The sequence below is a fragment of the Macrosteles quadrilineatus genome, unplaced genomic scaffold (genome assembly GCF_028750875.1).
Source record: "Macrosteles quadrilineatus isolate MER2022 unplaced genomic scaffold, UCM_ALF_1.0 Scaffold_11__1_contigs__length_5352618, whole genome shotgun sequence".
Taxonomy (NCBI): Eukaryota; Metazoa; Arthropoda; class Insecta; order Hemiptera; family Cicadellidae; genus Macrosteles; species Macrosteles quadrilineatus.
In genome coordinates, this window is record NW_026542604.1 from 241,441 (window position 1) to 313,529 (window position 72,089).

Here is a 72,089-nt window from a genome sequence, read left to right on the forward strand (position 1 = left end):
TTTAACCATTGGCTAGACTAAGATTAAGAAAGAGTGTCCAGCAGTTTAAAAGTTTTAGTTTGTAGGGTTGGTAGTGGTGATTGATAACCCATTTCAAGTTTTGTCAATTGTCAGTTAAGTTCACTGGAAAAATGGTCATCTAAAATGTGGTTGCTGTAGAAATTGTAAGTAGTTTTAATATTGTTTAGTAATAAGATTTTAGGAGATTTATTGTATATAGCATTTGTAGTAATCATTTTTGGGAAAAGATGTAAAGTAAATAATAGTTTTCAAATCAATTTTTAATGCTTTTTACAAGAAAAGAAAACAAGTAAAGTTTATACAGACCTGTCGAGTTTTGTTCTAGGAGAAGCACATTTTCACAAGGAGTTGTAAGGATCTTAAATCCACTTTTAATTATTAGAATTTGTAGAGAATAGTTTTTATTGGGTTTGTGTGATGTTTTCAGACAGAAATCAACCACATTGATATTGAGGTTGACTTCTTGTTCACCTTCTTATGCAGTGTTGCCAGGTGTACGATAATTATCGTATTTGTACGATTATTTTGCTCCTTCCCCATAAAAAATAATTTTGAAAAATTGTACGATAATTTTGACGTTGTGTACGATTTTTTGTCATAATGTACGATTATTTTTTGGGGGCTGGAAAATAAACTATTTCATATTGATTATTATACATTTAAACACGTTTCCCACTTTTAATATATGGAAAAACGGTAACATCACTTCGTTGCTGTTCGATCTGGCAACCTTGCAAAGGCATCAGCTGGATCAGCTGTGTTAGAGAGGGCCCATTGGCTACCAACTTAAGTGTTTATAGGAGAATTTTGAGAGAAGTTGGCCGCCATTTGTACTAGAGGTAGATTACGTTGTACCTTCAATTAATTATTGTACTCATTACATTGGCAGTAGGGGAATGAAATAAAGCAATGAGCTGGTTGATTTTTCCAGTTGAGACCGAAAATGCCATCATTTTACAGCGTTTCAATTTTTTTCTAGCAGAGATGCAGATTCCGCGTGTGTGTGTGATAGTGTGCTGCCTCCGGTAGAATTTATATTTTTCATTTTTCTAGCTCAGTGGTAGGCTAGTAGAGCAAAAACGGTGGGTGGCAGAGACAAATAGAGTAAAATTTCGGCCATTCCATCATCGACTTGCTTGTTTTACATTATAATAATATTATTATAAAATAAAATTGTGTGTACGATAATTTTGCCCCAAAAACGATAATTTTTGCCTGCTTGTACGATAATTTTCGCCGGCGAATCTGGCAACACTGTTCTTATGATTGGTCCAGTAGCTTTTGCACCACTTCTAGTTGCTTTGCATGGTATCTGCTAGTGCCAGTTCTGACCATTAAACCAGTGTCTCTGATTAAAGTAAGATCTTTCCACTATTTTATTATTTAGTAAAAGATTTGGGAGTAATAAGACCATAATGGATTTTATTTGGAAAGTGTATTTGGTGTAATTTGAGAACCATAAAATATATATGTATTTGGCCTACCTTGTCTTTTAATTTATCTCACTTCTACTACCAGCTTGAATTAGATTCATCCTAAATTGAAGTATACTACCTAATTGGCTACATGGTAGGGGTATAGTTTCCATTCCTGCAAATTTGTGTCGGCACAAATCTCCAAATTTGTAGGAATGGAAACATCCTGGCTCAAGTCGCGGCACAAATTTGTGCCCGCTGACTGTGCGACAAAACATGTGCCCGGGCCGCGGGCACATGTGCCTGCAACTCGTGCATGCAGCAGGTCCTCCAAACTACCGCATGCTCATAAATGACAGGTAATCATAACCTCAAATTTCGTTGAGTCCGTTGGAGGAAATTTTCGAAGCCACTTTGTATGCGCAAATCTCTCATCAATTGATTAAATGCACCTTCCAATGCTCTTTTAGCCAAAAAACTTCTTATCCACTATCTAGGTAGTTTTCTTCTAAGTTCATTGTATGCACCAGCCATAAATAAAAAAGCAGAGGCTGTTATGTCATCCATGGTGATTTGTAGAACACAATATAATCAAAATCAGCCACCGAACCTCACCACATCACAATAAAAGAGAACACTGCCTTGTCTACCAGTTGTAGTGGCGGGACTTGTGCCTGGAATGGAAACGGCATGACAAACTACGTGCGACATGTGCCTCGTCATGGTCACGACATGTGCCTCGACTTGTGCCTGCGACTTGTAGGAATGGAAATGTAGCTTAAGGGTACTCACGGCGTAGTGCTTGATATCCTGACCCTAGAAAAGATGACATGCAGGCAGTGGTGGATTTAGAACAGTCACAAGGGGGGGGGGACCAGGGTGTCTGAGAGGTTCGGGGGTACCCCCTCCCTCCCCAAAAATTTGTTTAAACTAAGTCTTCAAAAATGGCAGTTTTATACCATTTCTTTGTCCTAAGTTAGTGTGACAAATTATTTTACGCAATTTGTATGCACTACTGTATTAAATGCAGTCAAAAATATATGACATATATTTCCAAACTGCGACTGCCCCCCCCCCCTCTGGATCCGCCACTGGGGTGCAGGAGTACTATACCAGAAGAGCACAAAATATAGACTTTTCCTGCTGTCGTCTCAAACATACCTAGAATAGCTATCCTCGTTCTACTATTAACTACAATTCATAACTGCCTACTCATTTGCAGGAGATGGATGCACCCTCCTTCAGAAGGCGCTGAAAGGAATACTAATTATAGGCCGCTGTACTCCGTAGAAGAACTTAAGGAAGAGCACCTAGTGAGATAAGTGTATGTCTGCCATATCATCCGTTAAACAGCCAGGTTTTTGAAGGTATAGTTTATTATAAATATTATATATAGAGTTATTTATTAAATCACTTAATAATTTACTAGCTTCTGTGCCCGTGCTTCGCAACGGGAAGATGAACTATACCGCCTAATCCAAACAGTTGTTAAGTAGTCCGAATTTATGAACAAAAGCCACCAAATGTTGGCCTACTGTATAAAAAAAAATTATGACCAACATTGTAATTGCCCTACTGTTTACGTTAAAATATATCAATAACATAATATTCATTTTCATATTTGAGTTGTTTTGTCTCAAGATCAATGAACCAACTATAAAAGGTATCATTTGCCTCAGTACTGCCAGATTGATCCTGTTTAGTCCTTATGGATTACGGGTTTTAAGGACTTAAGTCCTCATCATGAGATCTTGTACAAGAACATTTAACACTGTAACTTCGAAAGGGTCATCAAGAGTTTAAATGCGAAACACGGACATGTACTATTTACAGTCATAGACGTTTTATGAACAAAACGAGTAGGCTTACTGACAAAAACTTACAATGTCCAACCCCAACCTCGTGCGCACAGTTGCAGATGAGGGTCATGACTGCGATGCGGAAGATGGTTGGGCGGTGGACTTTGTACAGCTCGGCTCCTTGTTCATCAGCTGATCTTGTTTTTTTATTAGAGTATCATACAAAGTGTTAGACTGTAAACTGATTTTGTCGTTTAATAATGTGTTAGCTTGAATTTTGATTGTTTTTTAAATTTCAAATTCTTCTAAAGCATCCATTCCTGTATATTGCTTTTACAATCAAAATAAACTACGCCATGGCTCGGTCCCCAGGTAGGCCTACTTATTTCAATTCAGGAAATTAAAACCTTTACAACTATTATTCAACAAAAACTTCTTTGCACTAACTTGATCAGGGAAATATAGGCCTAGACAAAATATAAAAGGTTTAATTTACCTGTTGCTGATCCTGTTAAAACTGTTAACAAGGGCAGGCCAAGACCATAAAGCACTTCATCCAAAAATAAAATTATTGCGCACCCCATACAGTTGATTTCTTGAAGTTACAAGTTCAGGCGTCCGATAAAAGCATGTAGCTTCCCAATAAGATCCTCCTCAGGAAGATATCTACCTCTTGCCACATTAACAAGAGTTATTCTTCTAGCAAGAAGAATAACTCTTGGTAATGTGGCAAGAGGTTAACATGTGTCTTTAACAAGCAATGAAAGCCCCTTAAAGCTTGAGTTTGTGTCGCACGTTTGTAGGCGGAATAAACCAGTTAAAAACTTTTAGTTAAGGGTACCTATGGTAATTTATTGTAAAATAAGACCTTTTTATTTGAAACTACCAACTACATCAACCCGCATAATTTGGTACCCCCGAGTATTTTAAAATTGTGACTTTCTTTACCAAGATTAAAATGTTTGTTTCAGGAAGAAAGATGTAGCCCCAGCTCTGGACAAAAATATTATGGAGAAGGTTGGCCGCTGTACAGGGCAGCTATAGTTATTATTATATGTTGCCTTTTATTGTTATGTACTGTTTTTATACTTTACCAATAAACCTTATATTTATCTAGAGCAGTTAATTTTGTTAAAATTCTTACCAGTAAACTTCTCTGTAATTTGTAAAGAAAACATGTAAAAATGATTATATATTTTATTTTGATCTTCTAACTATTTTGACAGTTTTATAGATAAAATATTCTTTTTTTAGATAAATTTTTTTATTGTTCTTGTTCGTACATGTCTCAGATAACTATACATAAAGATAAAATGATATTTATATTTGTATCATATATGCGAGTGCCAATCTTAAGAAGCAAAGTTAATATATAGCTAGTAAAATAAAATAATGTTGGTGTTTAATGACTAATGAGTGTACTGTAAAATTGAAATAAGTAATTCAAAAGTTGAAACAAAAACTCTATTTAGCCAACCCAATAAAATCACTCAAGAATTTTCCTCTGAATAAATGTTTGAACTTCATAGTCTAGAGGTGTTAGAGTTAGGTTAATGAGATATAAGACTGCTTAAGGGTGTTGCTCAACATGTAATGAACAAAATTAAATTAAGAAAAACAACAAAAGTAAAGCAAAAGAAAACTTTGAAAAGGCAAAGATCAACAATAATAAGATAAATAAATGTACAACGTTATAATTTACAAGAAAAGAAAATCAATTAAAAAGTTAAAAGAATAGTTACTGACAAACTATATGACTTGTTTGTTTTACAAAACTTTAGTTATATATTTTATTCTTTTTACATTTTGTTTATTGTCTCAGAAGCACATGCACCGATACACACACTCCGAAACTCTCGATCTTCTTGGTCCAGTGGCCCGTGGTGAACTCCTCGATTTGTTTCTTCAGCTCCGAGACTCCTCACCCCTCCATTTCCTTCATTAGCCCTTCTCATTGGCTGATTGGGTGTTTGACTTATAGGTTAACGATGTTTCTTGGAAGTCAGCCCTACCGGTCATCGCCTAGCTCACGTCAGCTGTGAAAGGAATTTGTAAATCGATACTCATGCTACTGTTCAACTCTCTTCACACCATCTGGTCAACTATAGTCCTCGCCACCCTAAGTTGAGGCAGCCAAAGGCCGCACTAGATATACGCCGTGCGGCCTTGGGCTGCCTCAACTTAGGGTGGCGAGGACTATAAGTGTAATGTAAACAGAGTATCTGCTTAGATGAGCACCGTGGTTACGGGGTTAATCCCCTTTCTTACAATGTAAATCTATGTTGTAAACTTCTTGACATACGAGAACTACTTTAAGGACAATTTATACTACGCGTACGCTCATTCTTCCCGTATTGGGGGCCTAAGACATTGAAAAAGGCTGTGCTGGTAAAAGCGACCAGAATACACAGTAAGACCGAAGACCCTAGTTGTTGCCGCACATAAAAATTATACTGGATATATAGCAGGTATGGATACAAAAATCATGGATGCTCAAACAGTGTCTTGCACAGCAGATCATTTTGAGAATGCCAGAGGTCTTGGCACAGATGTGCTGAATGTCTGGCCCAAAGCCCAAACGCATATGGCGAGTCAATAAGAATCTGGGAAATAGTCAATATCCAGAGAATTTTGTTAATGCCAACAATTTTTAACTTATTCTTGGTGGAATCAACCATTATCTTTGGTCAAGTCTTAGCTAAGACATCATTAAGAGACTGAGACGGTGGTGTCATCCTGTAATTCAGCTACTAAGGAGGTCACGAAATGTGGATATTTATAGGCATGTACTGTGGATGTGATACTTCCTGGTTTGAATTAACGCCCTTACTAGTGAGTACTACGACTATCCGCAGTACTATCCTGATAATTAGACCAATTTTTTTATACCTACCAAGGAAAAATGTGGTTCGGATTCTACTATAAACTGTAGGTCCCAATAGTTTCCATTAGCCCAAAGTATGGGCTATTAATTGACAGCTGTGTCTAAGGAATATGTCAGCCTTAGTCACTAACAAGGATACAAAATCGTGCCACTCATCTCCATGCATACTGGTACTTGGCTTAAAATACCTACTTTGTATGGTTGCCATTTCAAATTAAAGTATTAAGCCTAAGGCAAAATGACTCTGACTCATAATCATAGAGGGAAGCAACTTTCCACAAACAGATTTATATCGTCAGCGAACTAAGCAGGGATCTTGATAACTCTCTTGATGTCAATATCTATACTATTATATAAAAATCTAATGGTGTCTGTCTGTATGTGTGTTACAAATAGGTGCAAAAACTAATGAACCAACTGGGCTTAAATTTTACAAAAATATAGCTAATATACCAAGGACCATTATAGGACTATTCACATTTCGATACTGACCATAGGCTTTGCCCCTTTGGCTTTATAAGTTCTGAGGTGAACATTTTAAAAGTAAATATTGATTGGTCTCCATGGATGCAATTAGAACACTAATAATGTTTGTTTACATTTGCTTTGACATTTCAATGTAAACAAGAAGAACACTGCTAAATTGAATATTTCACAATTTCAGACAGCTGATACAGAAAAGTTAAATATAATATTTTCCATAACTACCTATGAGGTAGGTTTATTTTAATGTAGCGTTTTATCATGGATTATTTATTCTAAAACTGTCAATGATTATAGAAAAAAAAGGTTCTATAAACTGTTGCTGTAAAAACTCTGGCTCTGCTTTGGATTTTTTAAAGCGTCTCAGTTATGAAAATAATGTTTTCCTACAGTCACCCGACAAAGTTGGCTTCCCTGTACTGTTTATAGTACAGAAAGCTGCTAATTGTTGCATATTTATACTTTGCCGTACGGTTTATACTTTGCCGCACGGTTTATACTTTGCCGCACATCAGGATTCCAACCAAACAACACAAAACAGCGTGGTTTTATTATGCACGTAATCCGTGTACGCTTGGAAATAGGTTGGCAACACTTAAAGATAATAATACTATGAACAGCTGATTGACTATTATAACTACGATTTAACCTGTCATTTCGTGTTTATAGTTTTGGTATTTCTGAACTTTCTGGACTTTTCTTTTAAACGTTTTTAAAACATTCCTACGGTCTTAATAAACAAGAAAATACCTTTAAAGCATTTTTTTAGGCGCGGAAACCACTTCAAATTACAAAAACATACGGAACTATATTCTCAAAAGACGGAGCACATTTCTTGCCGAGGAAAAATAGCGGAGTGATACGGACCACGGGTACTACTTTCTCCAGGGCACCATTTGTGTAATTGTGTTGCTAGCTGAACCTAAAAACGTGTTGTATAGTGTTTGAAAGACTAATTATTTATGTTTTATAGTGACTGTAGGAAAAATATAATGTGTAACACGAGTGAAAAAGGCCTTTGCTGCACTCGAGATCATTCCACACTCGCCTGCGGCTCGTGCGTAAACATTGCTCTCGTGTGCAGCAAAGTGCCACTTTCACCACTAGTTACACAAATAACTATATTGATATGTTTTCATGGAAACAGTATAAAAATTACAAAGTATAGATGTTTTGTATGAATTTGGAGGCTACTTTAAATAAATTCGAACTGCTTAACATGTGTTAGATTAACTTAACAAAGAATAACATCAATAACTAAATTGTACGTCATTGATTTTTGTGTTCTAAAATCTGTTGTAGGCCTATATGTGTAACTATATTTAATTATCAAATGGTAATACAAAATACGCTTATTTTATCATAACATAGCTTTCAGTTCACATTTACTTTATTTGATAAATTTTTTATTTGTGTTTTGCCACACCACTGATTAAATTAAACCAAGAAAAATATCATAAAACTAAGCAGTACACAGTGTTCTTTTGTTTCTAAATCAATGAAATATCTGTTACTATGTTTACTTAATGGTAAGTGTGAAAATTTAAAGGCAATGGACGATGGAACTGATTAAAAGAACTGGTTTGTATATTAAGTTGTTTGTTGATATTTATGTAGAGTAGAATCAGAGATGCAATGAAAAATATAGGCCTAATGTACTGCATTTGCTATCATATTTTTTAGTCCTCGACGCTATGATAATCATATTAGTTTTGTCTGCTGTCTTTAATGCTAAATTATTTGTTTAAATTTTTTTATAGTATAACTTAGATATAGTTTCATTAATATTTCAAAAGACTGTATTGATAAGGCTCAACAATACTTCTAAAGTTTATAACAGCTGACTTAGTTTTGCTAATGATTTATAGTGAGTGAAGAAACTGAGGATGGAAGGATTTGTTATTTAATATGAAGAAGAGTGAAATAAAAAAAATCCATTTAAATTTAATAATTAGTATTTTTGCAATTTCAAAATTGAAATTTAAAATGTAAATTATAAATAAAAAGATATGTAATTAAGGGAGATGGAGGTAAATAGTATGTGAAAGTTCTATTCGAAGATTTGGTCAGTTTTTCTCACATCAGCCTACACAAGATTTAAAATTAATCAAAACCAAAATGGTGGTATCCACTACTTACCAGATTTAAAAGTCATAACTTAAACGTTTCTATTAAGGCCATAAAAGTTGAATTTTGTTTCTAAAAGTGTTGGCGGATGTGTAACTATTATATGCAACAGATGTAAAGATTAAAATGTTTCTATTTTGTGTCCTCTTCCCGTTGCAAAGCACGGGTACAACAGCTAGTATACAACTAAAAATATCTGTAAATTTCTTTTGATGTTTTCATGATATATATGCAATGCAATAACTTTTGAGTAACTTTAAGTAGTTTTTAAGTAACTTTTGAACATTAAAAATAGATGTTAACAACAAATTTTTCGATGAAACTCTTTACAAAAATCTGAAGGGCAGGTCCAGAATTGATGGCCTCTCAAGTCCGTAAATTGCATCTGTGATGTTTTTTAGTAAGTTCAACGCTAAATGATTATCAGTTAACTTAACTTATCCAATCAATAGTGTTAATTAATACTTATGAAGTCAAACGGAACGGAACGGGGTGAAGCCCGTGGGTAACTGCTAGCAGTCTAGTTGATATAAAACACGTTTTTAAAAATAATTCGTTTGATGCTTTAAATGCAAATGTTAGGCATTTGTTTTATGAGTTATTTAACTTTTCATACAACAGATCTATGGGACATAACAATAAATTATTCTCTTTAGCGTTCCTTTAGCGAAGCACGGGTATGGCGGCTAGCTATAGTACGCTCTATTTCGCAACGGGTACACAAGTTCAGAATATATTTAATTGGTTGATGTAATAATTAAGTCAATAGCCCAAAAGTAAACTCATCCGATTTATTGTGCATCCTATGTTCAATTGTGTTTTGGATTTTGTCACATAACCTGAAAACCAGTCAAACGGTTACATGGAAATTGTGGGAAATTTCGCTCTACAAGTGCCTGCTGCATCCCTGCATTTATCCCACTGAGCTAGATTTATCCAACAGTGTTGTCATATTGAGGGAGTAACACTAAATTCAGGGGCGTAATCTCGCTGAATAAAATTAAAAGTCTGCAGCAACACCTATTTCAAATTTTAAAGACAGCTTTGTCTGGAGCTCCGTTTTTATATATTCTACTACTTTATTTAACTTATGGATTTTATTTTGTACCTTTCATATGTGTTATATTTAGCTAATAATCTTAACATATAAAAGTAAAAGCCCTCACTCAATGATTCATTACTAATCCAACTTCCAGACTAGCTAGAACGTTGAAATTTGGTGTACTGATTCTTCAGGCATTAAATAGGAAAACTAAGTAGTTTTTATCCTGATCCGACTTTTGGGTTCCACCCAAGTGGTTCTGGAGTTTCCTTGTTAACCTTATAAGTATCTATATTATTAAAAGACTTTGTTGGATTTTGTGTGCAGCAAATTGACCCATAAGTTTGAATGTTTATAGGCATATTAGGTATCCATATATTAAATATATAGATACCCAATATATTTATTAGGCAAACACGAATTTTGTGACGTATCCGTTTTGAAGCTGCTATGCATCCGATCACCACGTAGATAAATGCTTTCCATTGACCTACCTTTATATTGATTGGCATATCACTGACAAATGATCACTATAATGTATCTCAAAACATATATATAAAGCCTAGAATAATAACATTTTGCATTGGGACGACAATCCATGTATATGGTGTAGATGTACAAAGTTGGGGGTTTTGCAAAGTTCTAAATTCAAGGGTGGTTTAGGGGATTAAAGCTATTTCAGAAGAAATTCGAGTATGCAAGATATTATATTTTGGTCTGTAACTTATAAGCTACAATGCTTGGATCTTAAATCTTATGGAAGATCGGTAGTGTAGAATTAAATTATCCACAACTTTTGTATTTCAAGAGTGTTTTTCTATCTCAAACATATTTCGAGTAAAATAGGTTTACATTCAAAACTGTGAAAATTTGCTTGTTCCTCCACCTAAAAACTAGTCAGTGTCCGTACGTTTAACCATATGATTACCAATCTTTTATTTTATCCCGTAAACATTTGAAATCTTCTATTCTAAAGCTTCAATTCAGTATATGTTGTTATCATTAACCGGAACTGCTACACAATTTGTTGTAAAACGGTGATAGTTTTCGTTAAACGTTAATAGAGTCAATCTTCTTATATTTAAAAATAAATTTAACCGATTTTCATGATTGAGGTCTCAAATTGAAGGTGTGCACAGATTTCACTCTAAGCATCGGCATATATATTGATCTACTGTATTACTCGTCCAAAAAACATATATTTGACTTTTCGAATTCTTACTTCAATTTAAGACGCATTTCACCAGTTATAATTATAATAATCCTACATATTTTGGTCTAAGAACCTTCAGTGAAATGCCGGCTTTCATTTAAGCTATTAATTAGTTATCCAAATCGGACGGACTACAAGCAATTGCAATGTGAACATCCAACATATAAATTATTTTTTTATAAGGGTTTTCTATGATTAAAAATCAATAGTTCCACTATTAATTGTTTATGCTTTTTTTCGGACCCAGGGGCATGGAAAGAAACTGGTTCGCAAGATGATGGACTTAATATCGTATTTTGTTATTTACAGTATTTCACCTATGAAAAGTTCAAACTAGATATTTTATACATATAATTTCCTTCGGCATTTAAACTGCCTACTTTGTAGCCGTAAATATCGGAATTACCCACAAAACCCTTGTATGGGAATGTTTATTGCTCCAGACTTTTGGGTTGGCAGCACTGTTTACCCCATAACAACTACTCCCTCCCCCAGAAACCTTGCAGCCAATGAGAGCAGTCGATGCCCCCACCACAAGAGCAAGAGGGCGTTCATTACCTCACCAAATTGAAAAGTAACCAACCTGACCGATTTCAATATCGGGCAAGTAGGTCCCTTCACCAGTTTGAAAGGTTACCTACTAGAATGGATCCCGTTATTTATACATTTATGACAACAGCTAATTTGAACCAAGCAGCAACAAAAACCTGTAAGAATAGGCTGTAACAGCAAACCTAGGTATTCGTCTAACCTAATGCTATTTAAATAGATTTAATTGTATACTAATTCAGGCAAATGGAAATTCGCTTAGTCTGCAGGTTTGCTGCGACGGGGTATTTTGTATTTAATGTCTGTTAATTAATCAGCTGTTATTTTATTTTAAAGTTAAGGGTCAAGTAGCAGGGGATAGATTTCTTCTCCTAAAACCACCTAAATAATTATTGTGAATTAAGTAATCGTATGGGGGTCCCAGTTGACCGACAAAACAAAATGACCCTGAAAGTAGCATTTGACTAACATCCCAAAATTAACCTGAAAGATGGATAAAACATCTTCCATACTCCACACAAACACAACATACTCCACTACTGAACCATTGAGTCCTGAACTAATTTAACTTCTCATGGGGTTACACCATAGACTAACCAACACAGTATGTTTTATCTATGGTTACACTTAGGTTCGTAGTCTGCCAGTCTGCGCTCAGGTTTCCAGAAAAATGTTCCAATCTCCTCGATTTACTCTGAAGATGTACATCAATTGATGATGATAAGACAACTGGTTTACAAATAAACAAACCATTGTACCGATATTGGAGAGATAAGCATTACATTATTAACTTAAATTTGGATTTTCTGCTAAGTTGTTGCTTCCAATATCAGACTATAATTATGTAGCATAATAGATAAAACATACTGTTTTATCTATGGTAACGTTAACCTTTTTAAATAAATGCCACGACTTCGCATAATAGTTACAGAGCATAGAATAAATATTTATTATATGCTCTGTGATAATACAGACAGGTGACAGCTAGTTATAAATTATGATAAATTATAGTTGAAGTCTGTTAAAAACATAAATAATTATAAATATGTGATGCGGGCACTGAGCTAATTATTATAACTAACTGGAGGTTAGGGTTCACTTACTCTACGAATCATTGACACAATGAGCCTCCAAATATGTAATTCTTAAAACACATGGCTCACTTACTCTACAAATCATAGTCTATACGAGCTTCGTAAATAATATTGAAGGTTCACTTGCACTACAGGCTCGTATACTATACGAGCCGATCAAAAATATCAAATAAATGAAGAGGGTTCACTTACTCTACAGATCATAGTGCCTATGAGCCAAGCGTATGAATTCTTGAATAATTCAGGAATAAGCTCGTATAGTATACGAGCCAAAATACTGAATTTAAATAAATTACAGGAGTAGGCTCGTATACTATACGAGCCTATTTCATGATAACTATTACACAAATCGAAGACGGCTCACTTACTCTACAGTTCATTGGCACAATGATCTGTAGAGTAAGTGAACCCTCTACAAATATTAGAAGGCTCACTTACTCTACGGTTCATTTAGCTACTCGTCGCGCGGTTTGCAGCGCATCGTTGCAGGCGTGTATGGTAAACCAATACCGCAGTTCTGCCGGCGTGAAAGAGAGCTTGTTATGTTAATGCATTGTTGAATTTTTAACTTGTGTACTCGTTGCTAGAAATCAAGCAATTATCAAGTACCGGTATTACAGGAGCTATTTTAGGAGTTATTACAGACTTAATTTTCAATTAATTAAAAAGACTCACGTAAAAGCTTATGCAACTAATGGAATTACTTACTGTGTTATGAACATTTCTATATAATTAAAGTTGTAAATATTTTAAAATTGTTTAGAAGATTGCCTTTTTAGTGTTTTCTACAAACGTGTCTCAACTTTGTAACGTTATTTCCAAGATCAATTATCTTCTATTTAGTGGAATTGGCCTTAAGAGGAGACCCAAAATAAAAATTCATCATTGTTACAAAAGTCATGGTTTATTTAAAATAAAACAGTTTCTTCTAAACACTTTCAAAACCAAACCCAAAATCAAACTGAAATTTATTTACTTCCATTAGTTTTCTTTAAATATAAAAAATCAACAAATTTAAAACATTCGGCTAATATTTTTTATGGGACATTTTAAAACTATTAATCACTGGTACACACTTGAGCCCTGTGAACAAACAAACCCGTTCCTAGCTTATCTTTCTACAATACAAATACATATTTCTTTAATGTTTCAAACTTCTTTAAATTGAAAAGCTAAACAATTGAATTAAAATCCTTCGAAATTAAATTAGGTTACATTAATTTCTTCCTGAATGAAATAAAATTTACAATTGCTAAACTTTTCTAGAAACTTTAAAAACTTTACTTTAATTAGCATTTATTATTTTTAGATCCAAATTTAACTCTATTAAATAAGTTCTAAAAGAATAAAAAAGGTGCATTTTATATTTACATCTTTTACTAATTGAAAGAAAAGTTAAATATCTAATAAGAAAACATCTATGGTCTTTCTTGTTATTACAATAATTAGCAGAGAGGGAGGGATAAAAGTGGATGAATTAAAATAACATAAAAAATAAAATAAACTTACTACTCATTGAGTAGGCTGCAGAAAATTCACCCCAGGTCTGGACACTGTACATCTACACTCTTGAACTAACAACCCCACATGGAAGCAGCTCCCTTATATAAGATATCTCAGTTCTGGAACCTTCTACCCCTACTCTGGCCAGCACATGCACTGGACCAGGTGATAAGGAAGCTTCCAGAGCTTTCTTATCAAGAAGTCTTGCTACTGCAGGCTACTCTTGACTATTGTAAATGTAAAACTTTAATTTCAAATCATTACAACAAAAAATAAAATAAAAATTATTTTCTCAAATTTCTATATGAAACTAAACCATGTTACAACTTAAACACATAGCCGCAATAATGTTAATGTGCATGAGCATTTTCGCCAATGATAATGTACCAATGTCGACCGTACCAATGTCTAAACTTTACTTTCAAATGGATTTGTTGTTAAATTTTTTTATATTTATACATCATACATAATTTAAATGTTTTTACGTGACAAAATAACGAAATATAACAAGCTAGATTACATGCAATATAATTTAGGCTTGAGCTAATCGAAAACTGTAGTTTTCGCATACTTGTCTTAACTTACAGATTCAATTACATCCTTTGTTTACCAAACAAGATATTTACATTTATTGAAAAAATAACACTTAGACAGATCAATAATTGTAAATTACGATGACAACTGCATTTACATAACAATCATTATACAAAGAAGTATGTTTTTGTGACAAAGAGGTCAAATAGAAATTTCTTTTAGAACTATATAATTTATAAAGACCGGCCTTTTACAGTAATATGGTTTACAGTACTTATTAATTGCGCAGTTGTTAAATGCCCTTATAAACATATGAAAAATAAAAATTTAAATTATTAAATCATTTTCTTTACAAACTCATGAACAATACAAAACGTTCGCTGACCCCTCATAGAAATTAAAAGTAAAGATGATCGCAAGATCTCAAGTTCAAGTCACGTTCTCATGGGCAAAGACCTGGCTGAGAACAAGCCAGGCATAGATTGAATTTCGATTTTAATGAATAAAGTGTAAAAAAATGGCCTGATCTGTAGTTTTGCAAAGTGTTTTTAAATTTTTGAAATCTTTATTAGTTTGGGCAGGATTATTCATCAAAGTTAGGTTTTCTCCCATAAGATTAACATGGAGGAATCTAAATATTTAATTGGAAACGTTGTGTCCACTAATTCGAGAGAACGGCTGGGCGTAGAAACTTGGTAGAGGTGTCCAAATAAAGGTTTTGGTCTGTAGATGAGTTATCAAAAGAAAAACTAAGTAAATTCCCTTAGGGCTCTGCCCCAAAAGCCGTTAAAGATCCCTCCACAGATTTGTTTACATTTTGGTCATGTGGATAATACTTTTTAATGAAACAGCTGTTAATTTTTAAACTGTATTTTAAACAACACACATTTATTAGGAGTTACTGAACTGTCCAAAAGAAGTATTTGCAATGTTATTTTCTGTTTGTAATCTATTATATTATTAAAGTGATACAATCAAATTTTATGTAAACGGTTAAGGTCATTTACCAAATGAAAATATAGGCATATGGCACATCAAAATGAAGCTTAGAGTGCGTAGATTTGCCGAAAAGTATTGAAATGAACGAATTCCCTGAGGGCGCTGCCCCACAGGCTGATTTCCAAAGGGCTACGCCTGGCATGCTTTCAATGTTTAAATGATTTAATTTAATTTAGTTAATGAAACAGCTGGTCTGTACAATGAACTGGTGTTTGTTTATTTACTCGAAAAAGACGTTGGTGTTGTGAATGTAGATTGAGGATGGTTAGTGAGGTTGTAGGCTATACGTTTTGTAAAGTATTGCTCAAAGTTTCATTTTTTAATTTAAGAGTAAGCTACATGTCAAGAGGCTTGACTAAAATTGAAGGATTATGGTTAAACATGTTATTCATGAAGGGTATTGCTAAAGTATGCTAAGGTATGTTGCCATATTCTTAGGGATCTATTAACATCAAAAGTAGGGGTTTGAAAGTAAGTAGGTTTACGCTGTTTGCGCTTTTAAATCAGTTTATATTTTCAAACTAAATCATAGAGTTGCTGTATTTTAAAACACACATCAGCACCACTTTAATAGCTCTCTAGGTCACATTTTCTTCCCGTTGCAAAGCACGGGTATAGCAGCTTGTAGCTATTTACTTTTTCAAGAGTAGTAAGAGCGTTTTTACATCACGCAGGTGAAGGTTGTGCAACGAGCGGAAGCGAGTTGCATAATTTACCTAAGTGATGTATAAACACGCTAACGTACAAGATTTTACCTGACCCGACAATATACAGGAGGTTACGAACAATATTAATCATTATCCATTTCACTCATCTTCTAACAGTAACGTTCATTTACAAACAAAAGCTAGGTTAGGAAAATTCTTCAAAACATAACAATAAAATTCAAGAGCACAGCTGATTTCTAGCGTTGAACGTCATTGGCTCCATAGATGTATATTTTTTAAGTTAATCACTAAATGTTATTTAAATGGGTTTCATTACATCACCGAGTGAGTTTTTGATACTTTACATCACTCGAGAAGTAAGGAAGTTGTATACATCACGCTTGGGATAGGGAAGTTTAACATGGCGGGTTAGGTAAAATTAATTTTCTTCTGTATCATGTCATGTTTTTCAATATAACGTTTCATTACGAAATCAGTTAAAAATCCTTTTATCACAGTAACTCTTTCAATCATTTCTTATTGAACTATCTTATATCTATTGTACGGGTTGCTGTCTGCCTTTTTCACCACTTTTGTCTATATTTTATCATATTATCTTTGACTATCAATGATATTATTCTAGACAGATCATCATAGGTTCATGAAATTATTGTCATACATGTTTTCAAACGTTGGACAAATCTTCGATTGTGTTATACAATACACAATAATACAAGTGCAAAAGGACACGTTGCCCATATGAGCCGTGTCCATATTTTGTTAAATTAATAATAGTTTAGAGCAACTGGATAAAACATTTTACAATATTTATGTAGAAATATGTGTATGATTTAGAAAGTCATTAATAGGCCCCTGAATATATGGTTTGACCTAGAAATAATTAGAACACAGATGAAACCATTGTTGTTCGATAGTGAAAAGTATTGTGAATAACATATCAAAAGTCTCCAAAAATATCTTTGGTGGAACACCACCATTTTTCCAAAATGGCGGCCAAATCCAGTATTTTTTTGCTTTTTATTGAAATTCTGACTTTCCAGTCAATATTGGTGAAAAGTCGTCAATACATTCAATGTTCCTCCTGAAATTACCTTTAAAATGATACCAAATACATGTACCTACAACAAAAAATAAACCCCGTAGAAATAATAAAATATTTCAAATAAAAATATTTGTTATAAATTAATGTAATAGTCCATAAGCAAACTAAAAATAACGTACACAGGGATCGTATAAAAATTTGCAAGTAAACATTTTATGGTTTTATTTTTATTGTTGTGGTGTGCAGAGTGACATACCAAAAGTTGCAAAAAATCAGTCCACCGGAAACCCCTATATTAAGGAAAAAATGGCGGCTTATCCCAATATTGGACAAATTTTGCAAAAAAAAAGATATCACATGTTTTTTGCACATTTTTCGAGATATTGACTTGGAACCACAACCGATATTTTTTTGGATGGTCCGTACTTAATTTCAATAGGGGACGCTTTTTGGGCCACCATCTTGGATCTGCCATATTGGATTTAAATATTTTTAAATGTAGACTAATTATAGTGTTGTGACACAACATTATGAACTAGATTTCCACGCTGATTTCAATGCTGAAATCCGTTTTTAAATAGGTTTTTTCGTTGCTTAAGATATATTAAAACGAAAACTCTCCCCTATACATCACTTATGGACGTATCGTACTTTGAAAATGTGTTCGGATTATTCTTCTCCATGTATTATTAATGCTTGCAGTTCGTTCTAGCCTTAAAATATTCAGTGATAAAAGAGCTGTCATTTTAGTTAGCTTTCATTTTGTTTTATTTATAGTTAAAACAGACTAGTTGTAGACGAGGCACAAACCCAAACACAAAATTAAATTTAACTTTTTTTATCAGTTTCTGTTAAAAGATTTATATGAGTTGTTAATATGTTAACAAGTTCGTTCTGGTATCAAAGTATACTCAGTAAATGTTTAGCTTTAATTTTATTGATTATTAAATGACACATGACAAATTTAAAACGAATCATGTAGGCCTACCTTCAATGAACTATTGAATGAATTATTGTTATTTTGAAATTTGTCTTTAGTTAAAGACATTTATCCCCAATTCTAAATAACTCCCAATAAGGAATCCATAGCTAAAATAAATGTCAATACTTGAACGAATAGCTATGGCGAGTTTTTCCCCTTTTCACTCTGCACAACACTACAAAATAAAACCATAAAACGTTTGTTGAAATTTTTTAAAGGCCATATCCTATGTTTATCTAAATATAATTTCCAAGTTACACAGTTACAGTTATTTATAAGTACAGTTATTTATAAGTAAGTTAGTTATAGGTACCATCAGTCAACACCACTCCCAATCTGTTGGATCTGCTGGTGAACTATTTCCACGCCATACTTGAACCTGATGGTACACCCTTAGGCCGTGGTAGTTTTCAATGTGTTTTTAAATTGTCAAAGTACGAAACGTCCACAAGAAATGTATGGGGGAGAGTTTTCGTTTTTATATATCTTAAAATCGTAAAACGCCATTTAAAAACTGATTTCAGCATTGAAATCAGCGTGGAAATCTAGTTCATAATGATGTGTCACACTATAATTACATTTAAAAATATTTATATCCAATATGGCAGATCCAATATGGCTGATCCAAGATGGTGGCCCAAAAAGCGTCCCCTATTGAAATTAAGTACGGACCATCCAAAAAAATATCGGTTGTGGTTCCAAGTCAATATCTCGAAAAATGTGCAAAAAACATGTGATATCTTTTTTTTGCAAAATTTGTCCAATATTGGGATAAGCCGCCATTTTTTCCTTAATATAGGGGTTTCCGGTGGACTGATTTTTTGCAATTTTTGGTATGTCACTCTGCACACCACAACAATAAAAATAAAACCATAAAATGTTTACTTGCAAATTTTTATACGATCCCTGTGTACGTTATTTTTAGTTTGCTTATGGACTATTACATTAATTTATAACAAATATTTTTATTTGAAATATTTTATTATTTCTACGGGGTTTATTTTTTGTTGTAGGTACATGTATTTGGTATCATTTTAAAGGTAATTTCAGGAGGAACATTGAATGTATTGACGACTTTTCACCAATATTGACTGGAAAGTCAGAATTTCAATAAAAAGCAAAAAAATACTGGATTTGGCCGCCATTTTGGAAAAATGGTGGTGTTCCACCAAAGATATTTTTGGAGACTTTTGATATGTTATTCACAATACTTTTCACTATCGAACAACAATGGTTTCATCTGTGTTCTAATTATTTCTAGGTTTTGCTATTTATTTTCTTATTTTAAGGCGCCTATAAGCTGGAAAACTTCAATTTACTGCAGACTTTTCAGAGAGGTTACTTTGATTTATTCATTCAACACAGAAACCTTGCCTAAAATGGTATACCTATCTTGAATTATTTGCAGTGGCCTATATTACGGACCGTGGCCCACTGGGTTGGTAACAAAATTGAAAATAACACGACATTTTGGCTGTAAACAATAGCATAAAGAGTAAGTACTATTTAAGCAGCTACTGTCGTGACGTAAAGGTCATATTCCTTTTAATTTAGATCACATCATCCTTTATAAGATACGTTGATTAACAATGCATGTAAACGTCGATATTAACGTAACAGCCAATTTACAGTACTTATTTTTATTTTTGGAAATGTTAAATTGCTATGTTATTTGCATTATTTCTTGCCAATGAAGCTGCGCAACCATTTAAACAAGGAGGTCCCTAAAAGTTCAAGAATAAATGCCATCTCCACTTCAAGTACATTCCACTACACCTAACATTCTGTAGAGAGATTATATTGACAACTTTATGAAAATGATAAGGCTGAGACAGCTAACTGCCATCCCCCATGTCACGCAATTCCAGCTTTAACAGTAACCCCACAACCAATTTTTCAAAACTATGCTGGAGGGTTATTTGTTGAACAGAAGTACGATAAGAACTGACGCGTTGAGACGAAGGAAAACTCCCTTTGAAGTTTCAGGCATTTGACATGTCTCACATATCTAAGTTTTCGACCAATCGTAAACTAACTTTTTTTACTTCATTAATACTATCAATCCTTATTGCCTTTATTATTCACTTTATTCCAAAAACATAAATCGCAATAGCGGACACCAACTTACACGGTCAAACTCAAGTGGTAGACTGACTGACTAGTTTACCAAAGCGTCAAATTCGACTAAACAAATTTTATATTTTGGATAGGAAATAAGAATAATACTGTGACAGAAGTTAGTGCTCAAAAGTCTATAAATTTCCTGGGAAACGGAAGCTATATGCGTTCCCACGCATGATGCCTTTTAATGCTAGTGGGACGATTTTTGCAGATGACTCTTATATAATAATTATATTGAAACTGAATTTACACTACACATAGGTTGTAAACTTAAAGGAATTTTTCAAAATATGCTATTTTACTAACTTCAATGCATTTTTCAAAGCGGTTTTTTACAATTGTAACTATATATTTGCATAGATTTTAATTGTTGTTTCAAACTTCAAATTCTCTTGCAAATTGATTGGCCCTCAAGGTCCTGCGATCTTACACCGTTATATTTTTCTGTTTGGGGGATCATTAAAAATAAAGTTTTTGCCGAACAACCCCTAGATAATGTCGACATTAATTTTGCAAGAAGACTCAATATTTTAAACTAGTGTCCCTGTTGCTCGAATTCGAGCAAATGCTAAGTATTAAAGGCGTTATTTTAAAACGAATAACAGTCATAATTTCTGACGAATGTAAAAAAGATTCGACTCAAAGATTTTGGAAATACTCATGATGTAGCTACATAACATATCGATATAATCTCTGTAAATATCTTATCATTTGTCAAAAGCTAATCTTTTTTTAGTGTTTTCTACAAATAGCCTTACTCATAGCCTCATTAGATTGCCATAATGTATAAATTCTAAAAGAAATTCTATTTTTTCTCCTTGGTGGTGTTATAAATGACTTTCCTATATTTCCATAGTTTAAATCAGCTCTTTCAATGCTTACTAAGAAATGCAGCACAGTGTTAATTCAGTTTTCTTTTGAAGACATCAATTTATCCAGGCTCTCTCGCTTTTTTCTATTGTAATATTGACGCCAACCCAAATTCAAATAGTAAACATTTCATTTCAACCAAGTCAGTAAATGTTTGTAGCAAACTGTTAAATTAGCAAACTTATTGACTGTTTACAATTAACATTATGTTCTTCTTCTCACTTTTAATTTCTGACAACAGCACAGCTGGAGGCTCATAACAATTTTTGTTTCCCATGTTAATCTATGGAGAAATACGAAACTTTAAAGGGCCCCAGGGCCTCACTCTCTAATTAATTCCCTAAAATGAAAGTCTCCTGCACAACTTCACGTTACGCTCTTTCCAATGAGACCAAAAACATGTCAATCGGTTCAGTAGTTTCGGAGGAGTAATCGTCACAAAAGTCCTGCTTGCGTATTAAATAAGTACTAGTGTACATGTTGCTCGAATTCGAGCAATTGTAAAGTATTACAGGATTGGCAGACCAATAACAATCATACTTAGCTATCAACATTTCAACAAAAACACACCTATCTTCCCTGTAGCAGCAAACCTAAGTACTCATATTAAAATTAACTTAATGTTATTTTAATAGGAAAAATGACCATTTTAAGGGAATATTTAATCTTTGTATTAATTAAGGCAGGTAAATGGAAATTCGCTTAGTCTGAAGGTTTGCTGCAGATAGATATGGATTTGCTTATGTTAAATTTATTATTTTAAAAGCAACCATCACTTAATTTGAAGACGATAATTAGATAATAAATAATAATTAGTTGATTTGGAATTAGGAATCACATCCCTATTTCACAGTAGATATTCTATAATGACCGAGTGGTTTTATTAAAGTAAGTATATTTAACTACTAGCTGGTGCCCGTTCTACGTACGGGAATCTTGTGAGTAAGTAGAAATTTCTTAAATTCAGAACAGGAGTTGGTTTCCATATTTAGTGTGCACTTTTCCAGATATACTGGAAAAACTATTACTGTATAGGAATACATAATAACCTTCGCAAATACAATATCTGACAGTTTCAAGCCAAAACGAATGCTTCGCAATTCGAATTCGGGCAAAACGAATGTTGCCCAATCTTGTTAGTCCATATTTTATATCTAATGAAGGAAGCAAAGGAATTGCTTTATAGATCTACTAGCAACAGTCTGTTCTCAATCCAATGTTGTGTGTTGTGTTTGTGATGTAGAAGTGATTATTAAGTTGTTTAAATATAGACCCTGTAGTTTTGTACAAGTTAATGACAGAACCCCAGTTATTTAAACAACACATACAATTTACAGTTGGAATTGGGTCAACCCTCTTAAAAATGTCATTACATAATATAATGATGTAATTTATATTACAAATAAAGAGTAAAGAACTCATTTATATACTAACTAGCAACAGTACCCGTTGTGGTTAAACACAACGGTCTCTAGTAAAATAATGGTTATGAAATCCATACACCACTTTACTCACTAATATTAATGGTACAGTTTAAGCACATAACATTAGAATCACATACTAAACCTAATGAACACACTTTAATTACAAATGCAAATTGTTAACAACAACATTTATAAAGAAAAATTAATTAGATAACAATAAGCTGTTGAATTATTAACACACTAGCAGAGTACCCGTCCTTCGTACGGGGTTGGAATAAAATGCTTATTGCAGTTATACTCAAGCTTTGCGTTTGCAATAAGGGAGGACACAGTTTGATAAAATTTGCTTTTTTAAATTTACAGTATTCTATAGTATTACACATCTACCATAGCCATAATGTTCTACCACTTCACCTAAACAATAGAGAAAAATAAATTATCAACAATTCGCAAAATATCACAAATTATTCATGAAATGAAAAACATAAACATAACTGTAAACGATCCTACTTTGACAGTTATCATTGCGAATCACAGTTTTTTTGCTGCTTAGTTAAAATTAGCTGTTTTCATAAATGCAAAGAAAAATATAGTGCTGCACCCTGTTGGTAAATCTTATAACTTTTTAATGCTTTTCCGTATCATAGAACCAACTTTTTTAATTGAAACAGCTGACTAAATTCTTTAATTCCCTTTAAATATGAACGAGGTGTTAGTCCGTCCTACGTACGGGAATTCAGTAGTCAGCTAAAACCGTGTACAATTCAGATCAGCTAGTTTACACATATAAAGACATGGTTTCTTGCAGTTTTAATGTGAAAAATCATATTGTAAACAAATGTTGTGTGACCAAATATGTTTTTATTCCATCATAGTCCTATACGATATGCATTTTAAATTCGATAATTTTACAATAAAACAGCAATTCTGTAATTTTTACGATGTGAAAAGCGTTGAAGTGAGATTTGCAGCTGATTCGCACAGACGCACACTGATTATAAGTAGCCTACAGTAGAGAGAGTAATAGTCAATTGAGAAGTGTATAGACCTAGTCAACGATACCACCTTCCATAGCATACCTGCCTCTTCCATAATTATTATCACCACAATACAACTACTATACACAATGTCCAGTAGGTCTGAATAGAAACGACCTAAAATAAAACGATAATATCCAATAAAATTCACAGTACACATAATTTAACTTTGGTGTCCTAACATCAAAACTAATCGTCACACCTATCCTTTATATCAATTTCACTGCATTAATTGCTAAATAAATAAGCGTAAACAAAGAAAAGTAAAAACAATAAAAGTTTGTTTTGAAACAGTTGTTTGGTTCAAATAACATTCATTTGAAAAAAAGAACTGGTCACATGTAGCAGGAATATAAAAAGTAAACACGCTAGTAAAGCTAATGACGTAATTGTCAATGTTTGTTATCCGTACTGTAATTGTACTGTTATCAGTTCTATCCTTGATAATTACCCACCCTCATTGAATAAATATACATTGTAATTTCCCATATTAGTTAATTTAAACTACAATATATTCATAATTGAAATAAAAGTGATATTTTCACGTTTGTACGTAACCACAACTGAACACGATTTCATAAAAGGATGGTTTGTCTAATTGCAGTATCCTAGGTCAATGTTGACGTTGTGTTCAATCTATGTCATCCATCTGTTTATCTTTGTATAAAACCCGGCTGAGGTTGTGGTGGTAATTTAAAATCGTGATTCCTGTTTCATCTTTTTATGACATCAATATTTCCGGGCATAATCCAAGCAAAGTTAAAGCAGACAAACATTAATTGTAAACAAAAAGCTACCACGAAGAATTAAAACATGTAAACATTGTTATTTTTCTAATCTTTCCTTGAAAAGTGTTGCAGTAAAATAATTTGCATTTATCCTTTTTTATTAAGACTCGTGTACAGAGTCTCGATTTGTACTGTGGTTTAATTAATTTAGGTTAAAACTGTGGTTTAAACTGTGGTCTAATTATCTCTACTAATCTTACTTCTTTCCTATAATCAATGACAAAATAAGAGTAAATAAAATAACCTCATAGTTCCATAGTTTATATATAACCAGCCGTTAGTTAAAACAAACTATATTGCTCTAAAACAAATCGAAGATTACAAAGATTGCTTTAAAAAATAATTTGAACATCCTAGTATTTTACTATGTATATTTAATTTATCTGTCATCCTCTTACAGAAGAATTGAACGTATCAATGATTAGCATTACACATAGTATAAATAAGTCAACCCTAAGTATGTCTTTACATTTTTATCCAAATGCTGAATTTGTGACACAAAAGCTGAATGTTTACAGCTGTTATGTTAAGCAAATTATTTTATGCCAAAAGCTAGTTTAGAATCTTAGCGTCGGCTGCTAGACTTTTTAAATTTTTTTTTTTTTTATCAGAATTTATTTTACAATCTGTTCAAACTTCAAATATGAGAACAATAAGTAAAACATATATCGAACAATGTCAGGAAGCAAGCACCTGTTCATCAACAAGTCTTGCCAAAAATTTGATCAGTCATTTAAACATTTACAGAAATCTGTAGCTTAGGTCCAGCACATGCACAACACTTTTTAACCTGGTAATGCACTGACTATTGTCCAGCAGATTAACAGCAAGACTGTTCGGATGATATTCTAATTTTTCTTGATAATTTTTGCTAAGGTCTGTAATTTCTTCTTTCACTGATTTAATTTTGAAGTCATTCCTAATTGTAGTGTTGGATACGAACCAGGGTGCGCCAATAATTCTTCTCAGTGCCTTAGCCTGAAATCGTTCAAGAATTTCGATGTTGGATTTGCTCGAGGTCCCCCAAAGTTGAATTCCGTATGTCCAAATTGGTTTGATCATAACTTTATACAGTAAAATTTTGTTAGCCAATGATAATTTTGAATTCGTACCTAGTAGCCAATTGAGTTTACGAAGTTTTAATTCCATTTGCTGTCTCTTGCACCAGATATGAGATTTCCAATTTAATTTTTTGTCAAGAGTTAGACCTAAATACTTTACACTGTCTGCCTCCGTTAAGGCTACATTATTAATGGTTACAGGAGGATTGTACCCTGTTCTCAGAGTAAAAACAATATGTTTGGACTTGTTTTCGTTGACTTTTATCCTCCACTTTTTAAGCCAATACTGGAGTTCAGTCAAGGCAGCTTGTAGATTTATGTAAGCGACTTGAGGGTCTACATGACTCGACAACAGTGCGGTGTCATCAGCAAACGTAGCAACTGTGACGTTGGGGACCATAGGGATGTCTGCTGTATATATCAAATATAGCAAGGGACCAAGAACACTCCCCTGAGGTACTCCAGACTTTATCGGCTTCAGATCAGATAACGAATTTTCGAATTTTATTTGAAAAGATCGATTGGTCAGATATGATTTTAGAAGGTTGTACAAAGAGTGAGGGAGAGACGTTTTGAGTTTAAACAGAAGTCCGACATGCCACACCTTGTCAAACGCCTGTTGGACATCCAAAAATGCAGCAGAACAGTACTGTTTTTTCTCAAATGTGTTTTTTATAATATCCACTAATCGGTGGGTTTGTTGAATGGTAGAATGTTGTTTGCGGAAGCCGAACTGATGATCTGGTATTAAGTTTAATTCATCAACAGTGGGAGTTAACCTTTTATGTATTACCTTTTCAAACAACTTTGATACTATAGGAAGCAAGCTTATGGGTCTGTAAGAAGATGCGTCATTAGGTGGTTTGCCTGGTTTTGGGATAACAACTATTTGTGCAATTTTCAGTTGAACAGAAAAATATTCCAATCGTAACATAGCATTAAATATAAATGTCAACAACATAATGGCTTTACGAGGTAGTTCTCTTAAAATTTTTCCAGTGATGAGATCGTACCCAGGACTTTTCACGGGGTTAATTTCCTTAAAAATTATTCTTGAAACCTCTGAAGGAGTGCAAGATTTTATAGGCAGTGACAACTGATTTGGTGCATCCAAAAATTCGTAAATTTCACTTTCGTCATTGGGGGGATTCGGAGTAATAGGCTTAAATACATCAGAAAAGTAATCTTCAAAAACCTTCGCTTTTTCTTCAGGGGTTTTAGCCCAGGACCCGTCAGGTTTCCGAATTGGAGGTACATGTTGAACTGGACGTTTAATATATTTAGTAGACTTCCAAAGAGAATACTCGGTTGCTTCAGTTGGGGTTAGATTTTTCGTAAAATCGTCAAACCATGTATTTTTCAGTTCCAGTAAACATCGTTTTAATTTCTGAGCTGCACGATTTAGACGAGTTTTATCAAGAGGGTCGCGTGAATTTTGCCAAATTCTCCGTAGTCTACGTTTTTCTGCTACTTTCTTCTTAATATAAATTGGGTAGTTATTTGATTTTGAGACACAGATTTTAGATTTTGGAAAATTAAAAATTAAAAATTAATTTCTAAAAAACTGAGACCCTAAACTAAAATTATGGCTTCGACATTCCCTAGTTCTCGAAATTATCTTTCTTTCAACACAAAAATCATGAAAATCCGTCGAGTGGTTGATTCAGAATCGTGAAATAAAAAAACACTGTTTCGTTTTAATATTATAGATACTCATAAGGTAAACATGGCAAATCACAGAGCCACTGGGGCGGAGCCCGAAAGAATTTTGAGATAAGAATATGCCTATATGTTAATCGGGAATGTAAGCTATCATCATGCCAAATTTCAGCCCAATCCGTCCAGTGGTTTAAGCGTGATCGAACTTCAAACAAACAAACAAACACACAAACTTTCACATTTATAATATTAGTAAGATGTTTCGTATGATTAGATTATACATACTGGTAAACCAATTATTACCATCTATAAAAATAGTTGGTTTTTCTTTTCCGAGTCGGGTTAGCTCTTCTACCCGACCGATTTTCATAATTTTGGCCAACTAAGGACGTACCGCAGATTTATTTGAGCTATTGTTTATTGAGATCGGACTACCTAAAGCACACTGCTGAATCACGAATCAACGATAATTACCTATCTGCAATCAATGATACGTAACTCTATATTTATTTAAGTTATTTTATATGTCTTGGTCTTAAAATACTTCAAAAGCTTTAACTTGAGATATTGATAGTTTTCATCAGTTAAGTTCAAGATACTGTATCGCTCAGTCATAAAGTATAAACTTGTATTATATCTTGGATATGGAATTTAGTTTTAAATATATTTACTTAATTCTAACTACGTTATTCTATTTGTTTTGACCTAAGAACCTTCATTGAAATACCACTCCCATTTCATTAAAGCACACAGCTAAATCACGACCAACACAAATTGTTCAAAAAATTGAGTTCTTTATCATCGATTTATATCCAAACGATCTTGCTTGCAACCTCAACAGTACTTTCATAATTATTTGCAAATACAGTATTCACAAATTATGCTATCCAATGACCTATTAATTAATAAAATCGGTTCAGTAGAACTGTAGATTTAATTGTACAAAGCTTTTAAACAACATCTTTAATTCAGTATTTTCTCACTACTATACATTTGGAGGTTGCTTAACGTTTTTGCAAATAACTTTGAAATGGCGAGGAAATCGACCAAAGTGGAGCGTGATATTCTGAAAGAGAATAAAATTTCCTACAAATTACCATTATGTATTGCTTGAAATTACAAGAAATACATACTGTTTCATTAAAAATTAGTGTAAAATTATACATATTGTAATATTTGATAGATATATTGGCATTAATTTGGCTAGTTACTGTTATAACGTAAGTTATATTTACTTGAAAATATGCAGAATTGTAAGGCCCTAATGTTGTTCAGATGGGTTTTGTTTCCCTTGAATGTGAATAATGCGAATCTTTCAATGCAAGTTTTGTTAAGGTTTCTTGGATGTAGTCATGTTATTTTAATATCACTTGACTTTTATGAAAACATATATAATGTCCTTGCCGTACCGGTTTAATTCGGCATTAGAGGGGTTTCCTTTGCAAATCATCCTAAAGTTAAGTCCGTTTTTCCTACAAAATAGTAGCACTTTCGATAACATCCTTGTTCATTGTTTGTGGGAATCTTCATATTGTAGGTGTTCTTCTTTTATATAGGATGATAACGATAATATTTTTAAAAAATCTCGATTTCTGCTACTTGGTGGCGTTCTATGACTTTCCTATGTTTCCTTGGAAAGCAATTACGACCTTTAAGGGCAGTTTATGAAATAATGGATAGTTTTGCGCTAGTTTTCTCGTCATGACGAACATTTTAAGTATATGGCTTATGGGGTTATGACTTGTAGTTTTCACAAAAGTTCATGTGTACTTTGGGCTTTATATTGATCAACTAGTGGCTTGTAGGGACATAAGTCCCTAAAAAGCTCAAATGTAAAACAAACTATTGTAATATTTAAACAAACTAAGAATAAAATTATCTATGTGTCAGAATCGATACAGTGCTACAATAATACATGTACTCATATTAGTACCCTGGCCAAGTTATTATTTCTAATATTATAGCTCTACTCCTTTTGTAAAGACACAACTGAATTAGTGTAAAGGCTGCCCTAGTTTCGTTTCTGATCAACATAAAATATAAACTACTCTCTGTGTCAGCTTATGTGGTGGGATTCCTCCTAAAGCTGTGGTTGACTTTATACTCTCTTTAAAATTGGCCAATTTAAACGTTCAGTGGGTTCATAGTTTGTTAAGACCATAGTAAAGTATTTATTTGCTAATCCGTTATAATTTTTAAGTTAATAACATAGCGCTGTCTGCTGTTATGACGCAATGTACAGATAGCCGACAGCTAAGCCATATCAGCTATAGTCATGTTAATAGTATATTATTTTTCATTCAATGGATGTAAATTTTGTTTGAAAACATTTTACCGTTTATATTATTTATTTAGCCTACAGTTAAAAAAGCTAATCATCGACTGATTACTAACTCTTTTGCCATTGGTTAGGGTTCCATTATCATGTTAATGAAACCAATCAAGAAAACAAATTCATCAGCAATTAATATAGGTACATATTTTTGGTTAGTGAAACATGAAGAATCGAAAACTACCTCCAGGGTTTACTGTTATAGATTCTCTCTTCACTATCTATATAGATTGTATATATATATATACAATGCATGTTGGGCTATATTATTTTAACCTTTTTTCCTTGGAGCAACAGACAGTAGATACCTGGTTAAAATCTACTCCAAACAATTTTATTTTTCCGCCCATTGGAATTTGTTATAGTAATTAATGAAAGGAATATATGTATTGCCTGTACAAACCTATTTCAAATTTTATTCCCAGGTTATTCTCTAGAGTAACTGTTAAGGTTATTCCACTCGATACAAAGTATAGATTAAACACTACAATTACGTGTCAAATTAAATGTTATGAAATTTAAAACAAAAGTTTTGAATAAATTTTCAATATATGTTTTGAAATAAAAACAAAACAGAAGTTTTCTAACTAATCTTGCATCGTTGATTATTTAGTCAATGGGGCTATTTCATGTTAAACATTCCTTCAGCACAACAATAACCTACTAATGTGAAGAAATGTAATTAAAGTAAAATAATTTTGTAAACTTCGTGAACATATGTTTAAAAAAAAACCAAAGCTTAAATATTTCAGCCATTCTACTTCCATTTACTTTGATTTTAACCATCTCCCACGATTCTACTAAATTTCATGCGCTTGGCTAATTTACATACAAATACACAAATTTGCAAATTGCACAGTAAAATTAATTTCAACATTCTAAGACATAACGACAAAAGTCTCAATTGTATGTAACGTCATCCCTGGTTTTATATAGTATACAGTACATTGCAGAATTTACTGGCAAACTAGTTAAATCCAAATGTAATATTGCTTACTGGCTTAATGATAAATCACGATCAGCTGTATTGAGGTAAACAAAAATCAACAGACAAATGGCTTCTAATGCTATTCTTATGGAGAACATTTTACGTTATATCATTGACTAAGTCAAAGGTTATGTCTAATTTTGTGTTAAAATTTGGGGAATTTAACTATTTTTCCGGGATCGAGACCTTTAATTTGAACCCTCTCCCGTCGTTCTACGACTACCCAGTCGCCCACAATTTTGACGCAAAGAATCGGCTTTCGTACCTAATTAATATATAGATAGATATTTAATTTCCACAAAATCAGTTAATGTAACCAATGCGTTTCGTTGAATTGAAAAACAAAGAAAACAATGAAATTAAACAGCTGATGTAAACAATATTATGTTCTTCGTAAGGATAACATGGGAACTTAATAAAAAGCCACTGTGGCAGAGGCCAAGGGACTGTTTCAAAAATTTTAGGCCAGTTTGCAAATCTACGCAACACGCTCTTTCCAATGAGACGTCAGTGGATAAAATCGGTTTAGAAATGGTGGAGGATTCAACCGACAAACTTCGTGTTCGCGTATTAATTATATAGATTTCATATGTGCATGAAATGTTGGTGTGAAACCAACTTGTATAACTTTAAGCTAAATGGTTTAAGTTACCTGGCTTAGTCAAGTGATCCTTCTTCAGTATTACACTACTATAGTTTCGGACTTGAAAATAAGTCCATCTTCAGAAAACGTCAATAGGTCATCTAACCAAATTGGTTAGATGACCTATTGACATTTTTGTTAACCTGAAGATGGACTTCCAGAGGCTACCTCACCATGTATACCTTTGAAGTAGAGGCTATATTTATTCCCAAAAGGTATCAAACGCCAGCTCCTGATCAAATCTTTTCTATCCCTTTAAAGTTTGTTTCGTGTTTTTAGTCTTCACGTACAGAGACTTAAATCTTTGTATTAAATTGTTAGCAATCATAAATCGTGGACAGAATCTTCCACAAAAGATAAATACAATATAGTTTAACACCCTAGAACTCCTTAAAAAAATATATTTTGTTAAGGCTTCGTCATAATGTTAAAAATACTCAATACCACAACAAATTCATTAATTTTACATATGTAAACGTTGATAGTTGTATGCGTATTGTATTTTAATATATCTTCTGTATACATCTAGTCCTCTATATTTTCTGTGAACACAAATGCTTCTGTATACACTTTTTTGCAACTCACAGTAACTGAGAAATATTCTAAACTGGTGAACTGTTTTTATAAATTTTTGCCATTATTTCTCAACCCGTGCTTAAAAAATTAGTGACTCGTGGATGAATCCAGATACAAAATTTAATCTAAATCGGACCACAGGTTTTGTCTGTAGCTCTGTATCTGGATCATACAAGTGTGTATTATATAACATGATCAAATCACATAGTCAAAATATGTTTTATTCTATAACTTTTAATTTAATTAAACATAAAAGTCATGCTCCCTCCATTTTTAAAGTATTCAGTCCAAAAATGTAATAAATTTACTTGTGCATACATATTTATTTCGTTTTAATAAATAATTGAGGTGATGCAATACACTTATGTAGGCAGTCGCAGCAGTCGAAGCCGGGCATAGCGCCTAGAGTTTCACGAACGCAAACCGCGCAACGAGTAGCTAAATGAGCCGTAGAGTAAGTGAGCCATCTAATATTTTGAAGAGGGTTCACTTACTCTACGGATCATTGTGCCAATGATCTGTAGTGTAAGAGAGCCATCTAATATTTTTCTGCAGGCTCGTATAGTATACGAGCCTATTCCTATAATTTATATTATTCATTATTTTGGCTCGTATACTATACGAGCCGATTCCTGAATTATCAAATAATTCGTAAGCTTGGCTCATAGTCACTATGATCTGTAGAGTAAGCGAACCTTCCTACTGTATTTTTAAATATAATACACGAGGCTCATAGGCACAATGATTTGTAGAGTAAGTGAACCCTCTTCATTTACTTTTTATTTTCGATAGGCTCGTATAGTATACGAGCCTGTAGTGCAAGTGAACCTTCAATATTATTTAAAAAGCTCGTATAGTCTATAATCTGTAGAGTAAGTGAGCTGTCCCCCTAACTGGAGTCACCCACGGCCATCTATAAGGCAGTCATGAGTCACCACTCTGACTTTAAAAAGCACACCACTGTTTTTGCTGTGTTTTTTTAGTTTTTCGTGTTGTTATGTTGGCCTGTGCCCGGTTGGTGGGATTGCTGTTAAATTCGAACCAATCAATCCAACCAACCGAGATAGTGTGCTCAACAAAACATGGCAACAAGCGGACATCCGGACATTTTCTTGATTCTTGATCACGCTTTTCTCTTAATGTTAAACCAGAGAGTAGGCCTAAAGTAGTGACTCCATTTATAATCTATTTATCTCAATGGATGCAGATAGCAGTAACATGGTTTTATTAGAAGCCTGCGCCCAAGGCCCAATGCAAAAAAGGTCTACAACCTAAAGAAAAAAGTAGGCAGACGGGAAAATAATCAAAAAACTAAATGCAATCGGCGAAGGCGAGGCGATTCCAAGACAAGCTTCACAAACCATGAAGATTTAATTGGCTCTAGGCTCTAGAAAAAATCATCCTCAGTAATTATTTGTAGATAAATTTATTACACAATCTTGAAACTTAACTATACTATAATACAATGGCTGGTCAGACCTCTAAAACACTGAAGCTCTACAAAACCTTACTTAAAGAAGCTTCCAAATTTCCCCTTTATAATTTTAGGTAAGCTTTCTGCTGTTCTTTAGGTTGGCATAGCCCATTAGGTAGTAAATAGCTGCATTTAAGTACTGAGTAATATTATTTTTTTTAAATCTCAGATATTGGCTGAAATAAGTTAAACTAGCCTATGTGTTAAGTTAGCTATGATTAGGCCTAGGCCTACTGTAAGTTACTGTATTATAGGCCCTCCTGTATTGTGGGCATGAGGTTTTCTAAATCCGGGAAGCTGGGTTTACACTATGTAGCAAAACCTGCTATATAGCAGATTTTTGCAGGCTAACATCTAGCAATGATAACTTATAACATTTGCTAGAAGTAGAAAAAGTTAGGCCTACCTAGGCCTACTTTTTATAAGTGAGTGAAAATTTAAAAACGTAGGTACGTTTTCAGGAAACACACTTTGCAAATTTTTTTCCCCTTTTTTCAAAACTTTTATTATTTTTTTGATTTCATTAACATTTGAAGTTTCTTAAAATGCCCATGGTAACGCAATATCTTTGGTAGTTTTTTTTTAAAGAGTATCTTTAGTGGAAAAACACAAAATCCTGTCACGACCATAACAGACGTTTAAATGAATATTAAAAATAGTTAATATTATTTTTATAACTATGTTTTGCTATAAACTAATTTACTTTTATGACCATTATACATTAAAAAGGTCACTGAGCTTTTAGTATATTTGGTCTTTCTAGAAAAAAATAAAAAACTCAAAAAAATTGAAAAAAAGCCATTAATATCTTTTTAAGTTTGTATAACTCCGAAAAAACTTACCTGAGACCCGAAAAATCGTTATGTTTGCATAGAGGCGTGCTTCTTTTGTGTATAAAACATTGAAATATGACGATATTTTAATTTTTGAAATTTTTATGACAGAAATCATAAACGTGATGGTCAGGGACAAGCGGTACGGTCGTGAATTTTATAAAAAAATCTAAATCTTTCTAAACAATCCTTTAATTATACTGTTAGTTATAATAAAATTATGTGTTTCAATTGAACTAAACTGTTCAAATTACAATTATATTAAAGTTATTGTCACGACCAAACACACTATAATCCATAAGGCTGGATAGGTCGTGAAAAAACCCGCGATGGTCGTGAAACTTTGGTCGTGAAATTACGTGTTATTTGGCTCTGTTCTGGCGGTAGCTCTGCACCTCATGTTCGAGGATACAAAGTGGACTTCTAGGTTAATCTAGCAATTGAAATATCTTATAAACAAAAATTAACACCATGTCTACTTCATCGAATGACTATGTACGGTCATGGACACACCAAAATTACAAAAAACACAACCTTTCCTGTATTAATCTTGTAATTCCTCCTTTCAAATCGAAACGACCGGCACTACAATCCTGACGTACACCCCGAACTAGTCTCTAAAACCAACTGACTCCATCATCGCCAGGCTTGCCACTGTCGTGCTCCAAAGTTGAAAAATTTTCCCAAATGGTCGTGACGCCAAATCGAGGGACAGACTTATTATGTCATGGTAGTCAGTTTGCAATGACAATAAAATTATAATATGCTCCTTTTTTGTAAGTTTAATAACCATTGATGACATAAAAATATGGCTTTATATATTTCTGCATGAATAATTAGTCTAAAAACAGCGTGAAAGTTGGAAAATGTACCCTAGGGACACGTCATGGTCGTGAATTTCAAGACTTTAAAAATACGAAAAAAATACCTAGAACCTATTTAAAACCAAATAAATGTGTGTAACATGTTGCCCCCATCCCAAAAAATATTAAAACACATAATAATAAACTACAAATCCAGTAGCTACGAAGTAAAAGGCCAGGGACATGAAAACGTACGTTTTTAAATTTTCACTCAAGTGCTATTAAGTTAAACTTATATAGCTAAAATTGTGCTATCCATCAGGAGTGCTATCCATGCAAAAATCAAAAGAAATAGGCCTACATACTACACCTAACATTGCTATACGTAGCATTTAGTGTCATCAGTTGTAGCCTCCTGGGTGCGGACGTTTTTGCTCAGCGATCTTTGTTTACAATGGAAGGACTGGAAAGTGACAGTGCGTGGGATCGGGAGGCTATTATAAACTTTAATTGGACTGTTACGTTGACAACCGGCGTTGTGGTCATACGTAAAACGCTTTTGAATTTTACCATCGCTTATTTCACGTGTTAATTATGGATCGTCAGCGTGATCGTCATCATTAAGGTCCCATAATAAATCTGCTAAGTACACTGTACTTTTTTCTCGAAGCAAGAAGCGGTCGAACCTAAAACCTTCGCTTCCGCCTCTGACTTCCAAAGATCACCGGGTCAGTCCATATGAAATAAACATAGGGTTCTCATAATTTTATAAGATTTTGTACAGTTATTCTACAAAATAAAATAAGTTTATTTGCAAAGTTTCAGATTTTTATCTCTTGTATTTTTTGAGTTATAAAAAATTAAAGTTATTAAAAAAATTCCGATTTTGGAAGACGTTACAATCTTTAAGCACGAATATCTCAGCTCCTAATTAAGATAGAGGCATGAAATGTATGGCAAATTATAGCTTTTTAAATAAGCTTTATTATGATATGCAACTAAAATTATCGTGGGTCAGTCCATGCCAAATCAACACAGCTCACAACCTAACCTTTTCAGATCTACATGAAATTTGGTAGGCCTACTCTTATTCTTATTCTAGACTAAGAAATAAGTTTACATGCAAAGTTTTAGATTTTTCTCCCTTGTATTTTTATAATTAGGCCTATAAAGAATTAAAGTTAAAATACCCCCGCCGCAGCAAACCTGCAGACTAAGCGAATTTCCATTTGACTGTTTGGATTTACACTGAAATGTCTACTTAAAAATATAACATTTATTCTTGATTTAAATAGAATTAGTTTAACAAGTACTTAGGTTTGCTGCATCAGGAAGGGTAAAACTGTTTTGTTTTTTTTTTTGTAAAATGTGAATAAACTTAGGCCTAGTTAGTAAGAAATAAAAACATTTTCCAAATTTGATCAAAATATGTTCACAAACAAGCAAACTACAACAGTTTACTTATTCTCCATAAGAATAACATGGGAATTTTAAATTTACAATTTTTTGGAATTTTCTCCGTAACCATTAGGCGCATAATAATGCTTCAATATACTAAATTATTTGTTTTTTTAAGCTCTACAAATGGTTTGGAAAGAAATTGCTAAATTTTATGTTTTTTGGGTACAAAATGGGAAAAACCTATTTTTACCCCATAAAACCCCTCGTAAACCCCCATTCCCATGGTCCTATCATGCTGGATCGCGAACTCGTTCTAATAAACGTACGTTTACACGTTTGTACCAAATTTCATCAAAATCGGATCATTTTTGCTCGAGTTATCGTGCTGACGGACACATATATATATAGGTATATGAATTTGAACGAATGGTGTTTTTGGCCTCTAGGGACCTCAAAACGAAAAAAAAAATCGGTCCCGCGTCCAGGTCTTACCATGAGTACTACGGTAATAGCTTATTCCCTATATGGGAAATTCGCTAAAATTAACGAAATAAATTAGTCCTAAAATTAGAGGAATTTGTAAATTACAAGGCAAATATGTGGCTCGGATTCCACTATAAACCGTAGGTCCCTTAGTTGCCATTGGCTGTAAGTTATGGGCGGCTATTAATTAACAGTCCTGTTTAAAAGGAACATGTCTGCCTTCGTCAGTAATCAGACTACAAGATCACACCACTCATCCTACACTCATCTCCATTCATACTTGGCTTGAAATACCCATCTTTGTATGGTCGCCATTTCAACTAAAAGTAGGCCTAGCTTATTAACTTAAAGTAGCCTATAATAGCCCAAACATAACTTAAAATTATTTTTTCTGTAGTTAGACCTATGACTAGGTAGTCTATAAGCATAGATTAACAAACACAAGTAGACTCCTCATTCCATTGTAAATTCCGAAGCTCGTTTTTCGTGTCTAGTTGACACCGGTGACACTGATTTCTAGGTTACCTATTGTCGACGAAATTTTGTTTTTATTAACTTATTTTAGGGTTAATTTCATTATATGTGCTTTACCGTTTGGTTAAATAACTAACTTAGGGGACGAGTTATTGTTTATGACTAGATTGTTTTGGTACTTTCCTCTGTTGATGGGAACATTCATTATTTATTATCGATGATTTCTTTTCAATATATCAACATGTTTGTTTTCCTTTACGATCTATATTCCTTCTGTTAAATATCTTCAAAGAGATTTAAACTACAGATTGAGAACTAATCTTTGTATAGGCAAAAATAATAAATAATGTGGATTAAGAAATGAAACTGTTCTAAACTAAAAACTAACATAACTAACCAAACTTGCTGTACCATTTTAAAAATTCCGTTTGATAACAGAAAATGTGGGGTAGCCTATAAGTTATCGAACGGAATTTTAAAATATGTTAGGGCCTACAGCAAGTTTGGTTAGTTACGTTACTAGGTTAGTTTTAGAAAAGTTATATTTCAATATATTTTTTTTTTAATTGTTTGTTGTGTGTGTTTTAACAATATTTATTTATCGTAGTTGTCAGCTGACATTTTTAAACTTGTTAATATCGATAAATCGGATCGAAAAATAAAATATCGATAAGAACTCATTGATAATTATAGATGTTCCCTTTAACAGGAAAGTACCATTGGTTTATTTGGTTAAACAAGGGTTTAAATTAGGTATTACTCAAATAACAAGAAACAAATTTTAAAGATAACAAGACTTCTAGTGCACCGGACAGAACTAACAATAAAATTGTCTTCAGCTGATCCATAAGGATGAAAAATTTACCAATGGAGTACTCTTGCTTTTATCTATTAGATATAAGTTTTGGCTAACTTCTATTGCAATGGTAATTAATGTTTATCTTTACACAGATTTATCTTACTTACATCTTTAAACACTGCATCATTATGTGTCATTAACGATCCACATTCAGCCTCATTCTTTTACCGGTTTTCCAAAATGTTTGGTAAGATGTCAGGCAGAATGCCACATTCCAAAATGATTTGACTTTTTTTAACATGTCACCAACTGCTTAAATCATTCTTATTTTTTGTCGTTTGTCAACGTTTGACATTCATGCGTAGCTGACAACCCGACATGACGTCCGACCCGCACAAAATAAACTTAATAGCTACTTAATCTAGGCTAACATAACAGAACTAGCCAGACAAACAAAGAAGATTGATCTTTATGCCTCAACAAGAATAAAAACAGCTGACTTTGCACAGTAGGGGCGCGTTCACAAAGAAAGCTGGTTACAAGCGCTTGTTGGCAAGCACTTGCAAGCTCGAACCGGCGTGAGAAAAGTCAACATAGTATCAAGCGTGTGTGTTCACAGACAAAGCTTGTGCTGGTTAGCAAGCGCTTGTTACAAGTACTGACAAGCACGTAAGAACGTTTCGTACTTGTTTTCCGGCGCTTGTTGACCAAACCAGTCAGTTACAAACTACTAACAGTGCAGTATGGATGTCGATGAGTTGATAGCTCAAGTATTTAGAGCTTCCAATTTCAAAATAAATATATTACCCACGTATTGTGGTTTTTCCCTAGAATGTTCAATAACGTAACCAATAGGACAAATAAAACATATATGTATTAAGATGATAGACAAACACATTTAATTCAATATTAATTAAGTGTTGGATTTTTTATAGATGAAACTTGTATACTTTTACTTTATTTACCTAGAAATGTAAAACATTTGAATATATCTCACAATATTATTTGCATCATAATTAATCAGCTGCATAGAGTGTTTAAAACTCCCATTGAGTATTTTTTAGGTTTAATTATTGGTCTAAAATTCATTCTCGTGCATGGATAGGTTGCTTATGCCAATTCCCCCAAAACTTCACTAAAACACTTTAAATTTTCTTGAGTATTTAATAAAAAGTGGTTAACTCCATTCTCATATAAGAAAAAAAAACCTCACATTGTCCAATATCTTCATCACTTGAGGAAGATATTGTCTCAAGCAGAGCTGAGACTACACTGAGCTTGAAATGCAAGCGTTTGTTGTGAACACACAACAGCATTCTCAAGCGCTTGGAACAAGCGCTGAAAGTAAGTTACTTGTAACCAGCTTTCTTTGTGACACCCTAGGACATAAAACTTCAACTTATAAAGGTAAACTTAAACTCTGAATTATTGAGGCTCGTGAACTAGAAACTTTGAGTAATTCTAGTAAACAGTGAACACTTTTCAGTTACAAGAGCCACGATCGATCTGAAGTTTCCAAAAACAATACAAAAATGTATACTAGGTACCTCCCCTGTTGGAAAAATCTTGTCTTCTTTTGTCTATATGACTTAAATTAAAAAGCTAAACAGTATTTTTCCAGCAGCTCTGTTTTAAGTTGAAGATCTATAACAACTTGTCAGAAATAGTCCAGAAACCTAGACGCAAAACAACACTGTAGGCCTACTCTCTTTTGCAAAGGCCACTTTACAATGTATAGTAGCTTGAGAAACCTTTCATAAGGGGGGAGTCTAATATTTCCAACACAGCCTCAGTTACTTTTTTTATGTATTTACTGTTTTATGTATGTACAATATAAATGTTGACGCTATCTATTCAAAATCTCAAGATAAAGAAGACAAGAATCCAAGTAAGTATCTAAATAGGCCTATTTTAGCCCGTTAAATTTCATACATCTAGTGAATCATAGTCGTAGGAATATTTATGCCAATTATGAGTGTGGAAAAATTACATTTTGGGTTAGCAAAATATCTTTAGTTGTTTTTATTTGTACTAGTTAGCTGAATTGATTACAGTACTGTGTATCATGTTACAGGATGTACGCTCTGCGGAGGATTCATGACAAATTCAAAGAAAATAAATGCCTGACAGATACAACTGCTATTGAGCAAGAGTTTAATGAAGGCTTGAAGGCGCTGGAAGTCATAAAAAGACAGGTACAAGAACATAGTCTCATTTTCCTTGTACTTTTAATTTTTAATGCAATTCAACTAGGCCTATCTCACACTGTAGGCCATAGGCATCGGTTACCTCCCGCTATCTCCATGTTCCGCTACCTCCGTGTCCCGCCACCTCCGAATTTCAGAGTGACCCTTAAAATCCTCGGTTACTACCTGCGTTCATACTTTCCGCGAGGGCGAAGCCTCCCTTAAACACCGCTAAAATACTGAATATTTTGTTTAGGAATTTATAGTAAAATATCCAGTTTGTATAATTTCTTTGTTTTAAAAATACTTGTATGGTAAAATATTCTATAGATCTATGAGGTTATTTTATTCAGTCTATGATTTTGTCATCGATTATAGGAAACAAGTAAGATAAGTAGATATGAGTAGACCACAGAGATAAGTAAGACCATTGCTCTATATACAAATCAAATTGTATGCTCTGCTCCCGAGAACTGTATCATGGGTTTCAAATTATCGGATTTAAAATTTAGCTAGCTGTTAAACACAATTTTAACTGACTAGTCGATTCCCGTACACGTAGGACGGGCCAACGTAGGGGGGGGGGGGTATATATTAAAACGTAACAGGGTTTTTTTAATTTCACGATTCTGAATCAACCACTTAACGGATTTTCACGATTTTTGTGTTGAAAGAAAGGTAATTTTTAGAACTAGGGAATGTCAAAGCCATAATTTTAGTTTAGGGTTTCAGTTTTTTTTTAGAAATTAAGTTTTAATTTTTAAAAAGTCTAGCAGCCGACGCTAATATTCTAGACTAAAGCATTTGCTATAATACCATTTGCTTAACGTAACAGCTGTAAACATTCAGCGTTTGTGACACAAATTCAGCATTTGGATAAAAATTAAATGACATACATAGGGTTGATTTATTTATACTATGGAGGGGAGGTAATTAGGAGGCGGGACTTGATGACAATGACTGCTTGAAATGACAGCTAGCAACGCAGGCAGTGACAGGGGATTATAAGGGTCACTCAAGAATTCGGAGGTGGCGGGACGCGGAGAAAGTGGGAGCACACGTAGTCATTGATCCAATATCCATTCCAGGAGAGGGCGATTGAAATCATATTAAATACTTAGCCCATTTTACATTGCAAACAATAGGACCACTTGGTCTTAAACGTAACCTCCGAACTACCATCAACTAATCATAAAAACTTAAATCTCTAAACAAAACATAGGCTAATCTGTAAACTTAAGAGTCTTCCTTAGTGGTAGCCATGTTGGATTTCTTCCCCATAAGAACAATGTTAAACATTACATCATTTGTGGACACGTAACGGCGTTATTTGTTAAGATATAGCTTTGAAATTTATAATTTGTATTTTTAACATAATAGACTCGTGACTGAGGTTTTTGAATTTCGAAAATCCATTTTCATTTCCTTTCAATAATTAGCTTAATTTTAAGCTAATTAATAATCAATTATTCATTATAAAAATTAAAAATTGTGAAATAAAAAACGTCAATCTCTAGAGGACCGCAATTCCTTAAATTTAACTCCTTATCCATAATTATATGACAATTTGCTGATGAGATATTTGGACCCAAAGTTAACATTGTTCTTATGGGGAAGAAATCCAACATGGCTTCCACTAAGGAAGACTCTTAAGTGAATAGCAACTTGAAAGTTCATAGCTATCCCTTGATAAACAAAACCTTTCATTTACAACTATGCAAGCATAACTGATAGAAAACGATATAAGATATACTTGATGTTTGCTGCAGCCTTGAATCCCACCTTACAACTGCTACTCTTGTTTCGCTACCGTACTGTAGTAGGCCTGTTAGTTTAGTAGATGGGTGGGTCCAAACAACAAAACGAAGGCTCCAAAGCTTTGATTCTCTGATCATGAAACAGAGATTGAGGGTTCGGGTCCGACCTCAGTCAAGTCTAGTGTGCTTATGACAACTCAAGAGGAGTTAACCTGTTCATTTTGGTGGGAGATGTCCACCTAAAATAAACGATAAAGAGTTCAGGAGCGTTTATTTATTTATTTGCTCAAAGGTACATCATTTTAACAAAGACTTACTCTATATTATCTCTCACACTCAAGCTAGACTAATTTTCTAATAGCAATTAACTGAACTTATAATGCAAAGAAAAATACTTAACTAAATAATGCAATAACATCACATGACAAAATTAACAACTTATCAATACCAAATCTTTGAGAGAAAACAACACACATATAATTTTAACAGTAAAAAGAAAGCTCGAAAAGATCTAAGTGACATAACGATGTGAAGTGAATGTTAACAGTGGCAACGTTGACGGGTTGAGTGCATTCTTTGTGTGAGTTGCACCTTAAATTAGGCTTCTTGCTACTGTTACCTATCTTTACTGTGTGTGACTGTTCACTCTAAGCTTATTTGATTTTGAATTTGAATTTTTTATTTCCATAATATCGGTACATGAGAAAATATAATAACTCCTTGAGCTCACTGTGTTAACTCTTCCTGGACGGGCAACTTTTATGGCCTAGGATGGGTAAAAATTATTCAAATAAAAAAGAAATTAATTTTTATTATTTGTGTTTTTTGATTATTGATACCTGTATACATGAAATAAACACAATGGAACATCTCGTACTATCTAAATAATTTTTTACTTGTTTTTATGCATAAAATAAATGGTGCGGATAAGGAGGAAAACGGCGGATATATCCGTCGCCCGTCTTTGAAAACATGGCCGTGACAATATGTTATCACTATTTCATGCTGCTATTCACATAAAGCTTTTAGCGCCAACAAAGTCAACGTTGTGCTGCGCGCCCAACATGGGGTGGGGGACAGCGGGTGGCCGGGAGGCTGGCGTGTCGCTTTCAAGGTCACAGTGGTTGCGGAGAGCACGGGGAAGTAGCGCCGTAATAGCCTGTGAAATCTGGGATACTGCAAAAACACAAGCCAGGCTGAAGATAAGGCAGATATATCCGGCACCCGTCCTTTATCGCCAAAGACTTATGCGGATATATCCGTCACCCATCCGCGAAGGGTTAATAATTCATGATAATTAAGAACTCGTTGATTTGATTTCAGGTGACTGTGAGTCAACTCTATGAACCAGAAAAATTAATCATCGAGAAATCCAATAAAAACAAACACTGAACTTAGTTGTGTCGAAGCAATCTCCATAATGTTTATTAGGTCATCATCATCATCTAATACTCTTGTATATTTTATTAATTTCCTATGTTTTGTTTTATAATTGTTAAAATGATTTTGTAGGCCTAAATTATAAAGACTGAATGACTTTTCATTGTCTTATGTTACGTTTTAACAGGGTTTAATTTTGCATCCAGTTATAATTTTACTCAGATTAGGTGTATAGAGAACGTTTTGTATATATGAGCATTGTAAATACATTCATTGTAAATAGACAGAGTAGCAACACTTTTAAGTGGCTTTATCGAAAATTAAAACATTGACACTTAAGGTTTCTCTTTTTAATTTACACCTTGGCCTTACAGTTAAACAATTCTCGGTTTGATCTAGAGAAGAATCACAAACGAAAAGTTAACTTCTGATTGTTTAAACCTGGACCCAGCTGTCTTTTTATAATCAGGCTTTTAATTAATAACTTCAGAGCTATAGTTCGGCCGCTTAGAAAACGACCTGCGCGTTAATGCTGAACCAATGCTGGAGGAGGTCGCTTTCTAAGCGGCCGAACTATAATAAATAGCTGGCTTTAGTTTCAAAGGTACACTAGGTATTTTATAGTCCTACACTCATATTTGGGTTTAACATAGGACCTAGAGTAGATAATAATGTTTTTATGTTATTCTTTACTTGTTTATCCTGATAAATTGTAGTAAAAAGTAGACTTAAGAGAAAGTATTAGAATTTTACTTTACTCAGTTAAATGAGAGGCGCTAAGCATTTTAGTGAATATCTCTTGTAGGGAACAAGCTATTACCGTAGATCTCATTCGAAGACCTGGACCGATTTACTTTTAGCGAATTTCCCATACAGGGAATAAGCTATTACCATTAATAGACATTCCATCCCCATGTTAAATTTGTTGCCGGATTTTTTATCAAAATCGTCATATTTGATGTGAGCCACCTAAGGATTGTGCTGATCTAAACGACTTAATTCCGTCAAATACACTAACTTTATTACCAAGTCAAGTTTTATCAAACATAGGGAATGACCTATGTTGAGTTATAGCAACTCTTATGACCCCTCAACCTGGTCAGCAACAAAAAATAAAGTAAAAAATAGAATTTTAGACACTAGCGCATTTTGTGACTGGCTCACACAAATACGTTCTTTTTAAATAAAAAATTGGCTACAGCTGGTACATAGATGGGAAGGCTACTCCAGTATCCAATAGTCAATGCTATTACCGTAGGCCTCATGGCAAGACCAAGACCCGGGATCGATTTGCTTTTTCATTTTGAGGTCCCCAGAGGCCAAAAACACCCTCTGTTCAAATTCACATATATATATATGTGTCCATTAGCGAGATAACTTCACCAAAAATGGTGTAAACCTACGTTTATTTGAACAAGTTCGTGAACCAGCATGATCGGACTATGGGAACTTGTGGGTTAAAAACTAGTTTTCCCATTTTTTACTCTAAACACATAAAATCTCACAATTTCTTTCCAGACCATTTTGTAGAGCTTAAAAAAATAAATAATTTTGTTAATTGAAGCGTTGTTGTATGCCTAGCGGTTAAGGAGATAATCTAAAAAAACTTTGAATTTAAAATTCACGTGTTATTCTTATGAAGAATAAATAAACTGTTGTAGTTTGCTTGTTTATGGATGTATTTTGATCAAATTTGTCAATTTTGTTTATTTCATACTAAGCTATTAACATTTCAATAAAAAACACAACTCAATACCTTCCCTGTAGCAGCAAACCTAGGTACTCATTAAAATTAATGTTATTTAAATAGGATATAAATCTGACAATTTTCAGGGAATATTTTAGTAGAAATCCAGCCAGGTAAATGGAAATTCGCTTAGTCTGCAGGTTTATTGCGGAGGGGGTATTTTGTTTTGAGGTCTCCAGAGGCCAAAAACACCATCCGATCAAACTCATATAATACTAGCAGTTGTACCTGTGCTTTGCAACCTTCAACTGGGAGAACAAAAATAATAAAAGTGGTACACTCTGTTGTCAAACCTTGTAACTTTTCAATGCTATTAAACATCACAGAATCCAAATTGTCGGTTTATTTGAAGCAGCTGTCAATATTCTTTGATTTTTTCAAAATATTAATACCCATAAGGTAAACAAGGGAGACTTCAGAGCCACTTAAATGGAGCCCCAAAGGAGTTCAAGAATGGGACAGAAACCTTCCCGTGGGTGTATACAACAACTTCCTGAAGTTTCATCACAATCGGATGCCCGGTTTGGTAATACCAATACATAAAGAACAAATATATGACATACATTGGCTTTTATGTATATACTAGAGGTTGTACAGTGGTTGAAAACTCAACCAAAAATATGTAATGTACGGACTTCAACTATTTTCACCCCACACTGTAAATAAAACATGTGATTGGAATTTCTTTCATTTGTTTTGACTTTCTGTTTATATTTCGTTGCCATTTCGTCACCAGCATGGCAACCCATAAGGCCCATGTTTATTTTTATTAAACTAGCAGCAAAACCTGGCTTTGCACTGGTAAAATTATACAATGTACAATAAGTAGTTATATAATTAATTTTTTCCAGTTTTCATTGATGTACACATTTTATCTTGGTACTATTATGGTTGTACTGGGGCTTATGGGGTAAAAGTAGGGTTTTCCCATTTTGACCCTAAAAACATTAAATTGTGCAATTAGTTTCTAAGCCATTTTGTAGAGCTTAAAAACAAACAATATAGTATATTGAAGCTTTATTATGTGCTTAATGGTTCAGGATAAAATTCATAAAGCCGTAAATTTAAAATTTCCATGTTATTCTTATGGAGAAAAAGTAAATTATTGTAGTTCATTGTTTATGAAAATACTAGCATAGTACCCGTCCTTCATACAGGGTCTAGGTGTATAAGTATAAAATGCTTCTTGCAGTTGTACTCATGCTCTGCGTTTGCAATGGAGAAGGACACGTTTGAGAAAATTTACGGTAAGCTATAGTACAACATGTCTAGCATAGCCATAATGTTCTACCCCTGCACCTAAACAATAGAAAAATGTCAATTATCAAACATTCGCACAATATCATAAATTATCTTTATCTGTATATATAAAAGGCAAAGCCCTCACTGACTGACTCACTCACTCACTCACTCATCACTAATTCTCCCACTTCCCATTTACCTAGGAGGCTGAAATTTGGTACACTGATTCTTTAGGCATTAAATAGGAAAACTAAGTTGTTTTTATTCTGATCGGACTCTCGGGCTCCGCCCCAGTGGCTCTGGAGTTTCCAATGTTAACCTTATGAGTACTCATATTTAAATGGAATTAATGAATCTTAACAGCTGTTTCAATTAAACAAGTTGGTTCTGTTCTATGATGTGCAATGGCATTAAAGTTACAAGGATTACCAACAGGGTGCAGCACTATTATTTTTTTAATTTTATGACAACAGCTAATTTGCAACCAAAAGGTGAGTGAGCGTAGCGAACGAACTTCAACCTGGAGGCGAGTTATAGCGTAGCGAACGAGCTAACTTGAAGGCAAGTGAGCGCAGCGAACGAGCTCCAACCTAAAGGTGAGTGAGCGTAGCGAACGAACTTCAACCAGGACGTGATTGAGCCATGCGAACGAGCTCACAGCTCACTTATGAAGTAAAACGGGGCAAAGCCCGCGGGTATAGCTAGTTTATTATAAAACATAAGTATAACTGTAAACAATCCTACTTTGACAGTTCTCATTGTGTATCACAGCTTTTTTTTTGTTGCTTAGAAATTAACTGTTGTCATTAATGAAAAAAAAAATAGTTCTGCACCCTGTTGGAATACTATGTAACTTTTTAATGCTATTAAATATCATGGAACCAACTTGAAAAGTTGAAACAGTTGGCAAAAGTAGGGGAGGTGCGGGAAGCTCGCGGATGCCATAAGTGTTCCAACTGGTTGGAACACTTATGAAGAGAACACAGTGGTTAGTTGTTCCTTAGTAAAACTAGCTGTTAACCACGGGTTTCACCCCGTTTGACTTCATAAGTATTATTAAAATTATTGATTGGTTAAGTTAAGCTGAAATAAACAAAACAGGATACAGTAATACAAACAAATAAGTACAGCTGAGGCATTTTTAACATTAGGTATATGGAAAGTTCCCTTAAAGGAATTACGACCGTAAAGGGCAATTTACGAAAGGAAATAATGGATAGTTTTGTGCAAGGTTTCTCGTCATGACGAACATTTTAAGTACCTACCTATATGGTTTATGGGGGTGTGACTTGTAGTTTTCTCAAAAGTTCATGGGTACTTTTGGCTTTATATATAGATGCTTCGAGAAAATTAAAATGCTGGGAATGCACAGCACTATCGTTTCAGGCTATAAAATGTGATAGGTAAAACACTTACTCAGTTTTGAAACACATACTTATTTTCAGTAATTATTGTAACTATCTTCTGTTAGCTTATCAAATTTGTCTGTTTACACTATTCACAAACGAGATAAGGATTTTGGGGGAAACTCTGACAAATTCGGCATCCAATTGTGGGCCGCGGCAGTGGGTGAACTAAGCCTTTTACTACCCTCTGAATCATTGGCACCCTTGTTTTGTCTGCAATTCACAGAAAATATCCAATTCCTTTGAGAATGGTAATTAATTTAGGTGTTTATAGCCTGTAACCTCCACATATTGGCAATTGGGGCATGAATTTATTATTGGACATTTGAGTTTTGTGGAATTAAAATTAATGAGTGTATTTTTGGAGAGATAAAGTTCTCGGTTACGGAGATAGTTAACCTCGCTGATTGATATACCTTACTTTTTTACTACAGTAAGTGGACTAAAACTGACTGGGCTACGAACTGAACCTCTTACTAGCGGCATTATCACATAGGAACCACTTTTTAATTGGTGGGATCGAAACCCTTGGTACTATATGACACTTGTAATGTGTGTTAGTTTTGAGGAATAAACAAATTAAAAACACTCGTTTTCTTAATTCTTAGCAAGTGGCCAGTGGCTTCAATATCTTTTGTCACTATGCAAGAGTCTTTTACCATCAAAGATGTCGTAGCACGGCGAAACTTCTGGTATTGCAAATAGTGTATGTAAATACAGATTTGACGCGGCTCCCACGGAAAGACTAAGAAAAGGGTTAGAGATTAGTTAGTCGTTGATCATTACTAGATTTATTCGACACAAAAGGAAGGCGAAAATGAGTATTGAATTAATGAATGAGATTCCAGCTTGTTCCTTAGTCGGAAACATGTTATTAAAAGCCCTATGAATGGATAAGGTAGCTGAGTCAATTTTTTTCCTTAAAAACATCAGATTTTTAGGGTCGAATTGGCGACGTTCTAGCCAGATCTAGTCCGGTTTTCAAGAAACATGCTTGCCTATTAATATAGGATCGAATAGATTATTAAAGTGATACAATCAAATTTTACGTAAATGGTTAAGGTTAACTAAGTGAAAATATAGGCACGGCACATCAAAATGAAGTTTTAGAGTGTGTGGATTTGTCGAAAATTATTGGTATATGAACGAATTTCCAAAACGGCTCTGCCCCCACATGCCGATATACTGTCATGCTTCCAAAGTTTAAATGATTCAAATTTTTTTATGAAACAGCTGGTCAATGCAATTAACTGGTGTTTATTTATTTACTCAAAAAAGATGCTTGTGGTGTTTTGTTTACATTGAGGAAAAGTTTGCGTTGTTTGGTTAAATTAAGGTAGTGCAAGTTATGAAGAATATTACTCAAAGTTTTCTTTGTAATGTAAAGAGGCTGGACTAAAATTGAAGAATTATGGCAAACCATGTTCTCCATGAAGCATCAATATCAAGTAGCCAAATTAATGTTATTGCTACACTAAGGTAGGCTATGTGGTTATATTCTTTTGGATCTATTGACATCAAATAAAAGTAGGGGTTTGAAAGTAAGTAAATCTTCACTTTTTAACCAGTTTATCTTTTCAAATTAAATCACAGAGTTCCAGTCTTTGTAAACACCGATTGCGAAGCATGGGTTTAGCAGCTCAGTATCCATTTAAATTCAGTCAGGTATAAAATGTCTCCTCAAAACATCCAAACCTACTAAAGTAGTTTGATTGCGACAAAGTAACTTACATACCTTTAATACTGAACGCCATTGTTGATGTAAGTTATTTAAATAAATAATGACTTCTGAACTGCCTAACTTACTTAAATCTAAAAACCACTGTTTGTACAATTATTTGATGGCGTTATGTATATTAAGATAGGGAATCTTAATAAAAAGTTGTACACTGAGAAAAATTCCAAAACGAAATTCCAAGGAAACGGGCAGGATCAAACAAAGAAGAAGAAGAAATGGTCCACAAATCAGGTGAGTGCAACTAATAATTATAATCAAGTATGTACATCATAAAGACATAATGATAGAGTCGGCGAGCCCGTGGCGGAGGAGGGGCTATGGGGGCATTACCTCCCCCCCTCGCCCAGACTGGTGCAATTTGGGGCCATAACCGCCGCAAAAACCCGAAAACTCAACTCTTGCCACGTGTGCAGGTGTCAAGCATGTAGCTGTGTATTGTATGGAATTTGGTGTTATGTGTTCTGAATATGTTCGGAGGAAACCATTATCATTGACATAACAGAGCAAGAAGACAACCAAATATGAAATGGTTAAAGCCCAAACGTATTTTATGTGTTCCGTGTTAGCGTTTGAGTGCATGGATATTACTAACAAAAACAGCCATCAGTTAGATAATTCGGGCCCACATTGCGTTCAATTTGTCATACAGATTACATAAAACAGAAAAAAAACTAAAACTTGAATGCAATTCGTCTTTAGATTTTGAATCAACACATTGAAAACATACCGAACACGTTTTAACAAAGACACGAACAAACATGACCAAACAAAGAAGTCGTCAACTCTTTATCCTCACCCTTGAACTAGGAGGAGCTACAACGACTGACGCGTGCCTGAGAGCCATTTCACGAGTGTGCGATTTAAAAAAATCGATACCAGAATTAATTCTAAAAAAGTGTTGCGAGTGTCTTGCCCTTTGTGTGGTATCAGATGGGCTGAGAGCTGGGGGAGGAGCCCATTACCACCGCACGCGCGCCCCCAGCCCCAATTTGATAATTGTCAAAATTATCGGGTAGATAACGAGCCCAAGAGTCAGTTCGTGGTTTACCCGCGACTCTCCGCCGGCCTTTGTGTTGAGTGACAGGTCATTGACGAGTTAGTGGCCTCAGGGTTGCATGACTAACTCTGGATGAAATCTGGTAGTGGAGGAAGAGTTTGTGGCCTCCTGATAGGATGGTCCAGGAAGAAGAATTAGTAGCCTCCTGAAAAGATGCTCCTCAAAGAATGACAATTTGCTGTTCTGTGTTTGTAGCTTTCTGATAGGATGGCCATCAAAGAAGAGTTTGTAGCCTCCTGATAGGACGATCCTGACGACCATAGCTTCCTGATAAGATCAACAAACAGAACACAAGTCTATAGCCTCCTCATAAGATAGTCCCGAAAGAATAGTCTGTAGGCTCGTGATGGGTCGTTGTTTCTTACGGAGATTTCGTGACCATAAGGCAGCAAGTAACTTTTCTGAATGCCATGGTTTTGGTAGTGAAAATAATTAACTGAATCAGGATAAATTGGTCGTAAAAAGAGTTGATTTTGGTACAGTAGCTGATAGTATTATCCTGAAAAAAGAATCCTTGTCGTTCTTAAAGCATGGCCGTAGAATTCATTCATTGCATACAAATAGCAACTAACTCTCGCGATTTTTATCATGAATTCATCGGTGATTAATAAGAGTTGCCTAAATCAAGATTTTTAAGAAGTTCGTGAAGAAGAAGACTTTGTTGATCCTAGATAACATGACTAACTTCTGGATGTAACTTCAGTAGGATACGTTGACTGAATCTCAATATAAACGTCGTTAGGAGAATGAGTAATTGTTTCCAAATAGATCTTGGATGTCGAGTTATTGTATTTCCGAATTAACAGAATTGAATTGAATAAAACCATGGACAAGTAAAACAACTATAAGAGTCGCTGAACCGAATAGAGGACGCCTGAAAAAAGATTTAGCTGCGTCTTTCGTCTTTGTAGAACTGTCCTAGAAATATATTAGAGTAGCTTGTGGATAAAATGGCTCTGGATTAATTCTCTGGCCAGAAAGGTCTTCAAGAAGTAGTTAGCTGCTTCTGTGTTAGCAATGTCTTTGGAGGAATAATCCAAGGAAATTTTAAACTGCGGAAACTTTTAAAAATATGTTATGGAATTCCCCCCTATTGTTTTTTTTTGCTTTTATAGAAATTTGATAACCTCTTCGGGTTGAACGCTATACTGCTGAAAACCTTTACAACAAATTTCTAACAGAAGGCAACAGTCAGTACAGTCCTGTTTGGAGCTTGCGTTGAACGAATTGAAGGATAAAGTAAAATCCAGCGTTGGTCCTTGTTTGGCATTGACTACTAGTAGTACAAAAGCTAGTCAATGCTAGTACTCAAATGGTTCTCGTCCGTGTTTAAGCACAGATTAAACATGTTTTAACCGATTGTGTTATTTTATATTTTTATTTATATTCTCAAAATAGGTTATACTATGTGATTATTTTTATGTAAAATTATATGTTAGTTGAATTAACTTCCCGTCGCTAAGTGTTGAACCCCACACTATACGTTTTGGGAGGTAAGGAAACGCCTCATGTATTCAAGGGACTAATATTTATGCTAACCTACTTCTTGTTAGTCTATTAACCTATCGTTACTGTGTGAAAACACAAATCTCCATCCAATGAACTTTAAAAGTACTTAATTATCCTCCGCACTCATTGACTTTAAAACACTCGACTACGATTTTGAAGTGTTGTCAATCACGTACTGGGAAACAAATAGGTTTTTGAATCAAATTATTTGGATTACTCAAGAAGACCTTGTTTTACTTTATCTCTTGGTCCACAAATAAAATCGTCTTAATTTGACAATAAGCAGTAAAAATGTTTTTCAAAGCCCAGTGTTCATGAATGGCAGGGCCCCGTTTCAAACCACCAAATGATCTTCTTCGGCGACTTTTGATTATAAGATAAGCATCATAACCAACTATTCACATATCGTCATTCTAACTTTTTCCCACTAAATGCACTATCAACACATTTTGGCGCTCGATCGACCCCGACGCGGGCCCTTGGTGTGTTTAATCTCAATAGGATTTCCACGGTATAAATTACCATCACTAATTGTCTGTGGGGAGCTTGGTGGCATATGACGACCAGGGCTGTCCGTCCCATGGGGCCTCCTCAAAGAACTAAGCCTATTTGTCACAGGGCGTATAACTGTATTACGACGGGGGACGGTTATCATCGTATGATACGGTCGTAATGTAAATAGACAGACCGCCAATGTAGATATTATCTGTGGGTAAATTGTCCGTTCAGTCCCTGGTGCGAGTATTAAGAGCTGACTAGGTTGGAATAAAAATTACTTATAGGAGAAATTTCATACTGAATTGTGTGAAATCGTGCGATTCTATACTCAACAGCTTCAGTACGACAGCAACATGAGTTTCTTTGTTATTGTCTAAGATCAGTTGTAACTTACGCCAACTGACTTCTCAGGATTGAACTGGTGACCTCCTGAGTGTCAAGCTAGCACTTTAACCACTCAGCTATCCTACCACTAGCTGAGTGTTTATGGATAGGACGAATAAATTCAAAACTACTATCATAGATTAAAAGAAGTGTACTCCTTTTATCTATGCTACTATGCAAGTTTTTGTCAATATTCGATTATGCATTAATAGCTTCAGGGTTTAAATTTTGTTAAAGATTCAGGATTTTACAGTCATAATAAACATCAAATGAAGATATCATTTAAAGAATATGGAATTCCCAGCGCTACTGGGCCTAAACAGATTACATTTTGGACTGTAAAAAACACATCATCGTTCTAAGCCTTGCACGAGACAAGTCCGTACTTATGTGAGTTATGGTAGGTTGATTTCGGGATTGACACACCCTAAAAGATACAACATAATTCCACACTTCAAAATATATTTTAAAATGTTTGGATTAAATGAAAATACATTCTCTAGATTACCAAGGCTTTGAATGAGTAGTCCATTCCTATGTTAGTTTAAGACAACTTAAACTCAATAATGTCTACAAAAACATTTCTAAAATCAAAATTTACGTATTTTGATTGAGCCACCGATGGAATTTGCTGCTATCGATTACTACTGATTTCTCACTTTAGCAAGCATCAAAGTATGCCACATCAAATATGTAAGCATTGACTATTGGAATAGTCAAAGATGTAAGTAACGAAAATGAAGAGACAATAATTTTTGACAGTATCAATCTTAAACATACTTTAGCAGCTCATTTAACATGGTTTAATTTGATTGATATAAATTAGATGTTTACTGTAGTATACAAAAGTCATTGGTCCATATAAACTATATTTGCCCAACAACCAAAGTGGAATTCAAATGACCTTCCTGGATTTTTTATAAGTTTCACTGTTTCCTAGAGACGAAAACTTCCAACAAAACCGTCTATTTGATGGTTAAACGACGCAGTTTCCATCCCAGGACTAATTTCACTTCCCCTCATGGTGTATCTGATCTTGGATTGTTCAGTAATAAAGTTTCACCTACCACGCCTCCTATTAAAAGTCGATGCATGTAAAAAGCGAGTCATTTCGAGCGCCCCTTCCCATCTGCTGGTCTACAAGCTACCCTCAGCCCTAAAAAATGAATTTTTCACGGTCGATGTGCGGTTAATCTATGTTTGACTTTTTAGTTCGAGCGCGAAAATTGATAGGTTTTTATAGTTGGTTTTGGTAGTCGTTTAACGCTGTTCATGCGAGTTTGTAGCTATTTTAAAGGATTTACTGTTGTTTTTTCTTTCCTTGAACTGTATAGTTGGTATCGAAGATTGCATTAGCAGGACAACCACTGACTTCTGTATAAAGAGCTACTAAATAATTTGTAAACAAATTGAAATAATTATTTTGAAAGCGTGAAGAATACTGATATTGGATGATATTTCAAATTATTACAGATACGTTGTAGACATTATAATTAACTTTGGATACTACAAGCAAAGCTTCTCATTCGACTGTAATTATGAAGCCTGTTTTGGCGTGTTTCATGTCTGATTACGTTTAATGCCCTTATCCCAACCTAAAGTTGTTTTCTTGATTTAGGGTGAATTTTACTGTGAATGATAGTTTTACCATAGATAAAACATACTCCCTTAGGTTTTACTACTTGTCTTCCTCTTAGATTTTAATAACAGGAGACTATCACGAGTTACTTAATAGTTTTTTTAAGGTTAAAATCGCTACAAAGCTTTTTAAGTAACGATAATTCAGTACTCAATAAAACGCACTATTTGTGCTGTTTGGTATTTTTATAGTTATCATATGTTGCATATTTGATGTTTGTTTTTATTGTATTGTTGTTTTGAGCTTGAAGACTTACTTTTGGGATCTTGGCTAATAAAGTATCTATGTTTAACTGTGGTGTGAGTTTTACCTTTCACTTCATGGTGTCAGGTTAAATAAACTTTTGTGGAGAAGAAAGAACTAAGCATGGCTGAAGCAGTGAGTAGTACAGTTAGTACAGTTCAATACCAACTTGTCACACCTGAGCCTTTCAATTTCAGGGAACCTTCTGAATGGCCTAGATGGATAAGAAAATTTGAAAGGTTTAGATTAGCTTCAGGATTAGACAGTAAGAGTGGGGAAAATCAAGTTAATATGCTTTTATACTGTCTAGGAGATGAAGGAGAAGACCTTCTAACATCTTTCGGATTAAAAGATGAAGAATTACAGAGTTATGACACTGTCAAGGGTAGATTTGAGTCTTACCTAGGTTTCAAAATCAATATTGTATATGAGAGAGCTAAATTTCTAAAAAGACGTCAGTCTGAGGGGGAACCTGTTGATTCTTTTATAAATAGTTTACACAAACTGGCAGAGCGATGTAAACTTGGGGAATTAAAAGATGAACTAATTAGAGATTTGATAGTAATTGGGGTAAATGATGATAAACTTTCTCAAAATTTACAGTTGGATGAAAAATTAACCTTAAGTACAGCAATTTTGAAAGCAAGACAAGCAGAGAGTTTAAAACAACAACAAAAAGTAGTGAGGGAATCACCAGAAATTGAGTTTGTCAATAAGGGGATTAAGCAATCCACTAAACATCGGTTTAGGGACAGTTCTTGCAATAAAAGTCAAGATCAAAGCTTTTCAATGAAAGGTAAATGTAACAAATGTGGATTCGTTGGGCATCACAATAACAATGATTGTCCTGCCAATCAGTCTACATGTTTCAGATGTGGAATAAAGGGACACTATGTGAGATGTTGTACCAAAGGATTTGAAGTGAGAGAAATTAATAACAGTAATGAACCATTAGAAAAACCTAAAACCTATTTAGGGGAATTGACCATAGAAGAGGTTGGAGGACAAAATCCTTGTAAAGTAAAACTTAATGTTAAGGGGCATGATATTTATTTTAAGTTAGACACTGGAGCAGATGTTTCTATAATTGGATATGATCTTTGCAAGGAGTTAAAACTGGAAACCAATCACCTATGCATCGAGATCTTTATCACCGACAGAGATGCGTTATGCTCAGATAGAAAAGGAGGCACTGGCACTGACTTGGGCATGTGAGAGATTTTCACAGTATGTTTTAGGAACCGAGTTTGAACTTATGACTGACCATAAACCTTTAGTTCAGGTGCTTGGAAGTAAACAAATCGCTAGTTTATCGGCAAGACTTCAGCGGTTAAGAATGAGAATGGCTTGTTTTAGATATAAAGTAACATATGTGAAAGGAAAGGAATTTTATGTACCAGATGTTTTGTCTAGGAACCCCATTAAGTCAAATGAAGAACATGAAGACATATTGGAACAAGATTTGTTTGTTCAGAGTATTTTAGATGCTATTCCTTGTTCTGACAAAAGGCTCAAGGAAATCAAAGAAGCTCAGGATACTGATGAGGAATGCGGAAGGATTAAATCCTGGATTGTGAATAACAATTGGAATAAAAATTCGGTGTATTGGAAGTACAGGACTGATCTAAACATCAGTAAAGGATTCCTCCTTTTAGGCACAAGACTGTTTATTCCAAAATCGTTGAGAAAGGAAATACTGAGTAAAATACATGAAGGTCACATGGGAATTGTCAAATGTCGAAGGCGAGTGTATGAATCGGTGTGGTGGCCTGGCTGCTCAACAGATATTGCTACACTTGTAACAAATTGTCCAGTTTGCTTGGAGCAAAGAAGTAACAAATCAGAACCTTTACTGTTGACTGAACTACCAAAAAATCCCTGGGAGTCTTTAGGTATTGCCCTTTTAAAATGTAATGCGAAATGGTATTTAGTTGTGCAAGACTACTATTCTAGATTTCTTGAACTGGTTTATGTGGATTCATTGACTACTGAGGCTGTGGTTGCTAGATTGAAAAATATATTTGCTCGACATGGAGTACCATATGTGGTAAGAGCTGATGGAGGTCCGCAATTTACTTCTCAGGATTTTAAAAATTTTGCTGAAGAATATGGTTTCCGTATAGTGACATCAAGCCCAAGGTATCCACAATCAAACGGAGAAGCAGAAAAAGCAGTTGACATAGCGAAGCGGATTCTAACGAAATGTAGTGATCCAAATCTTGGATTGTTAGAATATAGAAATACACCCTTAGAGTCTGGTCTTTCACCTGCAGAGTTACTTTATTCACGGAAGCTCCGATCAACATTACCGTCAATAAATAACTTCAGACAGGTAACAAGGGAAAGATTGCAAAAGTTTAAAGAGAAGGATTTTTCAATCAAGGAAAGAAATAAGAGAAACTACGATGTAAGGAAAGGTGTAAGAGATCTCTCACAGCTTGATCAAAATGACAAAGTTTGGATTCCAGATTTAAAACATTATGGACATGTTGAGAATAAATCAAATCATCCTCGGTCCTACCTGATAAATACACAGGCAGGGAAGATCAGAAGGAACAGGAGACATATAATAGCTGTGCATAGGCCTATTGAAAATGGTGAAAATAGATTTGAACACCAATACCAAGAAGACCAAGGAACTGAAACTGATGCTGGACATAATTACAATAGCAATGAAAATGACAGACCTAAAAGAAGTGTAAAACCACCTCGTAGGTACAGTGATTCAGATTTTTATAAATAAACTAAAAAAAAGAGAAAAGAGAAGATGTGCTGTTTGGTATTTTTATAGTTATCATATGTTGCATATTTGATGTTTGTTTTTATTGTATTGTTGTTTTGAGCTTGAAGACTTACTTTTGGGATCTTGGCTAATAAAGTATCTATGTTTAACTGTGGTGTGAGTTTTACCTTTCACTTCACTATTAATAGGCATACCAACATGAACGTGACTTGAAACTCTTCAGTTGCCAAAAATGGTATACTTTATATAAGGGCATATTATGTTTTATGTAATATTATTCTGTGTCTATGTACTGTATTTCAAGATCAGCGTTGGCACTGCCCGTATCCTTTATTTGAACATACTTTTTTTTCCTTGTGCAATTTATTTGTACTAGGTGAAACCCGTCGAAATCGACGGTTATTTTCAAGGCTTAATATTAATAAATCATCTAACCGCGAAAAATTGAGTGAAATTGTACATATTTTGAGCATTTAGCATTGTTTAATAGAGCAAGAGCCCATGACTGCCAGACCTTCGTTATTTTATAAAAGCTGAAAGTTTCTCAGCAAATGCTCCCAATTCAGTTAAGAATGATCGGCGACTATGACATTTGGATCTTGGTTACTTTGGCAACAAAAAGGTAACAAAGGTCTGAAATTTACAAATAATGTTCGTTATAGTAATGGTTCTTTCATATTTTCTTCAGAGGAATGTTAGAAATCATTTCCTCCATTGCCAGACACTTTGTGTGGTATAAACCCTCTGCCAGAAACCCTTAAAACTTAGGTATGACGAAGATTAATTTTCGTCATTTTATAGAAGCTGAAATTGATATATTTATATAGCTGAAATACTTGGGGAGCTATCAAAAGACGTTTTCTCAAATTATGTTTTATGGTTTTATGGTTAATTATGTTTTTTTGACAAATTGTCTATACATGGATTTAGGAGATAATTTTTTACAAAAAACACGGTCGCTTAAAATATTTTTTTAACACGCCAATTGGGTTATGATTGTTATAGTATGTGTTTTATGTAGACAAAAAGATGCTGATTCGTAAAATATTTTTATTTATTTAATTTTTTATGATTTCTTTTTTCTTTTTTATGAAAAAAATATAATAAACATTTTCCGAGTTTTGTTCATCTTCACCCCGCTGTTCATCTTCACCCCGGTTTACGGTAACATTGAAAATGCTTCTTTTGGACAATTCAGTAACTCCCAATTAATGTGTCTTGTTTAAAATACAATTTACAAATTAACAAATTACAAACTACTATTAAAAGTACAATTACTACTACAACAATTACTAATAACAATTACAATCTATATAATTAATACGCTACATGAAACTTTGTCGGTTGAACTCCTTCGCCATTTCTTAACCGATTTTATCCATTGACGTCTCATTGGAAAGAGCGTGTCGCGTAGATTTGCAAACTGGCCTTACATTTTCGAAAAAGCCCCTTGGGCTCTGCCCCAGTGGCTTTGAAAGTTCCCACGTAATCCTTATGAAGAACATAATTGTTTACATTTTGATCAGCTGTATAATTGAATTGCTGTTATTTATTTTCCAATTCAACGCATAGGTTATATTTCCTGATTTGGTTGAAATTAAATATTTGCTACTTTAATTTACATTCGTACTTTATTCCAATGTAAAAAATCGAGAAAGCCTAGGCAATTTGATATATTTTACCAAAAAAGAAAAATGAATTGACAGGGTACTGTATTTCTTGAGCAATAATTGAAAGAACCGATTTTTTACCATGGAAACATAGGAGTCATAGAACACCACCAAGTAGAAAAAATAGAGATTTTAAAAAACCATTTACTATCGTTATCATCCTAAATAATGAAGAGCACTTACAATATGAAGATTCCCACAAACAATGAACAGGGATGTTAGCCAAAGTGTTACTATTTTGTAGTAAACACTGACATAACTTTATGATGATTGGCAAAGGAAAACACTCTAGGGCAGAATTAAACTGGTACGGCAAGGACATTAAATATATGTTTTCATAAAAGTCAAGTGATTTTAAAATAATATGACTACATCCAAGAAACCATAATAAAACTTTCACCGAAGGATTTGCATTATTCACATTTAAGGGAAACAAAAAACAATCTGAACGACATTTGGCCTTTCAATTCTGCATTTTTTTTCAGGTAAATATAACTTACGTTATAACAGTAACTAGGTACCCAAATTAATGCCAATTGAAGCAAATACAATTATGACAGAGATGTTATGCAGAAAATCAGGCAGTTCTTAAGTAATGTAAACAAAATGTCATCGCTATAAAAAAATACTGTACTTGTAAACATACTAGCGACAACGGGTAGTACTATGCAGACTACATTATCATTGACGAAGATCAACCTGGACCACCTAATGCGGCTATAAGTGGGAAAGATATGTAGAATACACTAAAAAACCAGATCAGCTTTTGAAAAATGATCAAATATTTACTAGAAATGTTGATTATATGTAACTGTTAGTCACGTAATCTATGAGCTGAGTCTTTTAAACTCATCGGAAATTATGTCTTTTATTCGTTTTTAAATAAGTTAATTATTTGTTTTTAAATACTGTAACTACTTTACTTCTTTGCAATTGCTCGATTTCGAGCAACATGTACACTAGTTACTATTATTAAAGTACAAATTACTAATTAAGGTTTCATTAAAAAGTATTATCCACATGGCCAAATCGTAAACAAATCTGTAGTGGGATCTTTTAAGGCTTCTGGGGCAGAGCCCTAAGGGAATTTACTTCGTTTTTCTTTTGATAACTCATCTACAGATCAAGACCTTTCTTTTTACACCCCTACCAAGTTTCTACGCCCAGCCGTTCTCTCAAATTAGTAAAGACAAAGTTTCCAATTACATTTTTAGATTCCCCCATGTTAATCTTATGGGAGAAAGTCCAACTTTGATGGAAGATCCTGCCCAAACTAATAAAGATATCAAAAAACGAAAAACACTTTGCAAAACTACAGATCAGGGCAATTCTTTTGACACTTTAATCATCAAAATCGGTCCAAAAATGAGGGAGGAGTTCTGTTCACAAAAATCGGCTTAGCGTATTATATATATAGATGTTAGTTAATTAATCTGGGGTTTTTTTTATTTCTTTTAGATGAAAGTTATTCGGAAAAGCAGTTATACACTGAGACTCAGGAATGATCAAAAATCATGTTCATAAATTTATTTACTATTTTTATTTACACAATTTCAATAATTCTAGGAAATGCATATAGGCTAGCATTTTTAGTACTAAAGATACATTAATTAATGGTAGGATGGAGGTTGGATTCTAGGACACAAATGCTTAATCTTGGTTCTCATGAAGCCTTGAACGAGATAAATCAAGACTGGGAACTCTCAGGCTGCTGCTAGGGGGTGGAGAGAGGCATTTGCTGGGGGAGGAATCGATTTTGGCTCCGGGGCGTTAGAGGGATGCAAAATACAAGCTCAGGATACTACGCTCCATAACGTGCGTACTCGGAACATACGGTGTCTCGGATACTGGGATGATCACCATTGTAGTATATCCTGGGATACTCAACATCGTAGTATATCCTGGGACACTCACCATCGTCGTGTATACAGGGGTTCTATCCATTGTCATGTAGCCTATACTGGGATGATCACCATTGTAGTATAGCCTGGGATAGTCAATATCGTCGTGTATCCCGGGATACTCACCAACGCCATTTATACTGGGATACTCCCAATTGTGGTGTATCCTGGAGTACTCACTATCGACGAATATAATTGATTACTAATCATTGTGACATCCTAGAATATTTGATATTATAGACACATTCTAAGATACGTCATCATGGTATATTCTGGATACTATTAATCCTGTTGGTTGTATTACAGGAGATTGACAACTGTATACACTATAGGATACCTGCAATGCTGTATGCATATGTCTACCGAGATAACTACCATCGTATCCATGTATTTTGACATGTGTGAATAACAGGTTATTCTTAGAATATGTGTATTTATTAGTTGATACGTAAATATGTATCCTGAGATAACCATCGTAAAATGTCCTTGGATATCTATAATTCCTGTGGATGTATTAAAGGATATTCCGTGTCTTAGCTCTAGGAAATTTACCATGCTGTGTAAACATGTATTCCCTCATAGTAAAATCTCAAAATACCTTAGGATACTAAAACACCTGTACTACAAGAAACCCCCGTGTATTTCACTTCGAATGTTTAATACTAGGCCTAGAAGTACGCGGAATAGTCTCATATTTCAATTAATTGGTGATTGGTGATTTGAAACCGGGACCTTGGAGACATGAGGACGTCGTTATATTGATTCACTAAATCATAAACAAGCTATTATATCTCTCACCGAAACACAATATTGAAAAACGAGTTGATACAAGTACGAAGCTGCAAGTTTATTAGGCCAATTAAATTATTCACAGTGTATATACAAAACCCGGACACTCTTGCTCCAAACGTCCCTCAGCTCTCGTTGCCGCGGTCATTTTTCTCATCACTACACCACACGTGGTACAAGGCACTAGCTATGAAGGCCAGCCCGAGCACTCCCAGCACTTTAGACCCGAGACCACGGGACGGTGGTGGACAACTCTTACCATTACCTTTACCCATCTGCGACTGTAGTTGCTTTAAAGTCTTCTGGGTCTCACAAGCCATCTCCTTGTACGCGCGCTGCACCTCTTGCAATTGTTGCAAACACTGCTTGGAACAATCAGTCATCGCAGTTGTTGGGCTCTCATCTGATTGTTTTGGTTTACAATGTTTCCCCTTGTTTTCTGTTTTAGGTTTACAATGTTCCGGTACCCCCTTGTTTTCTGTTTTAGGTTTACAAGGATCCCCCGAGTTTTTCTTCCTCGGTGGACAACACTGGTGTTTGGTTGTGCAGCTCGTGGTGCGGAGGGTTCGAATGGATTGTTTGAGCAGGGTCTGCATCATTTTTGATTTTAACATATTGACGGATTGCATTACTGAGAATTTATAGTATTTGTAGAACTGAAATGTTAGTGTGTAGTTTCCATAGTAATATGAAACGCATTTAGAATCATATTTCAATAACCCTGTCGGTTTTCTCAACCATTATTGTGTTACTAGTGGACCAACAACCGAATGCGAGCAATTGCAAAGTATTACAGGCGTTATTTCAAAACGAATAACCCTTACAGTAACAATTTCCGATGTAAAAGAGTCAACTCCAAGATAATGTAATCAGAACCTGTAATCACTCCACTCCAGTTGTTGAAACTGAAAACGAACTCACTCTGAACACGAACGCTCTTTTTTTTACCATGTGTATGAACAGATGTAATTAATACAAATTATTCGTCTGTTTTGGTAAACAACATCTTTTCATCATGAGAAATACATTGGGATTTTGATGGCCTGTTTCAAAGCCCGAGGACTTATATTACAGGAATTTGTGAAAAGGGGCGTCTACACAAAAATACTTTATTTTGACACGTTTGTAAACATCTGTTCATTATTAACAGAGGAGTAGTGTTTCGTAGACATCACCTTCACGTATTATCATTGACTATTGGATACAATAGTCAAAGGTATTATATATAAGGATTCGAGAATTTGTATTCTGATATAGACCGTATATAACATTTGCATCATTATACTCGATTGTTTACTCATAAGACTCCGCGCTACCAAATTATTTGTGCAAACGCTCGTACGTAACCGTAAGCATCCATAACTACTCACTGCGCTCCAGAAAGTATTACACAAATCCCAAGTAATGTGAGGTTAAGCGTCCACAATGTCTGCTAAAGGAAGCATTTCTACCGACAGAAGATTGCTTCAGTTTCATTCTTCGCCATTTTTCGCGGATCGCTGCACAAAGTGAAAACCCTCCAAACCGTTTTAATCTGGGCCCGAGAGGGTTAAAATAAACAGAGGGGGCTTCGGGCTTGGAATCTTCTTATTCTTGCTAAAATAAGATTTAGGAAAGAACGCTCTTTTAGAGCCGTTTTAAGGTTAAAATACCTTACCAGATTTCAAATCCTTTAGAAGGATTATTAAAATGAGTTTTTATTTATAAAGATTTAAAGTTTAAATTTGTATGAATAATTTGTATTTTGTGATAAAAACATTAAAGATCACACAATTTGGAGATTCTTATATTGTTTACAGAACGTTAGTGTGCAATATTGAAGATTACAAAGTTTATAAAGTGTTCTTTCTGTAAAAACAACGTTAATAAATCAGATTACGGTGGTAATCAACTTCAGTATTATTTCGAATGCAAAATACTGATTGGTTTAATAAAAAATATTGAAATTCTCTTCATACATTTAGCATTTTTGTAGTAAATATTCATTTCCTAGTTAATCTGCTGAGGCTGATTGCAGTGTTTCTTTGGGGGGGGGGGACAAAAAATGTACTTTCAAGAAATTTTCCACATTTGTTTCCAAAGTTTCTACATTATTGAAATAGAGTTATATGTTGAAATCAGGTTATTACACTTACCAAATAACTGAACTGTTAAATATTTTTAATAAGTACAGAAATAAAAGGAAACCCTTTCCTAACCACAACCACTTTTGTTATCATGAACAATAACCTGATAAATTAATTGCCTTTGGATTAATGTAATACCAATAACGTTGTTTGCCTCTCGGTGTTGTTGGTAGACTTTTCCTCATCCCGCCCACACGCCATCTCAATTGACACGTGATATACACAGTACCATAGCTAAAACATAAACATATAACTGACATAAAACTAACACTAAACTAAACATAAAATATAAACATTAAATATACTCTCTCAGTAGATTTCTCACCCTAATGGAACAGCTGAAACAAATTTTTATTGTTAGTTCTGTCCGATGCACTATAGAGATCGAGTTTTTTTCCAGTCATTTCAAACCTCGTGTAAGCAAATAAAACGATCTAAACACAAAAAAAAAAAAAAAAAAAAAAAAAAACTTGTACCCTAGTTATATAACCAAACAGTAAAGTACAAAACATGAAATTAACTTAAAATAATAGAAACAAAATGTTGTCGACACTAGCGATCAGTGTCACTGGATATGAACTAAACACGAAAAACTAGCTTCAAAATTTACTAAACGCTATTTTCTTTATCCCTCTGTTCATAATATTCCTAAATGGGAAAAGTATTGTTTTAGTCAAAATTTTCAAGTTTGAGTTTTAGTCACAATTTTCAAGTTTGAGTTTTGGGTGTAAATATCCTTTTTGGTCCCCGAGAGCCCAAAAAAATAGTTTTCGAAGTGATGTATTGAGTGTGTTAATCTGTCTGTATGTCTATCTGACGGTATGTGTATATAGACAGACCATAGTACAGACTATTATATCTATAGTCCGATTTTGACAAACTTTGGTATGTGTATCAATGGCATCGCCAGGTTTTTTTTTTAACTTTTCATGGTGATTTTTCCATAAAAAAAAACTTATAACATAACGGAAAAATTTCACGGATTTTCACAAAAAGTGGCTCAAATGATTTTGATAAAATGTTGATGAAAATTAAGTACTGTAGGTCCTTTTATCTCGAAACAAAATAATTTTACCTCAAATTCTATAACATTTGCGGTTCAAAAGTTATTACATTTTTTGTCTTTTTCCTCATAAAATATTATAGTTACGTACACCCAGCTAATGGCAAAGTATGTTTTTGCTGAAACCTTTTATTTTATAGTGTAAATAGTCAAAGAAATTACATAACCAAACTACCGCACATTATTTTAAAATAAACAACACTTGCAACACCAAAGACAACTGCTAACCACCAAAACAACCACGATGCAAAGACCAACGTAACCACAATACGGTGGTTAATTATCGTGGAAGGGTTGGTTTTGAGGGTGGCGAGGGGGTGTCACAGCCTAACAGATGAAAACATCGCGTCGGTTGACAAGCATTGTTGAAGCGGCATAGATTTGTACCGCAGGATCGACCGAGTTTGACGTATTGAAGACTGTTCTTCAAAAGGAAGATGACTCTTCAAAAGCAAGACAGCACACCAATGTTCTTTGAAACAGGGATATTTGCATGCAAGCTTTGAAGAGGAAATTGGATGTTTTACTCGTAAAATAAGTACTGTTGTGTACTGTATTATGATTGAAGTAAATCATTTTTTCACACTGTGTCAAAATGTTCGTGTAAATAAGGGATGTTTTTGTTTTGAATGTAGATCATTTATTTTTGTAAAAATATACAACCGACTTCAAACGCTCTAAAAAGAATGAAATAATTTCAATAAAGTAAACTTTTGTATTAGGCAAGCTCACGTATTTTAAGTCGGCGCGGCTCTATGATGATTTTTGATACAAAATTGAAAGAGGGTGTCCATATTGCAGGTGACTATCTATAGCTAAAGGTGTTAATCTGCATGTCTTTTTCATAGTTATGCGTTATGTGTTCTTTTATTAACGTAATCAGAGATCGGCATTATAGTGGTATTAACGAGTATCTTTAAAAAGAATATAACGCATTTAAATGTTTCTAACTTGGAAAAGTAACGTTTTAATACTAAACTAGCTCCTTTTCCCTATCATAATATCAAACTAAATTATTTTCCTATTCATATAGAACATTTGTGTGTGTTATTTTCATAATGCATTTATTCTGAAGTAAACATAAAATACAAGAAAATATTTCATTTAATATATAAACAAAACAGTTCAGTATATTTTTTATATATTTATGTTATCCAGCTACAATTTATTGATTTTCAAAATACACACACAATATTTAATTTCAATCATATTTGCAGTTTGAGCCGCGCCGACTGGAAATACGTAAGCTTGCCTAATACAAAAGTTTACTTTATTGAAATTATTTCATTCTTTTTAGAGCGTTTGAAGTCGGTTGTATATTTTTACAAAAATAAATTATTTCATGATTTTTAGTGACTGTATAATTTTCTATATATTAATTACTTGAGAATTTTTGATAAGCAAAACTGTTTGAAACAATCAAAAGTTCCACGGAACAATCATTATTTTAAAACTGCTTGAGTCACCTGTTCAGGTTACATTATCAATGGGTATAGAAATAAACATCTTTAGATATTCCTTAAGAAAGAAAGAGTTGTCCATTACATTAGGCCTAATGAAAAACTAATTGTTTTTTCTAGATACATTGAAATGTCAGACATCATCGTTTCCTGCAATCGGTGTACTTCTACATTATAAAAAGAAATACAGTAACGTCTCAAGCCTTTTGGAACAATATGAAAGTTATTCCTCAGCTACCAGAACTAAAAAATCTCTCAAAAGTGGAAAATTGGTCGTTAACACCACACTACCTTTCGTATAGTACCTTTGGAAAATATTATATGAAAGATTGATTCAGCTAAAAGTGGTGTAAGTCATGTAGGGGGTTTTGTTTGCTCAAGATATAGCCTAGTCGAAATTGCAAATCATCTTCCTCTAGGACTTTCCGAAGCAGGCATAATAGTATTGATATGTTATAGTAACTGGGTAGAGAATGTAATTTAACATTCCACATCTGCAAATGAAATATGTATATGAAAGATTGGTTCAGCTAAAAGTGGTGCAAGCCATGTAGGTGGTTTTGTTTGATCAAGATATAGCCTAGTCGAAATTGCAAATCATCTTCCTCTATGACTTTCCGAAGCAGGTGTAATAGTATTGATATGATATAGTAACTGGGTAGAGAATATCAATAAACATTCCACATCTGCAAATGCATGTTTAGTAATTACAATATTTAACACTTTTGAGACAATTGACGATTATGCACTGTCACACTTCTTAGGTCATGTAAGTGATAATTGCATTTGATTTATATTTAGACCTGTTTTACGAATGCTTTGGTTTTCACAATACACCTTAATTACTTGTCAATATCAGCTATTCACTGAAACATATATGTTTTTGTAAGTCAGAATATTCAATACGTTAAAATAAATTTTTTATAGTAACCAAAACAAAATGCATTTTTCTTAATGTAATTCAGGCTCCATGGCAAGAAATAGTTTATTGATCAATATGAAGCATCTGTTTCATGAAGAATTGTCTGCAGCTTCATTTAAATGGTTTCAACTAACAGCTGTAGGAATGTTATTATTATTTATTGCCTTCTCTGCACAAATGTAAACAATCTGCACAAATGTAAACAAAATAAATATTGAATATTTAAGGTTTTCAGAATTTTTCACCGAAACAAATATTATACTTAAACATAATATATAAGGTACCAAATAGAAACTCACCTGGTTATTTTGGTGGTGGAACCACTCTGATCGGTAAAAGAATCACAGAGAAATTGGTGAACATACATAGAAAAAAAAAACATCGCCACAAACAAATTGAGAACCTCCTCCTTTTGTTGGTAGTGGGGGAGTCGGTTAAAAATGAAAATGATTTGATGGTGATGAGTCTGGAAATGATAAACAATCACCGGTTATAAGGGGGTTTCTCCTGTTTATATGTTTGTGTTTTCGTTTAAAAGAAGACAAACTACTAGAATATTACACTTCAGTGTTGCCTAAAGGAGCATGGATAGTTTATTTAGTGTTCCGAGTGTATTTGGTTGGTAATCTGCTATTTTCCTTGTTAAATGAGCCTACGATAGTTAAGTAAAAACAACAATGTGGTCTTACTGTAAAACTTAACTTAGATAAGCTGTGATTAAACTCAATCATTTATTACATTTGTTGTATTTTGTTTGAAGATTTTGATTTTACCGTGACAAATTGTGGATGAAATATCTCTGGAGGATGAATCTGACAGTTGTTTGCCATTATTTAGGAATTAATTATATGGTTTGGAACGAAAATACAAGCGAACTAGTATCAAAACGTATCGCCTTTGGGGGTGCTGTAATAAACAAGTTAGGGATAACATTTACCTTTGTTGTTTATTGACATAATATTATGTTCAATTATTTCGATGCTGAGGTATAGGTAAATTGCATTGGTAAAATATTTTATACGTAATAGCTATGATTGCACACACTGCCGAATAGCAGCCATTCAAGTCCCATTTGAAAGCTGTGGCCCTTTTCGTTAAAATAAAGAACTTTCTTCACATAAGTCACTGACAGATTGAGATATAAAAACCGTTTTCTGTCTTTAATCAACATTTATTTAAGTCAAACTGAGAAATAAAATTACTGTAAGCTATGGCATCAAGCAACTCATTGTCCGTAATAGTCTAGAATAACAAAAAAGTGCGATATGTTGCTCCTTTTGGGGGAACTTTAATGCGAAACTCGTACAATTGGGTCACGAAAATGTGTGATTTAGTATAAACAGCTTTCCTTCTTGAACAACAACCTTTTTTATCACGCCGGACTCAAACAAAGACTTATATGTTACTTCACAGTATAAAAAGAACAAAATGCTTCAATAGTTGAACATTATATTTGTTTTCCATGATGAAAGGAAAAAACCTGACTTCAGCTGGTCTATATGACCAGCTGAAGTCAATGGTTATTGGACAATTCGACTGCTAAAAAGGTACCAAATTTACATGGTTTTGTAACTAATAGTAGTCTACCATTTTGATTCAATAGTCAAAGATCTACTTAAATATTTTATAGTTCTTTTGTTCCGAAATTAAGAAGGTAAGAATAAAAGTTTAAAGCTATCACATTATCAAGATAAGTGCATTGGTAAACTGCAATGAATAACAACTTATATTTCGATACAAATACTTGAAAATTTCGAAAAAATTAACTTCTTGGTAGTTTTATAAGACGTAACATAACGTTGCAAAGATATCACCCAAAATAATACCAAAATATCACGGTTGGGTTGTTCAAAATATTATATAGCAACCAAAGTAGCGCTTTAATACTGTAACATGAAGCACTATCGGACAAATATATTTTCATTTCATTATTACAATCATCTTCAACAATTTTCACACAATAAATTGAATGAACCCAACAATCAAACCAAAAGTTCACTGTAACCCCTATCAGTCTCACAAGGGGTTCTCACCTTTCTTAAGGGCTACTGAACGGCGCCCTCGTAATTGGAAAAAAGAATGATTCACAAAGCCCGGTGTGGGAGAATCTCGACAGGAGCGACGCTAAACAAACTACCGAGAAATCAAAATCCTCCCCCAGCTCTGAGCAAACATCCTAACATGGGGAGAGGGACTACTGTGCCGAGGAGCTCACCGAGGAGTGCCATCTTACAAATACAAATCCGGGTGGTCCATTGGGTGTGGTAGAAAAGTATTTAGGTAATTACATGTAACGACAACTTGAATATACAATTGTATACCTTATTTAGTGTTGAGAAATTAGGTTGTATTTCGATTGGTTTGTAATTTAGAAGGTGTTAAGGATTTTTATGACTGAGAGGTTTCAGCGGATGAACAACTGGGAAGATGATGAAAGAGTTTTCACCCAAAAATAAGATAAGGATCTTTATATGATCCTCACCAGTAAGAAATAAGGTATATTGATTATCAAGATTACTCCTATCAAGATTACTCCCCACAAAAGTGTCAGGGAAAGCATTTGACGAAATTATTCAGCTAAAAGATCGGCGGACGTTTGGAGTAATTCTCATCCAAAAATAAATAAAATAACTTACCATCGAAAGTCTTCGTCTATGTGAAAAGGGATATCAATATCCAAGTTCATCACTGTAAAATTTTTAAGGGACGCTATTATCTATTGTGTTTGTGAGAAAGGTTAAGGCGCGTTATTAGCCATAATTCTCACCCCAAAGGTGAGGGACGTTATCATCAAGAGTTCTCACCTGAAAATGAATGAAGGAGCTTATATGCAATTTTGAGAGGTATGTCCGTATATAGAAACGTATTAAGCTTTATTGATATTTGTTGTTTAAAGTGAGAACAGCTTAAATCTAAAAATGATTGTGCAGATTCTTAACTTCCAGCCGAATTTTAAATATGACGTACAAAATATAAACTAATTGAAATTTATGGTAAAACCCCTCCTAGTGGTGATAGTGTAATATGAATTTCTGCATTGTCGTTTCAGCCAAGGTTCAATGTAAGATACGTGACTTTTAATAACGAAACATTAAACTATATCAGCCTTTTTTTAATAAGGTGCAATATTAAAAATTTAACAGTGTACAATTATGATGTAGCTTCTCTTTTAACAAAACTAACGCAGGTTACTACAATACTTTCAATACTAAAAAGCCATACATTAAATGAAAAAAAAAAACATTCATGAACCACTTCAAATAAGTCTTACTTCATTCGGCAATAAAATTCAGCAAAATCCTAAGTAGCAGATGAAGCCTCCAGTAGCCGATGAAGATGAAAAACTAATAGAGACTACCCCAATTCGACGCAGGGTAAGGATCACAGGATTCAAACGGGTCCTTCAAGTCCTACAATGGGATGCGAGGGGAGATCTTGTTAGTGCCTTTGTCGCAGGACCTCCAACAGATTGTTTGGCGACTGGTGACAGGAGATTTGTCACAGATGAGTTCAAAGGACGACAAACTGAGGATCAGGACAGAGTCCTCAGCAGGTCAAAACAAACAAGGTGACACTTGACAATGGTAGACCTTTCGATGGAAGAAGAATAGTGATCGAGGTAATTTCAACTGTTGGCTAGCTCTGTGGGTGGAGTGTGTATCTTGACGTCATTGGGAGATTCTGAAAGTTCATCTGGTAATGATTGGATCTGGTAGTGTGGTTAGTTTATCTGGTTTGACGTCATTGGCACATTCTGAAGGTTGATTTGGTAGGGGTTCGATCAGGCGATGATGATTAATCCACTTAAACCATATCTTGTATCTATATTTAAATCCTCCTCAAACTTTTGCGAGTAAATTGTTAAAATTTGCTTGTTCATGCTTACAATTGACCAAATTTTGAATTTTAGCTTCATTATTTAATAAAATGCTATTAACATTTCTCAAAAATAATCTTTCACCAACTTTATTAGCAGTTCACCCAAATCTATCTATACTATTATAAAATTGAGGTGGCGTCTGTCTATCTGTCTGGGCGGCTGTCACGACTAAAATACTAAACAAATATAGCCAAAATTAAGCACAAAGATGGTCCACGTACCTAGGAACGTCATAGGCCTATTCACTTCCTTGTGGATGTCCAAAGTTTTGAGGTGAAGTTTTAAAAAGTAAATATTAATAGGTCTCTATGGCAAAATGAAAAACTATCTTTGCGTTGACATTTCAATTTAAACAAGAAACACTGCAAAGTGCTTATTTCACAATTTCAGACAGCTGATCCAAAGAAATTAAATAAATTTTTCATCACTCCGTAACGAAAGTAACTATTTTCGATAACAGCTGACATCAATGAAAGTAGTCGTTTCCCAAGCTCAAACACAATTATATTACTATAGTTCGGCCGCTTAGAAAGCGACCTCCTCCAGCATTGGTTTAGGATTAGCGCGCAGGTCGTTTTCTAAGCGGCCGAACTATACAATTATATTACCTGGAAAGTAAACTAAAAAA

General features: G+C 34.1%; 2 protein-coding genes and 1 long non-coding RNA gene across 6 annotated transcripts in view; all 3 read left to right on the plus strand.

The window, feature by feature from the left end:
- Positions 1 to 4,356, plus strand: part of LOC129004742 (uncharacterized) — a 5,192-nt gene extending 836 nt beyond the window's left edge. Inside the window, exons 1-3 of one of the 4 annotated variants that reach the window (XR_008491758.1) lie at positions 1 to 164; positions 2,659 to 2,803; positions 4,207 to 4,356. The exon at positions 1 to 164 is cut by the window's left edge and continues 18 nt beyond it. This is a non-coding gene — a long non-coding RNA (uncharacterized LOC129004742). The other 3 variants (XR_008491760.1, XR_008491759.1, XR_008491757.1) reach the window with 3 other exon arrangements.
- A 28,779-nt stretch (positions 4,357 to 33,135) lies between these two features.
- On the plus strand, positions 33,136 to 43,783 carry LOC129004774 (LYR motif-containing protein 4B-like). The gene is made up of 3 exons (XM_054433401.1): positions 33,136 to 33,402; positions 40,196 to 40,316; positions 43,388 to 43,783. The coding sequence occupies exons 1-3, from the start codon at positions 33,320 to 33,322 to the stop codon at positions 43,454 to 43,456; spliced, it is 273 nt and encodes a 90-aa protein (XP_054289376.1). The 5' UTR covers positions 33,136 to 33,319; the 3' UTR covers positions 43,457 to 43,783.
- Positions 43,784 to 55,030: 11,247 nt separating this feature from the next.
- Positions 55,031 to 56,122, plus strand: LOC129004762 (uncharacterized). The gene has a single exon (XM_054433388.1). It carries the CDS (start codon positions 55,031 to 55,033, stop codon positions 56,120 to 56,122), a length of 1,092 nt encoding a protein of 363 aa, XP_054289363.1.
- The last annotated feature ends 15,967 nt before the right edge of the window (positions 56,123 to 72,089 follow it).

Coding starts and splice junctions, on each gene's coding strand:
- LOC129004774 (XM_054433401.1), top strand. CDS start 33,320: ATGGCTGGTCAGACCTCTAAAACACTGAAGCTCTACAAAACCTTACTT. Junction 33,403..40,195: donor TTTCCCCTTTATAATTTTAG/GTAAGCTTTCTG, acceptor ATCATGTTACAG/GATGTACGCTCTGCGGAGGA. Junction 40,317..43,387: donor TGGAAGTCATAAAAAGACAG/GTACAAGAACAT, acceptor ATTTGATTTCAG/GTGACTGTGAGTCAACTCTA.
- LOC129004762 (XM_054433388.1), top strand. CDS start 55,031: ATGGCTGAAGCAGTGAGTAGTACAGTTAGTACAGTTCAATACCAACTT.